The sequence below is a fragment of the Lethenteron reissneri genome, unplaced genomic scaffold, assembly GCF_015708825.2.
Source record: "Lethenteron reissneri isolate LAM-NWPU_2019-01 unplaced genomic scaffold, ASM1570882v1 scaffold_1341, whole genome shotgun sequence".
NCBI classification, from domain to species: domain Eukaryota; kingdom Metazoa; phylum Chordata; class Hyperoartia; order Petromyzontiformes; family Petromyzontidae; genus Lethenteron; species Lethenteron reissneri.
Window position 1 is genome coordinate 57,892 of NW_026891049.1, and position 66,132 is coordinate 124,023.

At 53.3% G+C, this 66,132-nt stretch overlaps 1 protein-coding gene and 1 pseudogene across 6 annotated transcripts; both read right to left on the reverse strand.

Moving 5' to 3' along the window:
• Positions 1–7,420: 7,420 nt before the first annotated feature.
• LOC133362033 (uncharacterized) lies at positions 7,421–29,137 on the reverse strand (annotated as a pseudogene).
• Positions 29,138–41,531: 12,394 nt separating this feature from the next.
• Positions 41,532–59,673, reverse strand: LOC133362032 (neurotrimin-like). Of its 6 annotated transcripts, none has more exons than XM_061581008.1 (11): positions 59,618–59,673; positions 59,279–59,337; positions 57,164–57,254; positions 54,973–55,109; positions 53,978–54,091; positions 53,620–53,772; positions 47,081–47,230; positions 46,601–46,753; positions 44,528–44,677; positions 44,057–44,209; positions 41,532–41,769 (listed from the first exon to the last, which is right to left on the reverse strand). In XM_061581008.1, the coding sequence occupies exons 4-11, from the start codon at positions 55,049–55,051 to the stop codon at positions 41,672–41,674; spliced, it is 1,050 nt and encodes a 349-aa protein (XP_061436992.1). In that variant the 5' UTR covers positions 55,052–55,109; positions 57,164–57,254; positions 59,279–59,337; positions 59,618–59,673; the 3' UTR covers positions 41,532–41,671. The 6 variants fall into 6 exon arrangements, with proteins under 6 accessions (XP_061436992.1, XP_061436991.1, XP_061436987.1 ...); XM_061581007.1 differs by having other exon boundaries at positions 53,978–54,121; XM_061581003.1 differs by having other exon boundaries at positions 53,978–54,124.
• Between the last annotated feature and the right edge of the window lie 6,459 nt (positions 59,674–66,132).

The following is a 66,132-nucleotide window of genomic DNA, read 5'->3' on the forward strand; positions in this document are numbered from 1 at the left end:
AGCATCATCAGTAGTAGCAGCAGCAGCAGCAATAGCATCATCAGTAGTAGCAGCAGCAGCAATAGCATCATCAGTAGTAGCAGCAGCAGCAATAGCATCATCATCAGTAGTAGCAGCAGCAGCAATAGCATCATCATCAGTAGTAGTAGCATCACCACCCACCCACTCAACCACCCACTCAACCACCCACTCAACCACCTACTCAACCGCCCACCCACTCACTCACCCACCCACCCACTCACTCACCCACCCACTCACCCACCCACTCACCCACCCACCCACTCACCCACCCACCCACTCACCCACCCACCCACCCACTCACCCACCCACCCACTCACCCACCCACCCACCCACTCACTCACTCACCCACCCACCCACCCACCCACCCTCCCACTCACTCACTCACTCACCCACCCACCCACTCACTCACTCACCCACCCACTCACTCACACCCACTCCCTCACACCCACTCATTCACCCACCCACTCACCCACTGACTCACCCACTCACCCACCCACCCACTCACTCACCCACTCACACACCCACCCACCCACTCAAACACCCATCCACTCACTCACCCACCAACCCACCCACCTACCCACTCACCCACCCACCTAACCACCACCCACTCACCCACCCAACCACCACTCACCCACTCACCCACCCACCCACTCATCCACCCACTCACTCACTCACCCACTCACTCACCCACCCACCCACCCACTCACCCACCCACCCACCCACTCACCCACTCACTCACCCACTCACCCACTCACCCACCCACCCTCACCCACTCACCCACTCACCCACTCACTCACTCACTCACCCACCCACCCACTCACCCACCCACCCACTCACCCACCCACTCACTCACCACTCATTCACCCACTCACCCACCCACTCACTCACCACTCATTCACCCACCCACCCACTCACTCACCTACTCACTCACCCACCCACCCACTCACCCACCCACCCACTCACCCACCCACTCACTCACCACTCATTCACCCACTCTCACCGTGCTAGTGACACCCCTCCTTGTGGAGACCTCGGCTTGCAGATGGTAGTGCACGTCACTCTGCGCCATCCTCCTCCTCCACTCGCTGCTCATGGAGACCCGCACGGACAGCTCCCACGCCTTCCGCTCTCCCTCATTGTCGTCGTCATCACCGTCACCACCATCACCGCCATCATCATCATCACCGTCACCGCCATCACCGCCATCATCATCATCATCATCAGCGTCACCGCCATCACCGTCACTGCCATCACCGCCACCGCCATCACCGTCGGCCCCATCACCGCCATCACTGTCACCGCCATCACCCTCATCGTCGTCATCAGCGTCGCCACCATCACCGTCACCGCCATCACCCTCATCATCATCATCATCATCGTAGTTATCACCGTCACCGCCATCACCGTCGGCCCCATCACCGTCGCCACTATCATCCTCATCATCACCCTCATCATCATCATCACCCTCATCATCATCATCACCCTCATCATCCTCATCATCACCCTCATCATCATCATCACCCTCATCATCATCATCGTAGTCATCATCGTCGTAGCCATCGTCGTCATCATCTTCGTAGTCCTCACCCTCCTCACCACCACACTCCTCCCCCTCCTCACCACCCTCCCCCTCATCATCACCCCCCTCCTCCTCCAGCGTCATGTTCTTGTGCAGCATCAAGGTGACAGTCGGAGCACTCAGCACGGCTGAGACACGGGGGGGGGGGGGGGGGAGAGTCACGGGTGGGGAGGGGTGAGGGAGATGACGTCATCTCCCTCGTCTGGTGAGATGACGTCATCTCACTCACCTGGTGAGGAGATGACGTCATCTCACTCACCCCCCTAGCCTGAACAGACTGTTGGTGCCAGAGCAGCACACACAGACACACACACAGACACAGACACTCACACAGACACACACACAGACATACACACAGAGACACACAGACACACACAGACACACATACAGAGACACACACAGACACACACAGAGACACTCACACAGACACACACAGAGACACACAGACACACAGAGACACTCACAGACACACACAGAGACACTCACACACAGAGACAACAACAACCGCCATTCGCCACTAAGTGGCGGTGAAGTCACCACGACCCTTGTGCCAGGCCAAGTGCACCATGAGGCTGCCACGTGAAGTGTCGAACGCCCGCTGGCAGGAGGTCACGGGGCAGACCCAGCAGGTGCCACGGGTCGACTGACCGAGATGACCGAGATGACTGGCTGATGCACCACCTGTGCCCCCTACTGTACCAACTTGCTGTGCTTTAGCCACCCGGCACTCTGCTCGTTGTTGTGAGCGTTGCTCCTCCACCCTCCGTTGTTGTTGGAGGGCGATTGCCTCCAACTGCCCAGTAGCGTCCTTCACGAGCCTCCTCCACAGAGGCCGATCTTGACACCGCTGGTACCAGTCATCGGCAAGTCCACTCAGGTTCACGTCCTTCTGTACCACATCACCTCATCTCTTCTCTAGCCCGTGCCGCGCCCGTTTAGCCCCCTCGATCCGGCCGAACAAAATCTGTTAAGGCATGCGGTGGCTGGGCATGCGGGTTACATGACCCAGCCAACGCAGCCTTGCCTGCCGGAGGAGCTCACCGATGGGACTTTGCCCAGATCATTCAAGGATTTGTGAGCTCCTCACACAATCCAGCCTGGTTAAACCCAGGATGGATCGTAGGCAGGCCAGCCTAAATGTTTCCAACCGGCGAAGATGCTCCACCAGGGGGGTCCACGTCTCGCAAGCGTAGAGAAGGGAGGGAATGACCGTGGCCGAGAAGACCTGAAGCTTCGTGCGGAGCGACAGACCAGGTAGCTTCCACACAGCGTTACGCAACCGATGAAAATATATTGCCGCTCGACTGATTCGGAGTGAGACCTCTGCTGATAGACTGGAGCCGGTCATAAGCACACTCCCCAGGTATGGGAAACTCTCCACTCTCTCCACAACTGCCCCATCACCAATTGGGAGTTGTGGGGGTGGAGTGTCCGATGGTACAAAATACCCAGGCAGGTGCTTAGTTTTGGTGGGGCTGATGGTAAGGCCCCACCTCTTAGTGGCACGCTCCAGTCTCAGCAGCAGCGCCTCCAACTCCTCTTCTGAATGAGCAGCTATTACCAAATCATCGGCATACATAACGTGGTTGACCAATAGGGAGCCATCCCTTGATCGCACCCGGGCGTCGATCAGCCTCCCATTATATCTGTACCAAATGGAAATTCCCCCGGTACAGCTATTGAAGGCTTCACGAACTACGCGGTCAAAATAGATGTTAAATAATGTGGGAGCCAGAGGACATCCCTGTCGCACCCCAAGGTGTACAGGGAAAGGCTCCGACTCCCGGCCACGTAGTTTTACCCGGGCCCGCTCACCATCATGAAGGTCCTTAATGATCGTGAGCAGAGGGTCAGGGACTCCGAAAGCACGAAGAACAACCCAGAGCCCAGTCCTACTGATGGTATCATAGGCCTTGACCAGGTCAATAAAGCAGAGATGTAGGTCTTTTTGGAATTCCCTACACCTCTGCTGTAGCAGACGGACAGAAAATATGGCATCTGTGCAGGACCGCCCTTTCCTGAAACCGCATTGGGGCTCCGCAAGCCTCTCCTCAGCGTGCCTAGCAAGGCGATGTTGAATAATCCTTGCCAGGACCTTACCCGGCACACTGAGGAGTGAGATGCCCCTGTAGTTGTTACAGTCGGTACGGTCCCCCTTCTTAAAGAGGGGAACCACCAGGGCATCCTTCCAGTCCTGCGGAACCCGTCCAGTGGTCCAGACTGTTGTTATGATGTCATATAGGGCAGTCTGTGCACAAACGCCACCCTCCCTCAGCATTTCGCTTGGGAGATCATCTCTGCCCGGTGCCTTTCCTGGTCTCAGACTCCGGATCGCCTTCAGTACTTCCTCAACAGATGGCACCTCAGCCAGCCACTCACAGGGGGTGACCTCTTCCAATATTTGAGGCACCGCAGCCTCAGCAGGGTTATCACCACTTTGTGCCATGATGTTTTCCTGGCTGAGAGCATTTCCCTCCCCCAGGACCTCACAGAAATGCTCAGCAAATCTGCAAACCTGTTCCTGGGGGTCGGAGATTGGATCACCGTTTTTTCCTCTAATGATGGTAATAGGTGTGGCGCTGCAGGTTACTTTTTTGATGGAGTTAAATAGTGATTTGTGATCACGGGCCACTGAGGCAGACTCCATCTCCTCAGCAACCCGCGACCACCACCCATCCTTACAGCGCCTGACGGCTCTCCGAACTTCCGAGCGAAGGCTGCGGTAAACCTCCTCATTCTCTGACGTGGGATGCTGTAGGCGATGAGAGTGGGCCTGACGCTTTTTCTCAATTAACCTAAACACCTCCTCTGTCAGCCAGGGTTTCTGGGGAGGTCTGGACCGCGTACCCAAAGCAGCCATTGCAGCTGCATGAGTCACAGTCTTAAACCTCGCCCATTTCCCCTCGACATCAGGTGGAGTGGGGGACGATGCCAACCCCAGCTGCAAGCGATGAAATTCTCGCTTGCAACTTTCATCAGCTGAGACCAGGCCACTTTTGGTTGGAATGGGATCCTGGGTGTACACCCACCACCGGAGTGGAAGAAAGGCAGGCGCATCTTACAGATGACTAGTCGATGGTCAGAGGACAGATCAGCTCCACGGTAGGTCCTGGACATAGACACACACACAGAGACACACACACACACAGAGACACACAGACACACGCACAGAGACACACAGACACACACACGCAGTGACACAGACACACACACACAGTGACACACACACAGAGACACACACACAGAGACATAGACACACACACAGAGACACACACACAGAGACATAGACACACACACAGAGACACACACACAGAGACATAGACACACACACAGAGACACACACACAGAGACATGGACACACAGAGACACAGACACACACATAGACACACACACAGAGACACACGCAGAGACACACACACACACAGAGACACACACACAGAGACAGACACACACAGAGAGACACACACAGACACACACGCAGAGACACACAGAGACACACATGCAGAGACACAGACACACACACAGAGACATAGACACACACACAGACACACACACAGAGACACAGACACACACAGAGACGACATGGACACACACGTAGACATGCAGAGACACACACACACAGAGACATGGACACACACGCAGAGACACGTAGAGACACACAGAGACATGCACGCAGAGACACAAAGACACGCAGAGACATAGACACAGACACACCGTTACAGACACAGACACACGCAGAGACACAGACACGCACAGAGACTGGCAGTTGATGCTGCAGCTGCTGCATAGAGTTTGTGTCTCTCTTGTCTTTCTGTTGTCGAGTGGATTTTCTTTCCGGGCCCTCTGGTTTTCCCCTCCACATTTGAGAGACGTGAGTTGCTAGAGTCTTTGCCAACTGCTATAAAGGTTCACGTGATGATGATGATGAACCTCATTGGTAGAACTATCATCGGTAATGCCCAGGTCAGGGCCTTCGAAAAGAGAGCTTACACACACAGCATCTCAATGAGGCCCTTGCCCGCTAAAATAAAACGCGGTCTAGTTTCTAGTTCAAGTCTCGTGCACAACAACAACAACATCATCACGATGCGCCCACCTGCTCAGAGCAGTTCCAGCCCAGGTAAGTGAACTTGCCACCTTTATTACCATCACCAGCACCACCACCAGCAGCAGCACCACCAGCACCAGCAGCAGCACCACCAGCAGCACCACCAGCAGCAGCACAATGTCTCCCCCAGCAAACAACAAAACAGCTGGGCAGGCAGCGTCACTCACTCACGGGGCAGGCAGCCAGGCAGCGAGAGACGAGGCCACGTCTCCAACGCTGGGACACGTGGCGACGACAAACAGAACCGCGATGGGCAAAGCGACCCCCCCCCCCCCCCCCCGAGTCGAACGGACGACGCTTTTCTGTCGATTCTCTCGGATAGTTCTGGAAAATATGTCATGGACCTGCACTCAACAACGCACGCTCACACTCACCACCACCCTCACCACCCTCACCACCACCACCCTCACCACCCTCACCACCACCACCCTCACCACCACCCACCCACCACCACCCACCACCCTCACCACCACCCTCACCACCACCACCCACCACCACCCACCCACCACCACCCACCCACCACCACCCTCACCACTCTGTGTGGTGAGTCTGTGGGTCTCTGTGTGGTGAGTCTGTGGGTCTCTGTGTGGTGAGTCTGTGGGTCTCTGTGTGGTGAGTCTATGGGTCTCTGTGTGGTGAGTCTGTGGGTCTCTGTGTGGTGAGTCTGTGGGGTCTCTGTGATGAGTCTGTGGGTCTCTGTGTGGTGAGTCTATGGGTCTCTGTGTGGTGAGTCTATGGGTCTCTGTGTGGTGAGTCTATGGGTCTCTGTGTGGTGAGTCTATGGGTCTCTGTGTGGTGAGTCTATGGGTCTCTGTGTGGTGAGTCTGTGGGTCTCTGTGATGAGTCTGTGGGTCTCTGTGATGAGTCTGTGGGTCTCTGTGTGGTGAGTCTGTGGGTCTCTGTGTGGTGAGTCTGTGGGTCCTCTGTGTGGTGAGTCTGTGGGTCTCTGTGTGGTGAGTCTGTGGGTCTCTGTGTGGTGAGTCTATGGGTCTCTGTGTGGTGAGTCTATGGGTCTCTGTGTGGTGAGTCTGTGGGTCTCTGTGTGGTGAGTCTGTGGGTCTCTGTGTGGTGAGTCTGTGGGTCTCTGTGTGGTGAGTCTGTGGGTCTCTGTGTGGTGAGTCTGTGGGTCTCTGTGTGGTTGAGTCTGTGGGTCTCTGTGAGTCTGTGGGTCTCTGTGAGTCTGTGGGTCTCTGTGTGGTGAGTCTGTGGGTCTCTGTGTGTGGAGTCTGTGGGTCTCTGTGTGGTGAGTCTGTGGGTCTCTGTGTGTGAGTCGGTGGGTCTCTGAGTGTGAGTCTGTGGGTCTCTGAGTGGTGAGTCTGTGGGTCTCTGAGTGGTGAGTCTATGGGTCTCTGTGTGGTGAGTCTATGGGTCTGTGTGTAGTGAGTCTGTGGGTCTCTGTGTGGTGAGTCTGTGGGTCTCTGTGTGGTGACTCTGTGGGTCTCTGTGTGGTGAGTCTGTGGGTCTCTGAGTGGTGAGTCTGTGGGTCTCTGTGTGGTGAGTCTGTGGGTCTCTGTGTGGTGAGTCTGTGGGTCTCTGTGTGGTGAGTCTGTGGGTCTCTGTGTGGTGAGTCTGTGGGTCTCTGAGTGGTGAGTCTGTGGGTCTCTGAGTGGTGAGTCTGTGGGTCTCTGAGTGGTGAGTCTGTGGGTCTCTGAGTGGTGAGTCTATGGGTCTCTGTGTGGTGAGTCTATGGGTCTGTGTGTAGTGAGTCTGTGGGTCTCTGTGTGGTGAGTCTGTGGGTCTCTGTGTGGTGACTCTGTGGGTCTCTGTGTGGTGAGTCTGTGGGTCTCTGAGTGGTGAGTCTGTGGGTCTCTGAGTGGTGAGTCTGTGGGTCTCTGTGTGGTGAGTCTGTGGGTCTCTGTGTGGTGAGTCTATGGGTCTCTGAGTGGTGAGTCTGTGGGTCTCTGTGTGAGTGAGTCTATAGGTCTGTGTGAGTGAGTCTATGGGTCTCTGTGTGAGTGAGTCTATGGGTCTCTGTGTGAGTGAGTCTATGGGTCTCTGTGTGAGTGAGTCTATGGGTCTCTGTGTGAGTGAGTCTATGGGTCTCTGTGTGATGAGTCTGTGGGTCTCTGTGTGGTGGGTCTATGGGTCTCTGTGTGGTGAGTCTATGGGTCTCTGTGTGTGAGTCTAAGGGTCTCTGTGTGGTGAGTCTACGGGTCTCTGAGTGGTGAGTCTGTGGGTCGCTGTGTGGTGAGTCTGTGGGTCTCTGTGTGGTGAGTCTGTGGATCTCTGTGTGGGTCTCTGTGTGATAAGTCTGTGGTTCTCTGTGTGGTGAGTCTGTGGGTCTCTGTGTGGTGAGTCTATGGGTGTCTGTGTGGTGAGTCTGTGGGTCCTCTGTGTGGCTCTCTGTGTGATGAGTCTGTGGGTCTATTTGTGGTGAGTCTATGGGTGTCTGTGTGGTGAGTCTGTGGGTCTCTGTGCGAGTCTTTGGGTCTCTGTGTGGTGAGTCTGTGGGTCTCTGTGTGGCGAGTCTTTGGGTCTCTGTGTGAGTACCGGACATCACACAACTAAAAGCTTCAATATAAAGTCGGGGTGAGGGGGGTGGGTGAGAAATAACTTTTCACCATCAATATAACAACAGCAACAAGGACGGTACTACTACAGTGGCCGCCTTGCCCACAAACACACAAACTTCCGACTCCGACTCTTGACACCTCATCCTCCACCTCTTCTCCTCTTACACCTCCGTCTCCGCGTGCCGCTCCGTCATCCGCGCCGTGGCGGCCTCCTCGTCGCTGGAGGGAGCGGAGAAAGTAGGCGAGGGTGATGCGCACGTACCGGGCAGCGCGTGAGAGTGCACGGACAGTGGAACTTATTCGCGCCCGTTTCGTAGACTAAACATTTCTAATTCGGAAGACGTCACGCGACCACCGAATAAACATCGGCGGGCGTCGTCAAGGGTGGGGATCGAACCCACGACCTCCTGCGTGCCAGGCGAGGTGGTCAACATCTCTCAGTGTCTGGGATTGAACCCACGACCTCCTGCGTGCCAGGCGAGGTGGTCAACATCTCTCAGTGTCTGGGATCGAACCCACGACCTCCTGCGTGCCAGGCGAGGTGGTCAACATCTCTCAGTGTCTGGCATCGAACCCACGACCTCCTGCGTGCCAGGCGAGGTGGTCAACATCTCTCAGTGTCTGGCATTGAACCCACGACCTCCTGCGTGCCAGGCGAGGTGGTCAACATCTCTCAGTGTCTGGGATTGAACCCACGACCTCCTGCGTACCAGGCGAGGTGGTCAACATCTCTCAGTGTCTGGGATTGAACCCACGACCTCCTGCGTGCCAGGCGAGGTGGTCAACATCTCTCAGTGTCTGGGATTGAACCCACGACCTCCTGCGTGCCAGGCGAGGTGGTCAACATCTCTCAGTGTCTGGCATTGAACCCACGACCTCCTGCGTGCCAGGCGAGGTGGTCAACATCTCTCAGTGTCTGGGATTGAACCCACGACCTCCTGCGTGCCAGGCGAGGTAGTCAAACATCTCTCAGTGTCTGGGATTGAACCCACGACCTCCTGCGTGCCAGGCGAGGTGGTCAACATCTCCCAGTGTCTGGGATTGAACCCACGACCTCCTGCGTACCAGGCGAGGTAGTCAACATCTCTCAGTGTCTGGGATTGAACCCACGACCTCCTGCGTACCAGGCGAGCTGGTCAACATCTCTCAGTGTCTGGGATTGAACCCACAACCTCCTGCGTGCCAGGCGAGGTGGTCAACATCTCCCAGTGTCTGGGATTGAACCCACGACCTCCTGCGTGCCAGGCGAGGTAGTCAACATCTCTCAGTGTCTGGGATTGAACCCACGACCTCCTGCGTGCCAGGCGAGGTGGTCAACATCTCTCAGTGTCTGGGATTGAACCCACGACCTCCTGCGTTCCAGGCGAGGTGGTCAACATCTCTCAGTGTCTGGGATTGAACCCATGACCTCCTGCGTTCCAGGCGAGGTAGTCAACATCTCTCAGTGTCTGGGATTGAACCCACGACCTCCTCCGTGCCAGGCGAGGTGGTCAACATCTCTCAGTGTCTGAGATTGAACCCACGACCTCCTGCGTGCCAGGCGAGGTGGTCAACATCTCTCAGTGTCTGGGATTGAACCCACGACCTCCTGCGTACCAGGCGAGGTGGTCAACATCTCTCAGTGTCTGGGATTGAACCCACGACCTCCTGCGTACCAGGCGAGGTAGTCAACATCTCTCAGTGTCTGGGATTGAACCCACGACCTCCTGCGTACCAGGCGAGGTGGTCAACATCTCTCAGTGTCTGGGATTGAACCCACGACCTCCTGCGTGCCAGGCGAGGTAGTCAACATCTCTCAGTGTCTGGGATTGAACCCACGACCTCCTGCGTTCCAGGCGAGGTGGTCAACATCTCTCAGTTTCTGGGATTGAACCCACAACCTCCTGCGTACCAGGCGAGGTGGTCAAGAACTCTCAGTGTCTGGGATGGTGGTGGTGGTGGTGGTGGCGGTGGTGATGATGGTGGTGGCGGTGGTGGCGGTGGTGGCGGCGGTGGTGGCGGTGATGGTGGCGGTGATGGTGGTGGTGGTGACGGTGGTGGTGATGATGATGGTGGTGGTGGTGGCGGTGGTGATGATGATGGTGGTGGTGGCGGTGGCGGTGACGGTGGTGGCGGTGGTGGGGGTGTGGTGGCGGTGGTGGTGACGGTGGTGACGGTGGTGGTGGTGGTGACGGTGGTGGCAGTGGTGGTGATGATGATGGTGGTGGTGGCGGTGGTGATGATGGTGGTGGTGGCGGTGGTGATGATGGTGGTGGCGGCGGTGGTGTTGGTGGTGTTAGTGTTGGTGGCTACCTGCACTCGGCAGAGACGGCATCTCTCTCGGGCACCAGGCTCGGGGAGCTCCCTCCTTGCTTGTCCGCTGGGGAACGAGAACATCGCGCAGACTGCGGAGAGCAAACTCCAAATACACAGCAGCAGCAGCAGCAGGCGTCGTCAGGGTCGTGATCGAACCCACGACCTCCTGTGTACCAGGCGAGGCAGTCAACATCTCCGTAGCCACCACAACACTCACCGTCAACATCTCATAGCCACCACAACGCTCACCGCCACGTTTGCCGGCGCTCCGTGTGCCCCACGCGGTGCACACCACGAAGGGGAGGATCGCCAGCACCGCTATGGCCGCCATCAAGCTGATGGAGGCGCTGCCGCCACCGGCGGGGAGCGTCGCCTCGTCTCCCGTAGACACCGCGGTGGTGGTGGTGGCGGCAGCGGTGGTGGTGGTGGCGGTGGTGGCTACGGGATTGGGGACACACGCGGGGAGATATGGTGAGACGCGGGGAAACAGAGAGACACAGTGAGACAGATACAAACAGAGAGACAGAGAGAGACAGGGAGACACAGACAGAGAGACACAGTGAGACAGACACAGACAGAGAAACAGAGAGAGAAACAGAGAGACACAGACAGAGATACACAGTGAGACAGATACAGACAGAGAGACAGGGAGACACAGACAGAGAGACACAGTGAGACAGATACAGAGAGAGACAGGGAGACACAGACAGAGAGACACAGTGAGACAGATACAGACAGAGAGACAGGGAGAGACAGAGATACACAGACAGAGAGACAGAGAGAGACAGACACAGACAGAGAAACAGAGAGAGAAACAAAGAGACACAGACAGAGAGACATAGTGAGACAGAGAGAGACAGGGAGACACAGACAGAGAGACACAGTGAGACAGATACAGACAGAGAGACAGAGAGAGACAGGGAGACACAGACAGAGAGACACAGTGAGACAGATACAGACAGAGAGACAGAGAGACACAGTGAGACAGATACAGACAGAGAGACAGGGAGACACAGACAGAGAGACACAGTGAGACAGATACAGACAGAGAGACAGAGAGAGACAGGGAGACACAGACAGAGAGACACAGTGAGACAGATACAGACAGAGCGACAGAGAGACAGGGAGACACAGACAGACACAGTGAGACAGATACAGACAGAGAGACAGGGAGACACAGACAGAGAGACACAGTGAGACAGATACAGACAGAGAGACAGGGAGACACAGACAGAGAGACACAGTGAGACAGATACAGACAGAGAGACAGAGAGAGAGACAGGGAGACACAGACAGAGAGACACAGTGAGACAGATACAGAGAGACAGGGAGACACAGACAGAGAGACACAGTGAGACAGATACAGACAGAGAGACAGAGAGAGAAACAGAGAGACACAGACAGAGTGGGATGCTGAGCAGTGTTGTTGTATGAGGTTAGTGATGAGGTTTTGGTCTTCATCACTTTTCTGTCTGTCTTGTGTGCGTCTCTGTGTGTCTGTGTTTGTCTGTGTGTGGCAGTGTCTGTCCGTGTGTGTCTGTGTGTGTCTGTGGCTGTCTGTTTGTCTGTGTGTGTGGCCTGGCACAAGCGTCGTGGTGATGTCACCACCACTTAGTGGCAAATGGTGGTTGTTGTTGTCTGTGTGTGGCTGTGTGTGTCTGTCTGTGTCTGTGTGTCTGTCTGTGTGTGGCTGTGTATGTACCGTTCTGGCCTTCATAGGTGCTCGCTAACAGCACTTGCCACTACAGTCTGTTAAGGCTATACGGGGGATCTTTATCTGTCTGTGTCTGTCTGTGTGTGTCTGTCTATGTGTGTCTATTCAACATCGCTTTGCCAGGCACACTGAGGACAGGCTTGCGGAGCCCCAATGTGGTTTAAGAAAAGGGTGGTCCTGCACAGATGCCATATTTTCTGTCCGTCTGCTACAGCAGAGGTGTAGGGAATTCCAACAAGACCTACATCTCTGCTTTATTGACCTGGTTAAGGCCTATGATACCATCAGTAGGACTGGGCTCTGGGTCACTGTTCGTGCTTTTGCAGTCCCTGACCCTCTGCTCACGATTATTAAGGACCTTCGTGATGGTGAGCGGGCCCGGGTAAAACTACGTGGCTGGGAGTCAGAGCCATTCCCTTTTTACCTTGGGGTGCAACAGGGATGTCCTCTAGCTCCCACATTATTGAACATCTATTTTGACCACGGAGTTCGTGAAGCCTTCGATGGCTGTACCAGAGGAATTTCCATCTGGTACAGATACAATGGGAGGCTGATCGATGCCCAGGTGCGGTCAAGGGATGGCTCCCTATTGCTCAACCACGTTACGTATGCCGATGATCTGATAATTGCTGCTCACTCAGAAAGAGGAGTTGGAGGCGCTGCTGCTGAACCTGGAGCTTGCCACTAAGAGGTGGGGCCTTACCATCAGACCCACCAAAACTAAGCACCTGCCTGGGTATTTTGTATCATCGGACACTCCACCCCCACAACTCCCAATCGGTGATGGGGCAGTTGTGGAGAGAGTGGAGAATTTCCCATACCTGGACAGTGTGATCATGGCCGGCTCCGATTTAACAGCAGAGGTCTCACTCCGAATCAGTCAAGCGGCAATATCTTTTCATCGGCTGCGTAACGCTGTGTGGAAGCTACCTGGTCTGTCGCTCCGCACGAAGCTTCAGATCTTCTCGGCCACAATCATTCCCTCCCTTCTCTACGCTTGCGAAAAGTGGACCCCCCTAATGGAACATATTCGCCGCTTAAAAACATTAAGGCTGGCCTGCCTACGATCCATCCTGGGTTTAACCAGGCTGGATTGTGTGAGGAGCTCATAAATCCCAGAAAGATCTGGACAAAGTCCCATCGGTGAGCTCCTCCGCCAGGCAAGGCTGCGTTGGCTGGGTCATGTAGACCGCATGCCCAGCCACCGCATGCCTAAACAGCTTTTGTTAGGCCGGATAGAGGGGGCTAAATGGGTGCGGCACTCATCCACCTACTCACTCACCCACCTACCCACTCACTCACTCACCCACTCATTAACTCACTCACCCACCCACTCACTCATCCACCCACTCACTCACCCACTCACTCACTCACCCACTCACCCACTCACACACTCACCCAATCACCCACTCACTAACCCACCCACTCACCCACTCACCCACCCACTCACACACTCACCCACCCACTCACCCACCCACCCACCCACTCACCCACCCACTCACCCACTCACCCACCCACCCACTCACCCACTCACACACCCACACACCCACTCACTCACCCACTCACTCACTCACTCACTCACCCACCCACTCACTCACTCACTCACCCACTCACTCACCCACTCACTCACCCACTCACACACTTACCCACTCACTCACACACCCACCCACTCACACACTCACCCCCACCCACCCACTCACTCACCTACCCACCCACCCACTCACCCACCCACCCACCCACTCATCCACCCACCCACCCACTCATCCACCCACCCACCCACTCACCCACCCACCCACCCACTCACACACCCACTCACACACCCACTCACCCACCCACTCACCCACCCACTCACCCACTCCCTGACACACTCACCCACCCACTCACTCTCTCACCCACCCACTCACTCTCTCACCCACCCACCCACTCACCCACCCACCTACTCACCCACCCACCCACCTACTCACCCACCCACCCACCTACTCACCCACCCACCCACCCACTCACCCACCCACCCACTCACCCACCCACCCACTCACCCACCCACCCACCCACTCACCCACCCACTCACCCACTCACCCACCCACCCACTCACCCACTTACCCACCCACCCACTCACCCACCCACCCACTCACCCACCCACTCATCCACCCACTCACCCACTCACCCACCCACCTACTCACCCACCCACTCACCCACTCACTGACACACTCACCCACCCACTCACCCACCACTCACTCACTGACACACTCACCCACCCCTCACCCACTTACCCACCCACCCACTCACTCACCCACCCACTCACTGACACACTCACCCACCCACTCACTCTCTCACCCACCCACCCACTCACCCACCCACTCACCCACCCACTCACCCCACCCACTCACCCACCCACTCACCCACCCACCCACCCACTCACCCACCCACCCACCCACTCACCCACTCACCCACCCACCCACCCACCCACCACCCACTCACCCACCCACTCACCCACTCACCCACCCACCCACTCACCCACTCACCCACCCACTCACCCACTCACCCACTCATCCACTCACCCACTCACTGACACACTCACCCACCCACTCACCTACCCACCCACTCACCCACCCACTCACACACTCACCCACTCACTGACACACTCACCCACCCACTCACCCACTCACCCACCCACACACTCACCCACCCACTCACCCACCCACTCACCCACCCACCCACTCACTCACCCACCCACTCACCCACTTACCTACCCACCCACTCACCCACTCACCCACTCACTGACACACTCACACACCCACTCACCCACTCACCCACCCACACACTCACTCAACCACTCACCCACTTACCCACTCACTCAACCACTCACTCAACCACTCACTCAACCACTCACACACCCACTCACTCACTCACCCACTCACTTAACCCATTCACACACCCACTCACTCACTCACTCACCCACTCACCCACCCACTCACCCACCCACTCACCCACTCATCCACTCACCCACTCACTGACACACTCACCCACCCACTCACCCACTTACCTACCCACCTACTCACCCACCCACTCACCACTCACTGACCCACTCACCCAGCCACTCACTCAACCACTCACCCACTTACCCACTCACTCAACCACTCACTCAACCACTCACCCACTCACTCACCCACTCACTCAACCACTCACACACCCACTCACTCACCCACTCACTCCCTCACTCACCCACTCACTTAACCCATTCACACACCCACTCACTCACCCACCCACTCACCCACTCACCCACCCACTCACCCACCCACTCACCCACTCACCCACTCATCCACTCACCCACTCACTGACACACTCACCCACCCACTCACCCACTTACCTACCCACCCACTCACCCACCCACTCACCCACCCACTCACCCACTCACCCACTCACTGACACACTCACCCACCCATTCACCCACTCACCCACCCACTCACTCAACCACTCACCCACTCACTCAACCACTCACCCACTCACTCACCCACTCACTCAACCACTCACACACCCACTCACTCACTCACTCACTCACCCACTCACTTAACCCACTCACCCACCCACTCACCTACCCACCCGCTCACCCACCCACTCACCCACTCACTGACACACTCACCCACCCACTCACCCACCCACCCACTCACTCAACCACTCACCCACTTACCCACTCACTCAACCACTCACTCAACCACTCACCCACTCACTCACCCACTCACTCAACCACTCACACACCCACTCACTCACCCACTCACCCACTCACTCACTCACCCACTCACTTAACCCATTCACACACCCACTCACCCACTCATCCACTCACCCACTCACTGACACACTCACCCACCCACTCACCCACTTACCTACCCACCCACTCACCCACCCACTCACCCACTCACTGACACACTCACCCACCCATTCACCCACTCACCCACCCACCCACTCACTCAACCACTCACCCACTCACTCAACCACTCACTCAACCACTCACCCACTCACTCACCCACTCACTCAACCACTCACACACCCACTCACTCACTCACCCACTCACTTAACCCATTCACACACCCACTCACTCACTCACCCACTCACCCACCCACTCACCCACCCACTCACCCACTCATCCACTCACCCACTCACCCACTCACTGACACACTCACCCACCCACTCACCTACCCACCCGCTCACCCACCCCACTCACCCACTCACTGACACACTCACCCACCCACTCACCCACCCACCCACTCACTCAACCACTCACCCACTTACCCACTCACTCAACCACTCACTCAACCACTCACCCACTCACTCACCCACTCACTCAACCACTCACACACCCACTCACTCACCCACTCACCCACTCACTCACTCACCCACTCACTTAACCCATTCACACACCCACTCACCCACTCACCCACTCATCCACTCACCCACTCACTGACACACTCACCCACCCACTCACCCACTTACCTACCCACCCACTCACCCACCCACTCACCCACCCACTCACCCACTCACCCACTCACTGACACACTCACCCACCCATTCACCCACTCACCCACCCACCCACTCACTCAACCACTCACCCACTCACTCAACCACTCACTCAACCACTCACCCACTCACTCACCCACTCACTCAACCACTCACACACCTACTCACCCACTCACCCACCCACTCACCCACCCACTCACCCACTCATCCACTCACCCACTCACTCACCCACTTACCCACTCACTGAGACACTCACCCACCCACTCACCCACCCACCCACCCACTCACTCAACCACTCACCCACTTACCCACTCACTCAACCACTCACTCAACCACTCACCCACTCACTCACCCACTCACTCAACCACTCACACACCCACTCACTCACCCACTCACTCAACCACTCACACACCCACTCACTCACCCACTCACTCACTCACTCACCCACTCACTTAACCCATTCACACACCCACTCACTCACTCACCCACTCACTCACCCACTCAGCCACCCACCTACTCACTCACTCACCCACTCACTCACTCACCTACTCACCCACTCACCCACTCACTCACTCACCCACCCACTCACCCACCCACTCACCCACTCACCCACTCATCCACTCACCCACTCACTGACACACTCACCCACCCACTCACCCACTTACCTACCCACCCACTCACCCACCCACTCACCCACCCACTCACCCACTCACCCACTCACTGACACACTCACCCACCCATTCACCCACTCACCCAGCCACTCACTCAACCACTCACCCACTCACTCAACCACTCACTCAACCACTCACCCACTCACTCACCCACTCACTCAACCACTCACACACCCACTCACTCACTCACTCACCCACTCACTTAACCCATTCACACACCCACTCACTCACTCACCCACTCACCCACCCACTCACCCACCCACTCACCCACTCATCCACTCACCCACTCACTGACACACTCACCCACCCACTCACCTACCCACCCGCTCACCCACCCACTCACCCACTCACTGACTCACTGACACACTCACCCACCCACTCACCCACTTACCTACCCACCCACTCACCCACCCACTCACCCACCCACTCACCCACTCACCCACTCACTGACACACTCACCCACCCATTCACCCACTCACCCACCCACCCACTCACTCAACCACTCACCCACTCACTCAACCACTCACTCAACCACTCACCCACTCACTCACCCACTCACTCAACCACTCACACACCTACTCACTCACTCACTCACCCACTCACTTAACCCATTCACACACCCACTCACTCACTCACCCACTCACCCACCCACTCACCCACCCACTCACCCACTCATCCACTCACCCACTCACTCACCCACTTACCCACTCACTGAGACACTCACCCACCCACTCACCCACCCACTCACCCACTCACCCACCCACCCACTCACTCAACCACTCACCCACTCACTCAACCACTCACTCAACCACTCACTCACCCACTCACTCAAACACTCACACACCTACTCACTCACTCACTCACCCACTCACTTAACCCATTCACACACCCACTCACTCACTCACCCACTCACCCACCCACTCACCCACCCACTCACCCACTCATCCACTCACCCACTCACCCACTCACTGACACACTCACCCACCCACTCACCTACCCACCCGCTCACCCACCCACTCACCCACTCACTGAGACACTCACCCACCCACTCACCCACCCACCCACTCACTCAACCACTCACCCACTTACCCACTCACTCAACCACTCACTCAACCACTCACCCACTCACTCACCCACTCACTCAACCACTCACACACCCACTCACTCACCCACTCACTCACTCACCCCACTCACTTAACCCATTCACACACCCACTCACTCACTCACCCACTCACTCACCCACTCAGCCACCCACCTACTCACTCACTCACCCACTCACTCACTCACCTACTCACCCACTCACCCACTCACTCACTCACCCACCCACTCACTCACTCACTCACCCACCCACTCAGCCACTCACACACTCACTCACTCACCCACTCACTCACTCACTCACCCACTCACTTAACCCATTCACTCACTCACTCACCCACTCACTCACTCACCCACCCACTCACACACTCACTCATCCACTAACTCACTCACTCACCTACCCAATCACCCACCACTCACTCAACCACTCACTCACGCACTCACCGACCCACTCACTCACCCACCAACTCACTCAACCACTCACACATCCACTCACTCACCCACCCACTCAACCACTCACCCACTCACTCAATCAACCACTCACCCACCCAATCAACCACTCACCCACTCACTCCCCCACTCACTCACACACACACCCACTCACCCACGGTGCTGTGTGGTGGAGGGACGGAGACACAGGACAGTGGAGACCACTCCCCTGTCTTCCACCGGGGGTAGTCAGCCACGATTCTCACGCGGACGCAGTATTCAACCTCGCTTCCAGACGGGGGCACGGCGTGGTGGTAGCGACATCCCACAAAGTGATCCTGGCAGCATTAGTAGTAGTAACATCATTATAGTAGTAGCAGCATTAGTAGTAGTAGCAGCATCACCCACCCACCCACCCACTCACCCACCCACCCACCCACTCACCCAACCACCCACCCACTCACTCACCCACCCACTCACCCACCCACCCACTCACCCACTCACCCACCCACTCACCCACCCACTCACCCACCCACCCACTCACCCACTCACCCACCCACTCACCCACCCACTCACCCACCCACTCACCCACCCACCCACTCACTCACCCACCCACCCACCCACTCACCCACCCACCCACCCACTCACCCACCCACCCACCCACCAACCCACTCACCCACTCACTCACCCACCCACCCACCCACCCACTCACCCACCCACCCACCCACTCACCCACCCACCCACCCACTCACCCACCCACCCACCCACCCACTCACTCACCCACCCACCCACCCACTCACCCACCCACTCACCCACCCACCCACCCACCCTCATCGTGCTGGTAGTGCCACCCCCCCTCGTGGAGATCTCTGCTTCCTGGTGGTGCACCACGTCGCGAAGCGCCATTCTCCTCCTCCATGCACTCCTCATGGAGATCCCCACGGAGAGCTCCCACCACTCCGCCTCCTCCTCCTCATCATCATCATCGCCGTCGTCATCATCGTCATCATCGTCATCATCGTCGTCATCGTCGTGGTCATCGTCGTCATCGCTGTGGTGGTTGTTGACACGGTCCACATCATCATCATCGTCACCGTCATCATCGTCGTCGTCACCGTCATCATCGTCACCGTCATCATCAGCGACGTCACCGTCATCATCATCATCGTCATCGCTGTGGTGGTTGTTGACACGGTCCACACCATCAGCGACGTCACCGTCATCATCATCGTCGTCGTCGTCATCGTCGTCATCGTCGTAGTCATCTTTGTGGTCGTCATCGTCTTCGTAGCCCTCATCCTCATGACGGCACTCCTCCTCCTCATCATCGTCATCATCACCGTCCTCCTCCTCCTCCGTCGATTTCTTGTGCAGCACCAAGGTGACAGTGGGAGCACTCAGCACGGCTGAGACACGGGGGGGGGGGGGTGGGTGGTGGGCAGGGGTGAGTGAGACGTCATCTCACTCACCTGGTGAGGAGATGACGTCATCTCACTCACCTGGTGAGGAGATGATGTCATCTCACTCACCTGGTGAGGAGATGATGTCATCTCACTCACCTGGTGAGGAGATGACGTCATCTCACTCACCCCCCTAGCCTGAACAGACTGTTGGTGCAAGAGGAGCACACAGAGACACTCACACACAGAGACACACACACACAGAGACACACACAGAGACACTCACACACAGAGAGAGACACACACACAGAGAGACACACACAGAGACACACACACACACAGACACACACAGAGACACTCACACACACAGAGACACTCACACACACAGAGACACTCACACACACAGAGACACTCACACACACAGAGACACACACACAGAGACACTCACACACAGACACACACAGAGACACAGACACACACACAGACACACACAGAGACACTCACACACACTCACACACACACAGAGACACTCACACACAGAGACACACACACACAGACACACACAGAAACACTCACACACAGAGACACTCACACACACAGAGACACTCACAGAGACACACACAGAGACACACACAGAGACACTCACAGAGACACACACAGAGACACTCACACACAGAGACACTCACAGAGACACACAGAGACACTCACAGAGACACTCACAGAGACACTCACACACACAGAGACACACACACCCAGAAACACTCACACACAGACACACACACACACAGAGACACACAGAGACACACACACAGACACACACACAGACACACACAGAGACACTCACACACACTCACACACACACACAGAGACACTCACACACAGAGACACACACACACACAGAGACACACACAGAGACACTCACACACAGAGACACAGACAATGCCACTCACTTGTCTTCAAGGGTAAGACCTCAACCACGACCCAGGGTGAGGATGATGGTGGTGATGGTGGTGGTGATGAGACGGTGGATCTGACGCGAAGTTGATAGCGGTCGCCGGGATGTCGCAGCGCTGAGGAGACATCGCACCGTGTCTCTGCGGTGGCAGCGCAGACGGTCCGCCAGCGGGCTCGTCCATAGCTGCACAGACAGAGACACAGGGAGGAGGAGGTGAGGAGTGGGTGTGTGAGTGGGTGTGTGAGTGGGTGGGTGAGTGAGTGGGTGAGTGAGAGAGTGGGTGGGTGAGTAAGTGGGTGGGTGAGTGGGTGGGTGAGTGAGTGGGTGAGTGAGAGAGTGGGTGGGTGAGTAAGTGGGTGGGTGAGTGGGTGGGTGAGTGGGTGAGTGAGAGAGTGGTTGAGCAAGTGGATGGGTGAGTGAGCGAGTGAGTGAGTGGATGGGCGAGTAAGTGGGTGAGCGAGTGAGCAAGCATCTCACAGTTTGCTGTCCACCCTGTAGGCAACGTCCAGGAGCTGTGAGCTGCTGCTGGTGGCGACGTCCACTTGAGCGTCGTGGTCCCAGCGGAGTTGCGTCAGCAGGTCGCGAGACTCCACGCGGACATTCAGAGGGGGAGTCGCAGCTGCGGAGATGGGCAGTGTGCGCTAACCACTGCACCACCGCTCCCCACACACACACAGTGCGCTAACCACTGCACCACCGCTCCCCACACACACACACAGTGCGCTAACCACTGCACCACCGCTCCCCACACACACACACAGTGCGCTAACCACTGCACCACCGCTCCCCACACACACACAGTGCGCTAACCACTGCACCACCGCTCCCCACACACACACAGTGCGCTAACCACTGCACCACCGCTCCCCACACACACACACAGTGCGCTAACCACTGCACCACCGCTCCCCACACACACACACAGTGCGCTAACCACTGCACCACCGCTCCCCACACACACACACAGTGCGCTAACCACTGCACCACCGCTCCCCACACACACACAGTGCGCTAACCACTGCACCACCACTCCCCACACACACACAGTGCGCTAACCACTGCACCACCGCTCCCCACACACACACACAGTGCGCTAACCACTGCACCACCGCTCCCCCCACACACACACACAGTGCGCTAACCACTGCACCACCGCTCCCCCCCCACACACACACAGTGCGCTAACCACTGCACCACCGCTCCCCACACACACACAGTGCGCTAACCACTGCACCACCGCTCCCCCCCCCCCCCACACACACACACAGTGCGCTAACCACTGCACCACCGCTCCCCACACACACACAGTGCGCTAACCACTGCACCACCGCTCCCCCCCCCCACACACACACACACAGTGCGCTAACCACTGCACCACCACTCCCCACACACACACAGTGCGCTAACCACTGCACCACCGCTCCCCACACACACACAGTGCGCTAACCACTTCACCACCGCTCCCCACACACACACACACACACAGTGCGCTAACCACTGCACCACCGCTCCCCACACACACACAGTGCGCTAACCACTGCACCACCGCTCCCCCCCCCCCCACACACACACACAGTGCGCTAACCACTGCACCACCGCTCCCCACACACACACAGTGCGCTAACCACTGCACCACCGCTCCCCACACACACACAGTGCGCTAACCACTTCACCACCGCTCCCCACACACACACACACAGTGCGCTAACCACTGCACCACCGCTCCCCACACACACACAGTGCGCTAACCACTTCACCACCGCTCCCCACGTCCACCACACCCTGGTACCCGATGTATCAACCACCTCTGGCTGGGCTCACCGTGTGTGCACGTGACGAGGTGGAGGACGGAGAGGAAGAGTAGGCCAAGTCTCGAGAAGAGTTCTCGCACCGCCATGACACCCACCTGGGACCCACGTGTTTCCGTTTCTCAAGTCACGTGGTGCAGAGAAATTCGATTCCCGGTTCAATTATCTCCATTTGCGTCGATTCTTAATGGGATAACATTAGGAATCGATTCTTGTAGTGAATTTATAGAGTCGATTTCCGTTGAGATAACATGGGAATAGACTATCGTGGGTGTGTGTTCATGTGTGTGTGTCTAAAGTCGATGTCTGCGTGTGTGTACTTGTGTGTAAGTCGATGTCTGTGTGTACTTGTGTGTGTGTGTTCATGTGTGTGTATCTAAAGTCGATGTCTGTGTGTACTTGTGTGTGTGTGAGTCCATGTGTGTGTATCTAAAGTCGATGTCTGTGTGTGTAAGTTTGTATGTGTGTGTAAGTCGATGTCTGTGTGTACTTGTGTGTGTGAGAGTCCATGTGTGTGTATCTAAAGTCGATGTCTGTGTGTACGTGTGTGTGTGTGTGTAAGTCCATGTGTGTGTATCTAAAGTCGATGTCTGTGTGTGTAAGTTTGTATGTGTGTGTAAGTCGATGTCTGTGTGTACTTGTGTGTGAGTCCATGTGTGTGTATCTAAAGCCGATGTCTGTGTGTGTGTACTTGTGTGTGTGTGAGTCCATGTGTGTGTATCTCAAGTTGATGTCTGTGTGTGTGAGTCCATATGTGTGTGTGTAAGTCTGTGTGTCTACGTGCAAGTGTGTGCATAAGTCGATGTGTGTGAGTCGATGTGTCTGTAAGTCCATGTGTGTTTGAGTCGATGTGTCTGTGTGAGTCGCTATGTGTGTAAGTCGATGTGTGTATGTGTACGTTGATGTGTGTAAGTCCATGCGTGTGTGTGAGTCGCTGTGTGTGTGAGTCGCTGTGTGTGTGAGTCTATGTGTCAGTCGATGTGTGTGTGTAAGTCCATGTGTGTGTGTAAGTCGATGCGTGTGTGTGTAAGTCGATGTGTGTGTAAGTCGATATGTGTGTGAGTCAATGTGTGTGTTTGAGTCCATACATATGTGTGTGTGTAAGTCGATGTGTTTGTGTGTGTGGGTCGATGTCTGTGTGTGTAAGTCCATGTCTGTGTGTGTCTTTTTCGCCCGGGCAATGCCGGGTACCTCCCGCTGGTACCTAATAAATTCAACTTGAGTGCAGAAGGAGTTTGCGACGTGCGGTGCGAGTGTGTGAGGATGGGTGGGGCATCCTCTACATGTGGGTGGTGAACTACTTTTGCACCATTCGCAGCCAATCCTAATCAGAGTAGTGTATAGTGTAGTGTATAGTGTAGTGTATAGTAGTGTATAGTGTAGTGTATAGTGTAGTGTATAGTGTAGTGTATAGTAGTGTATAGTGTAGTGTATAGTGTAGTGTATAGTGTAGTGTATAGTAGTGTATAATGTAGTGTATAGTGTAGTGTATAGTGTAGTATATAAGTGTAGCGCATAGTATAGTGTATAGTAGTGTATAGTGTAGTGTATAATGTAGTGTATAGTGTAGTGTATAGTGTAGTGTATAAGTGTAGTGTATAGTAGTGTATAAGTGTAGTGTATAGTAGTGTATAGTGTAGTGTATAGTGTAGTGTATAGTGTAGTGTATAAGTGTAGTGTATAGTAGTGTATAGTGTAGTGTATAGTGTAGTGTATAGTGTAGTGTATAGTAGTGTATAAGTGTAGTGTATAGTAGTGTATAGTGTAGTGTATAAGTGTAGTGTATAGTAGTGTATAGTGTAGTGTATAGTAGTGTATAAGTGTAGTGTATAGTAGTGTATAGTGTAGTGTATAGTAGTGTATAAGTGTAGTGTATAGTAGTGTATATTGTAGTGTATAGTAGTGTATAGTGTAGTGTATAGTGTAGTGTATAAGTGTAGCGCATCGTGCCCTATGTATTTGTTTAACTTCTTTCTCACCACATGTAGCTAGAACTGATCCTCGTAGTAGTGTATCGTGGTGTATAGTGGAAGACAGTGTAGTGTAGAGTAGTGTATAGTGTATAAGTGTAGTGTATCATGGTGTATAGTGTAGTGTATAAGTGTAGTGTATCGTGGTGTATAGTGTAGTGTATAGTAGTGTATCGTGGTGTATAGTGGAAGACTGTGTAGTGTAGAGTGTATTTTAGTGTAGTATGTACATTTATTTCGCACCGTACGTAGCCCACCGTGCCAATTGGAGGTGCACTGTGATGTATACGCACTTGTATGTTGAGGAGCCCCGGGAACATGTCTCATTCACTGTGACATCACTTACAAAATATGTTCAACAGATTAGCAGAATTACCCTATTGACTGAGTGAAATCGTCTATAAGGCTGAACAGGTGGCTTTGGCAGTAACATAATCTCACCATCCACCAGCCCATGGGGTGCTCCGATCGAACTTGTTAAAAAGCACGTCGGCAGTTTGCGATTTTGTGTTGATGTCCGCAAGCTTGACAATGTTTCCGTTGCGGATGCATACCCTTGCCTCGTATGGACCATTCGCTGGACGCTTTGGCGGGCAAGCGGTTTTTTTCCACCCTTGACCTCCTGTCGGGATTTTGACGAGGCTTCAAACACGAAGAGGGCTTTTAGGACACCCAAAGGGTTGTTTGAATTTAACCGGCTTCCTATGGGGCTCCACTCTTCATTGAACATGACTTTATACAAGCTATTGCATTTTGTTATAAAGCCGACATTTAACTCATCCCAAATCTGCATTAAAACTTATCACCTCTCTCTAGCCATGAACCCGGCTTCATTGTGGCAGGAGTTGCACAGCTGTCAAAGTTTGCAGTCGCGTCTTTGCACGGTGCACTGCAAAATGGTGGGTGGGTGGCTTGGTTTTCACCGCGAACCTCCTTCCAAGACAACGCCACATTGACAGCTATGCAACACGGAGACACTTACGTTCGCAGACGTGAAGTTGACTTGAAAACATTTATTGACCACGCGACTCAAACGTCCATTCGACCATTCAAGCGTAGCGACAGGTAAGCGATGTCAGTGCACATTCATCGCGAACAAATACCTCGAGGCATTTCGTGACGACTTGCAAGGCGGAGCATCGGACGTCTCTGTCGATGCCGTTGTGTTTGTCGCGCTTGAGGTGCATCTTCACCTCGAAGTCAACGTCGCTGCTCAGATCGTCGCGCATCTCCACGTATGTGGAGATGCTCGTGGACGGCTTCCGCTATTTCTTCTCTCCTCCACCTGCTGCTGCTGCTGCAAGCGGCTTGAGAGACGCAGGCGGCTCGCGCGCTCCTCACCGCCCGTCTCGCGACGGTAAAAGTAGTTGAAGTTGGAGACAATGACGGGCACGGGGAGGGCGATGGTGAGCATGCCGGCGATGGCGCACAGCGAGCCCACCGCCTTGCCCCACGCCGTCACGGGACACATGTCGCCGTAACCCACCGTCGTCATGGTTACGATGGCCCACCAGAAGGTGTCGGGGATGCTTCGGAACTCCGAGTTTAGTTGGTCGGCCTCGGCAAAGTAGACGGCGCTGGAGAAGAGGATGACGCCGATGACGAGGAAAAATACGAGCAGGCCCAGCTCGCTCGCGCTCGCCTGCAAAGTCTGGCCCAGGATCTTCAAGCCCCTGGAGTGCCTGGACAGCTTGAGTATGCCGGAACACTCGCACCAGCCGGGTCATCCGCAAAATCGCCAGTGACGTGGCCTGCTGGTCATGCCCTTGGGGCTTGGCCATCTCGATGCCAAGGGTGATGAAGTAGGGCAGGATGGCCACGATGTCAATGATGTTCATGATGCTTTTGAAAAATCCCAGTTTGTTGGGGCACGCAAAAAACCTCACCAGCAGTTCAAAGGAAAACCAAACGATGCAAATAGTTTCCACGATAAAAAATGGATCGGGGACAGAGCCGCGATGCGTGCCGTCGACCCGCGTCCCGTTCATGTCCTTTGCCGGGAGAAACTTCTGCTTATTCTCGTCCCTGAGTTCAGGCAGAGTCTCGAGGCAGAATATGATGATGGAATGAGGATGACCAGCACGGACACGGTGGCAATTCCCCTGGCCGCGATGGAGCTCTCGGGGTATTCGAACAGCAGCCACACCCGCCGCTGGAACTCGTCCGATGGCAGTGGCTCCTCCTCCTCCACCTCCTCCTCTCCGACTGAAGCCCTCGTCTTCCCAGAACTTGACCACGGCCTCGTTGCCGAGCTCGTAGAACTCGATCTCCTCGCCGAACACTTCGAGGGAGACGTTCGACCGGGCGTCTCAGCCGCCCGCCGGACTGGTAGTAGTGGAGGATGGCGTCGAAACTCGGACCGGTTCCTGTCGAAGAAGTACTCGTTGCGCAGGGGGTCATGGTAGCGCGACCTCTTGCCGGGGTCGCCTAGGAGGGTGTCCGGGAACTGGCCGAGTGTCTTGAGCCGCGTCTCGAATCGCAGCCCCGACACGTTGACGACGACCCTCTCGCAGGACTCGTGCGTCAGCGGCTCTGTGCCGCCGTCAAGCAGCGCCGCCTCGTACATGGCGGTTGGAGAACTGCGCGGGGGTCAGAGGTCACAAACGGGTTTTGATTCCTTACCCGTACCCGTACCCGGCCGCACCCGTACCCTACCCGTACCCACCCTGGTACGGGTAGGGTACGGGTATCTGGTACCCGATTGCGACCTCTGGGATGAAGCCATGTTGCAGGCGCGGGTGGGTTGATTCTAGGAACTTGAATTGTGAGAAGAGACAAGACGTTGGGAAATGAGTGACAAACGGTGACTCACCAGTGACTCATGGCCTAACCCGTACCCGGCCGCACCAGAGTCGCAAACGGATACCCGGCTACCCGTACCCAGCCGGGTATGGGTAGTCGGGTATCGGGTAGGGTACGGGTATCGGGTACCCGGTTGCGACCTCTGGCGGGGGTCAGGATGGCAGGCGGCGGATTTCGACAACAAAAATGTCAACAGAAACAAAGCCACGTGGAATAAAAAAAAATACGCAGAAAATCAGTGGGAGCGCAGAAATGAAATTGTATGTTGGTGGTACAGCAATGGATTCTTGATTCTATCTGTGCAGAGCTTTGAGTATCACGCTCAAGCACGCATCGGGCTCGCGAAGGAAAACACACGGCCTGGCGGTAGCGCGTTCACCAATTGTCGCAGAGGATCACAGTTCGAAGGCAGCAACCGCCCTGGTTAATACTGCGGTGCCTACTAACCGTACCGATACTCCGATTCGCACGGTTGGCTACGTACGGTGACAACGTTCAACACACGTCCATACAAGACCGTCACTATTTGCCGTCTGCTTCACAGCGGACGTTAGGAGTCCAGTGACTTCATTCGCAAGAGTCAAACTACCGCAACTGAAGGCGATGTTTTATTTCAGCAGGTAAGGCCCATTGAGCTGGCTCAAGGAAGCGGCTTCTCACTTGTAAATGTCCAGCAGGCAAATACCGGCTACGAACGTCGATTACAAAAAGTTGGGGGAGGAACAGGAGGACCCGGAGGGAGAAAATCCACGCAACCAGGTGAAGATAGACACGCAAAGTGGAGATGTGAAGCTTCCGTGGCTGCAAGGATTCATACTCTTTGGTTTTTTTGGTAAAGTCACGTGGGCAAAAAATAAAATAACGGAAATTCTTCTATAAATAGGAAATATATAATTATACTTTTATTTCTATTTTTATTTCTATAATTTTCATTATTAAAAATAATAATTAGTTATTTTATTTCTACTATTATTACTCAGTTGAGGCCTTGCTGGGTAAACAGCCATCGTAGGCTCAGCGTAGCATCCTTCTAACTAAGATTATTGCTGCGTGAGGCTTCACTGTACAATAGTATCAAGTGGCTCCCTCTACAGTAGTAGTGTCTACCGAGTAGTATCTACCAACTCTATGGTAGTAGCTACACAACAACAACAACATCGTGGTGGTGGTGGTGGTGCTGGTGCTGAGGGCGTTGAAGTTGCTGTTCAAGACTTACCCCTCTCAGCTGCTGTGTTGCTCTGTTGCCGTGGCAACCGCGCTGTCGGCGCTTCTGCGCATGCGCGGTCGCCGTGGCAACCGCGCATGCGCAGACGCGTGCTTTGACCACTCCGAGATCGGCGTAGTGGTAATATTAATAATGATCGATTATAAAGTATTAGTGATCGATTATAAAGTATCGATTTCATTCGTTTACATTTGATGGAGGGTTGGTGGGGGGGGGGGTTAAACAAACAGCACTGACAGGCTCTTGCACAGCACTAGAATATATTGGACATTGAAATATATTGTGAACAAAAACCTATTGATTGGGGGCAAACGGTTCATGCTAAGGGTCCGTCCATAAATGACGTCACGCACCTATGGGGAGGGGGGGGTCAGACATTTGTGACGATGCGTGACGAGGGGGGGAGTTGAGAAATGTGACGTCACATCAAAATGCGCAACTTTAAATAATAATATAATAATATAATTATGTTTTTTTATGTTTTATTTTCATTTTATTAATTTTATTATTTTATTCCCTTCTACGTGACTTTACAGAAAGAACCAAGAAGATATAGACGACACGTTCTACTTCACTAAATAGACTTCGTAATAAATGTTTTCTCCTACAACATCAGAGTTCAGCGCCACATTAAATACGCACCACAATGACAACAATAGTCTACAGCCATTTGAAGCATTTTTATTTGGAGTGGGGGGGTAGAACAGCCCAGGAGGGCACAAGGCAACTGGCGTGTTCAATGGGAAAACAAAGACAAAGATCCCCGTGTAGCCTTAACAGACTGTAGGGGCAAGTGCTGTTAGCGAGCACCTACGAAGGCCGGCACGGCACACGAGGGGGGGGGGGGGTGGCCAGCACCACGCCCGGCCGCCTTTGTCTCCCCAGTGGTCGATGTTTACAAACCGTGCCCGGTAAATTTCGATTTAAAGCTTCTGTCGGGGCCGCTGGTCCCCGAAGTCCCTCCCTGCTCCGGGCGTATGGCAGGGGCTCCGCCGTTCGTCGACCCCTCGCAGCTCTGCGAGCAGCTGCTGCCGTCGCTGGGCTCATCGCCCGACGGCTCCCCTCCCTGGTCCGTCCCTCCGCGAGCTCGTGTGAGAGGCATAGCTCGCCGCACGCTCCCGTTCACCTGTACATGCTGCGTTGTCTCTCCACGGATCACGCGCTCTAAACGGGGGTCAGGGGTCGGAGGGCGAACGACGCTGCCCTCACCCTGCGCGAGTCCCTGTGGCGATAGAGCGGGGACCTGCGGACGCACCGACCCCTTCCCGCACACTACGAGCGCACACACCTGCACACACCTGCACACACCTGCACACACCTGCACACACGCGACACCCACTCGTGCGCCGCTCTACGCAACGCTCCCACTGCGACAATTCAGAGATGCATGCTTAGCAAGCGACTCCACTCAACATCTGGATCGCCAGCAGCTAGCTGGCTTTACGTCCAATCTCCTGCAGTCATTCAAAGCACGTTTTGGAGAATTTCGTGCGCGCACTGGTCTTTTCAAGTTCATCACTCATCCACATGAGTGTGCAGTGGACAAAGTCGACCTGACATGCATCCCCGGGGTCTCTATCGGAGACTTTGAGCTGGAAGTTGCTGACCTGAAGGCATCAGACATGTGGACGAGTAAGTTCAAGTCACTTAATCGAGAGTTGGAAAGTCTTGCGCGACAGCGAGCAGAGCTGGCGCGGGAACACAAGTGGACAGAAATGAAAAATCTTCAACCTGAAGACCAGCTGATTCTTAAAACTTGGAACGAGCTTCCTGTGACATACCACACAAAGCAGCGTGTGAGTATTGCCGTATTGACCATGTCTGGCTCTACATATGCATGTGAGCAGTCATTCTCGAATATGAGGAACATTAAGACCAACCTACGCTCACGTTTAACTGATGGAAGCCTCAACGCCTGCACGAAGCTCAACCTCACCACGTACGAACCAGACTACAAGGCCATCAGCAAAACCACGCAGCACCAGAAGTCGCATTAAAAGTAAGACATATTTAATTTATTATACGTTAAAAATACTATATGGCTCTCAATGAAATATATTTAGAAATATTTGGCTTTTATGGCTCTCCCAGTCAAAAAGTTCCCCGACCCCTGATGTAGCGCCTCTAGAGGCTGCGGGATTTCACGAGAACAAGCAAAGCGTACGCCCATCGAAACTAACTAATCTACCGTCGACTTTCACAACTCCGCGCATGATGGTACTGTGAGCATACCTGTCAACCCATGATCAGTGCCTACATTATTATAGACCAATTTAGACCTTATTGGTCACCCTGTGCCATTATAGATCTCAACGTTTATCCTACAACGTCCCATCATCACAAGGGAGAAACACAAACAGACAAACATTTTTTTGTGCCCGTATTGAAGCGGCTGTGCGCCGTATTGACTTGCAAACTCAATTTTCCTGCACAAGAATACGGGTAAACCGCATGGGTTGACAGGTATGATGTGAGCGGGAAAAATCGAAGCGTCGATACTCAGCCAGTCTCCAGGCTTTGTCTGGCTACCCCCCTCCCCCCTTTCCACGAGGATTATTCAGCGGTCCACATGACCTCCGATTAGCACGCTTGACTACGTACGGTGCGAAAGAAGCTCGAAATGCATAAAATCACGTGCGGAGGAGATGCAGCTGGCAGCCAGGAGTGCGTGCCGTTCCTCACACCCAAGAGCAGTCCCATCACCACCCTCATCACCACCACCACCATCATCACCACCACCACCACCATCACCACCACCACCATCACCACCCTCATCACCACCATCACCACCCTCATCACCACCATCACCACCATCATCACCACCACCCCTCACCATCACCACCACCATCAGCATCACCACCATCACCACCACCGTCACCATCATCATCACCACCACCACCACCATCACCACCCTCATCACCACCATCACCACCACCACCATCACCATCATCACCACCACCCCTCACCATCACCACCACCACCACCATCACCACCCTCATCACCACCCTCATCACCACCATCACCACCATCATCACCACCACCCCTCACCATCACCACCACCATCAGCACCACCACCATCACCACCACCACCATCACCACCCTCATCACCACCACCACCATCATCACCACCACCCCTCACCATCACCACCACCACCACTATCACCACCCTCATCACCACCCTCATCACCACCATCACCACCATCATCACCACCACCCCTCACCATCACCACCACCATCAGCACCACCACCATCACCACCATCACCACCACCGTCACCATCATCATCACCACCACCACCACCATCACCACCCTCATCACCACCACCACCATCACCATCATCACCACCACCCCTCACCATCACCACCACCATCAGCACCATCACCACCACCATCAGCACCACCACCATCACCACCACCATCACCACCACTATCACCACCATCACCACCACCACTGTCACCACCATCACCACCATCATCACCACCATCACCACCACCATCACTACCATCACCACCACCGTCACCACCACCACTGTCACCACCATCACCACCATCACCACCATCACCACCACCACCATCACCACCATCATCACCACCACCATCACTACCACCACCATCACCACCACCACTGTCACCACCGTCACCACCACCGTCACCACCACCATCATCACCACCATCACCACCATCACCACCATCACCCCTCACCATCACCCCCACCATCACCACCACCACTGTCACCACCATCACCATCACCACCATCATCACCACCATCACCACCATCATCACCATCACCACCATCACCACCACTATCACCACCATCACTACCATCATCACCACCACCACCATCACTACCATCACCACCACCACCATCACCACCACCACCATCATCACCACCACCACCATCACCACCCCTCACCATCACCACCACCATCAGCATCACCACCATCACCGTCACCATCATCATCACCACCACCACCACCATCACCACCCTCATCACCACCATCACCATCACCACCACCACCATCACCATCATCACCACCACCCCTCACCATAACCACCACCACCACCATCACCACCCTCATCACCACCCTCATCACCACCATCACCACCATCATCACCACCACCCCTCACCATCACCACCACCATCAGCACCACCACCATCACCACCACCACCATCACCACCCTCATCACCACCACCACCATCATCACCACCACCCCTCACCATCACCACCACCACCACTATCACCACCCTCATCACCACCCTCATCACCACCATCACCACCATCATCACCACCACCCCTCACCATCACCACCACCATCAGCACCACCACCATCACCACCATCACCACCACCGTCACCATCATCATCACCACCACCACCACCATCACCACCCTCATCACCACCACCACCATCACCATCATCACCACCACCCCTCACCATCACCACCACCATCAGCACCATCACCACCACCATCAGCACCACCACCATCACCACCACCATCACCACCACTATCACCACCATCACCACCACCATCACCACCACCACTGTCACCACCATCACCACCATCATCACCACCATCACCACCACCATCACTACCATCACCACCACCGTCACCACCACCACTGTCACCACCATCACCACCATCACCACCATCACCACCACCACCATCACCACCATCATCACCACCACCCCTCACCATCACCACCATCACCACCACCACCACCACTGTCACCACCATCACCACCACCATCACTACCACCACCATCACCACCACCACTGTCACCACCGTCACCACCACCGTCACCACCACCATCATCACCACCATCACCACCATCACCACCATCACCCCTCACCATCACCCCCACCATCACCACCACCACTGTCACCACCATCACCATCACCACCATCATCACCACCATCACCACCATCATCACCATCACCACCATCACCACCACTATCACCACCATCACTACCATCATCACCACCACCACCATCACTACCATCACCACCACCACCATCACCACCACCACCATCATCACCACCACCACCACCATCACCACCCCTCACCATCACCACCACCATCACCATCACCACCATCATCACCACCATCACCACCATCACCACCATTATCACCACCACCATCACTATCATCATCACCACCACCACCATCACTACCATCATCACCACCACCACCATCACCACCACCACCACCATCACCACCCCTCACCATCACCATCACCACCACCATCACCACCATCATCACCACCACCATCACTACCATCACCACCACAATCACCATCACCACCACCACCATCACCACCTCACCACTCACCACACATCACTCACCACTCACGTTGGCCGTGGCTGAGAATCGAACTCAGGTCGCCAAGTTCATAGCGCAATGCCCTCGCCAAAGTGCCATCGCTCAACCCAATGTCATAAGCATTTACTAAACTTTACCAGACAAGTTAAATACTTCAAACTATGCTTTGTTTGGCATTATAGCATACTAGCGGAAGTACCCGGCTTTGCCCGGGTGAAAAATATCTTTCTTAAAAACCTTACATGTATATACACAGATACTAAGGTATTGTCAAAGCCCGGTGGGCTGTTTGTACATTTTTCCACCAACAAATATATAAGAGGCTTTCACAAGTCCAAAAAGTTGTAGAAAGTGTGGGGTAAATAGTTGATGTCAAAATGTTTCCGAAAATTGTGGTCTCCCCCCCCCCCCTCAAAAAATAGCTTTACCCCTCGTAGGTATATATACTAACAACACCTTACATACAACAGAGGAAGTGGTATCTATTGACTCTGTAGTAGTATCTACTGACTGTACCGTAGTATCTACTGAGCCAGTAGTAGCTACTGACTGTGTAGTAGTATTTAGTGACTGTAATAACTACTGACCATAGTAGTATTTACTGGGCCTACAGTAGTATCTACCGACTATATACTCGTAACGACTAACTGTATAGTATCTGCTGACTCTATAGTGTATCCACTGACTATAGTAGTAACTACAAAATCTATAGCAGTATCTACTCACTCTATAATAGTATCTACTGACTCTAGTAGCTACTCACCGTAGCAATATGTCCTGACTGTATAGTAGTATATACTGACTGTAGCAGTATTGACTGACTGTAGTGGTATATTCTGACTGTTTAAGTATTTACTATAGCGGTATCTACCAACTCGATAGCAGTATCTACTATCGCTACAGCAGTGTATACCGACTGAGGTCGTACCTGCTATCACTACAGCGGTGCATACTGCTGTGTTGGTACCTGTTATGATGACATCAGTGCATACTGACTGTGGTGGTACCTGCTATGATTACAGCAGTGCATACTGCTGTGGTGGTATCTGCTATGATGAGAGGAGTACATATTGTGGTGGTGGTACCTGGTATGATAACAGCAGTGCATATTGACTGTACTCATCATTCACCCTCACCATTCACCACTCACAACTCACCCTTACCACTCATCCTCACCACTCACCACTCCCACTCACTATTCACCATTCACCCTCACAACTCACCACTCACCAACCTCCCTCACCAATCTCCCTCACCACTCACCCTCACCACTCACCCTCACCACTCACCCTCACCACTCACCAATCACCACTCACCCTCACCACTCACTCTCACCACTAACCCTCACCACTAACCCTCACCACTCTCACTCACCACTCTCCCTCACCACTCACCACTCACTCTCACCATTTATCCTCACCAATCACCACTCACCACTCTCCACTAACCCTGACCACTCAACCTCACCACTCACCCTCAAAACTAACCACTCTCTCACCACTCACCCTCACCACTCAGCACTCACCCTCACCACTCACCCTCACCACTCACCCTCACCACTCACCGCTCACCACTCACCCATCACCACTCACAACCGCCACTCACCCTCACCACTCATCCTCACCACTCACCCTCACAACAACCACTCACCCTCACCACTCACCCTGACCACTCATCCTCACCAATCACACCCTCACCAATCACCACTCACCCGCACTGCTCACCCTCACCACTCACGCTCACCCTCACCACTCACCCCTCACTAATCACCACTCATAACCGCCACTCACCCTCACCACTCACCACTCACCCTCAACACTCACCCTCACCACTCACCGTGACCACTCACCCTCACTACTCACCACTCATCCTCACCAATCACACCCTCAACAATCACCACTCACCCTCACAACTCACCCTCACCACTCACTCTCACCACTCACCACTCACCCCTCACAACAACCACTCACCCTCACCGCTCAGCACTCACCCTCACCAATCACCACTCACCCTGACCACTCACCACTCATCCTCACCAATCACACCCTCAACAATCACCACTCACCCTCACAACTCACCCTCACCACTCACTCTCACCACTCACCACTCACCCCTCACAACAACCACTCACCCTCACCGCTCAGCACTCACCCTCACCAATCACCACTCACCCTGACCACTCACCACTCATCCTCACCAATCACATCCTCACCAATCACCACTCACCCTCACTGCTCACCCTCACCGCTCACCCTCACCCTCACCACTCACGCTCACCCTCACCACTCACCCCTCACTAATCACCACTCACAACCGCCACTCACCCTCACCACTAACCCTCACCACTCACCCTCACCACTCACTAATCACCTCTCACAACCGTCACTCACCCTCACCACTCAATCTTACCACTCACCCTCACCACGCACCCTCACAACAACCACTCACCCTCACAACAACCACTCACCCTCACTACTCACCCTCACCACTCATCCTCACCAATCACACCCTCACCAATCACCACTCACCCTCACTGCTCACCACTCAACCTCACCACTCACGCTCACCCTCACCATTCATCCCTCACTAATCACCATTAACAACCGCCACTCACCCTCCCCACTCACCCTCACCACTCACCCTCACCAATCACCACTCACCCTCACCACTCACTACTCACCCTCACCACTCTCCCTCACCACTCTCCCTCACCACTCTCCCTCACCAGTCACGCTCACCACTCACCCTCACTACTCACCCTAACCACTCACCACTCACGCTCACCACTCACCCTCACCACTCACCCTCACTACTCACCACTCACGCTCACAACTCACCCTCACTACTCACCCTAACCACTCACCACTCACCCTCACCGCTCACCACTCACCCTCACCACTCACCCTGACCACTCACCACTCATCCTCACCAATCACACCCTCACCAATCACCACTCACCCTCACTGCTCACTCTCACTGCTCACCCTCACCACTCACCCTAACCACTCACGCTCACCCTCACCACTCACCCCTCACTAATCACCATTCACAACCGCCACTCACCCTCACCACTCACCCTGACCACTCACCCTCACTACTCACCACTCATCCTCACCAATCACACCCTCAACAATCACCACTCACCCTCACCACTCACGCTCAACACTCACCCTCACCACTCATGCTCACCACTAACCCTCACCACTCACCCTTCACTAATCACCACTAACAACCGCCACTCACCCTCCCCACTCACCCTCACCAATCACCACTCACCCTCACCACTCAACCTCACCCTCACCACTCACCCACACCACCACCACTCTCCCCCTCACCACTCTCCCCCTCACCACTCTCCCCCTCCTAAAGGAATCTACAACCTTCGATGATTCCTTTGCGCGATTCAAAGAATCGATTTCTGGCGCATAGGAGGTTTCCATTTTTAATTACAGAGTTTTATTTTCATTGTTATGTTATGTTTTAAAGTTTTCAGGAGTTTTTAATTATATTTTAGCCCCGGTCAACGCCGGATATTTCCCATTCGTAGCAGTTTATATCAACTCTATAACCAACTAATATTAAACGGAAATAAGGTGATTCTAAATGAATCTACAACCTTCGATTCCTTTTCGCGATTCAGAGAATCGATTCTTGGCGCGGTCGGGTTTAGAGTTTTAATTACACAGTTGTATTTTCATTGTTATGTAATGTTTTAAAGTTTTCAGAAGATTTTAAATGTATTTTTCCCCCGGGCAACGCTGGGTATATCGAGTTTATACCACAAAGTCGTCGCTTGACACGGGTGGGGTGTCGAGGCCTAGTACCGTGCAGAGCCTCCGGCCTTGCCTAGATTGCCTACCCGGCTGAGGGTGTGTACTGGGGCCAATACCCCCCCCCCCACGCGCTACAATAATACTGTCTAATCGCTATAATTTTATTATCTACCGACCCTATAATAGTAATTGCACACATTGGGATGGGGGGGGGGAGTGAATAGGACGTGAAACTTTGATGAATTTACCTCAGAATCGCGTGTTAATGCATGCGCATATTTTTAACGGTAATTCAAAATGGTGTCCACCCCGCAGCGAACGCGTCTCTACCCGTTGCCAGGGGCAACCGCCGTGGTCCGCGCCGGCCGGCAAGAGTAAATAAACAAAGCGTTAAATAAATAAATAAAGATAAATCGCACTAAATCGATAATCGGTCCGATTTAAAGTTTAGAGACGAAAAATCGGAAATGCCTAAGTTTACCGCGGGGCCGGGGGCGTGCCCACCTGCAAAATTTAATCTCGCCGAACCCCACGGTCCGAGAGCTAAATCCCCCGGTAGGGAGCGTACGCGGACGGACGGACGGACAAAAAATGAATTATATAGGTTAGATGTTACAAAGAGGATGTTAAAAGGCATCCATGCAAACATTTTGGCACATTCATGCAATGTTCCAAACTGAAACTGCACAGTTGTTTTACTGCGGTGTCTTTGTCTGTTCGTGTGTTGTGCTATGAACCCTCTGACCCCCCCAGTTGAATTCTCTGCTGCATCTCGCACTCGGGGCGAGTGACATCTGATCCGGTCCGGAGCCTCCCCTAGGGCGACTCAGTCTTAAATAACTGCCTGATGCGGTGGTGGGGTAAACCTCCATCGTGGGGATCCACAGGAAGAGACGGTGTGGTGCTGGCCAGACCGGGTCCTCGTCCACTGTGTCAGCTTCATGAGGTGCTGGCTAAAATGCACAGTCCTAAAAGTCCACGGAGGTAATGCACCGAGCAGAGATGATGTCCCGAGTACATTCGTGAGGTATGAAGGCGATGATGTTCAAGCTGCCTTACAACTTCCACCGCTGGTCAGGTTCTTGAGGATTGGAAGGATGCCCTGGTGCCCCACCCTTTATAAAAGGAGCAATGCACCGATTGCAACAAGTGTGTGAGTAATGGAGCAGTTGCAGAGAGTGTACAGGAGACCATGTGGCTGTGTGCGTATGACCTATTCCAATTTGACAGCAGAGAGGTCCCACGCCAAGTCAGTCGAACAGTTTTCACTTTTCGTCAGCCGCATAATGCTGCGAAGAAGCTGCCTGGTCTGCCGTGCCACAAAAAAGAAGGCTCCAGTTCTTCTCGGCAACAACTATTTCCTCACTGTACACTTGTGAAACCTGGGAACCCTTAACAGGAACGTTTTGCTGGCTTGAAATATTCAGGATAGTCTGCCTATGATTCATCCTGGGTTTATCCTCACTGGTGAGCTCCTCTGGCAGTGGAGAATACATTTGGCTGGGTGATGTAGTGCGCATGCCCAGCCACCACTTGCCTTAGCAGCTTCTGTTTGGCTGGATAAAGGGAGCTGAATGAGCATGGCACAGCTTAGAGAAGAGATGAGTTGACGTGATACAGGATCTGGAATTGAATCAACTTTTAGACGATTGGTACCAGTGGTGTCAAGATTGGCCTTCGTGGAGGAGGTACATGAAAGCCTTCACTGGGCAGCAGGAGGCAGCCGCCCTCTGGTAACAACAGCGAGTGGAAGAGCGACGCTCACAACAATGGGCAGAGCCCCGGGCGGCTAAAGCACGGAAAGATAGCAAGGCCGGTAAAATGTTATCCTGCCTTCGACACTTCACATGGCTTAAAAGTGAACCTAGCCTGGCACAAGTGCAGTGGTGACATCACCGCGACTCACTGGCAAATGTAAGTTGTTGTGTATGTATGTTTTTGGTGTGCGTAAGCACGTGTGTCTGTGTGTGTGTGGGGAGCGGTGGTGACGATTATCTGAACCGGTTCTGGGCATCCCCTAGGTCGACTCAGCCTCAAATGAGTACCTGGTGCGGTGTGTAGTAAACATCGCCACTGGGGAGACAAAGGCGGTCGGGCGTGGTGCTGGCCACCCACCCCCTCGTGTGCCGTGCCGGCCTTCATAGGTGCTCGCTAACAGCACTTGCCCCTACAGTCTGTTACAGGCTACACGGGGGATCTTTGTATGTATCTGTGTGTCAATTGTTTCTGTGTCCATGTGCGTGTGGAGCGGTATTTTAGTGGTGAGCGCTGTAATATTTCCCGACCACGGCTCACATCAGTGGCGAGTGACATCAGCATTGGTCCTGGACCTCGCCTAGGTTGACTCAGCCTTTAAACGAGTCCCCAGTGCGGTGTATAAATACCGCCACTACTGGGGGGACAACAGCAGCTGAGCCACGCCAGTCTGCAGAGGTGTGATTGCTCGTGGTTCTGCGTGTGTCGTTGTCTGTCGTGGTTCGCGGCCTGCGCTACAAACCCGGCAAACTCGAGTCTGCTTCCTGCTCACGGCCAACACCGGTGACGATTGTTTGAACCGGTTCTGAGCCTCCCCTAGGTCGACTCAACCTTAAACGAGTACCTGGTGTGGTGTGTAACCATCACTCGGTGTGCAGTGCCGGCCTTCGTAGGTGCTCGCTAACGGAACGTGCCACGACAGCCTGTTAAGGCTACACGGGGGATCTTTGTGTCGATTTGTGCGTGCGTGTGTATGGGCGTGCGTGTGTGCGTGTGTGCACGCACGTATGTGTATGCGTGTCAAGATCGGCCTCTGTGGAGGAGGCTCGTGAAGGACGCTACTGGGCAGTTGGAGGCAGTCGCCCTCCAACAACAACGGAGGGCGGAGGAGCGACGCTCACAACAACGAGCGGAGCGCCGGGTGGATAAAGCACAGCAAGTTGGTACAGTAGGGGGCACAGGTGGTGCATCAGCCAGTCATCTCGGTCATCTCGGTCAGTCGACCCGTGGCACCTGCAGGGTCTGCCCCGTGACCTCTTGCCAGTGGGCGTTCGACACTTCACGTGGCCTCAAGGTGCACTTGGCCTGGCACAAGCGTCGTGGTGACGTCACCACCACTTAGTGACGAATGGCGGTTGTTGTTGTTGTGTCTGTCTGTGTCTGTCTGTGTGTGTCTATGTCTGTGTCTGTCTGTGTGTGTCTATGTCTGTGTGTGTGTCTGTCTGTGTCTGTGTGTCTGTGTGTGTCTGTCTGTGTTTATCTGTGTAGTGTATAGAGTAGTGTATAGTGTAGTGTATAGTGTAGTGTATAGAGTAGTGTAAAGTGTACACATTACACGATACACTGTACCAAAAAAACACTGAGAACGCGCTGCTGATGTTTTATTTGTCTGGCATCATGGCCACACTCCCCGTGTCTCTCTCCCCGTGTGTCTCTCTCCCCGTGTCTCTCTCCCCGTGTGTCTCTCTCCCCGTGTCTCTATCTCCCCATGTCTCTCTCCCCGTGTCTCTAATTCTGTGTCTGTCTCCCCGTGTATTTCTCTTCGGTAACATTCTTCAAATCCGGGATACTCTCTCCGCTCCTTCTCTCAGTAATTACATAGATGCCTACACGGGGAGAGAGAGGAAGGGAGGCACAGAGACAGAGAGACAGAGAGAGACACTACAATTACCAACACAGCACAGAGCAAGGCAGTGTGTAGATTCCAGGCAGTTGGCACTCACCAACTCCCAGCGTCTCTTACCTGAATGTCTACGTCTCACCGTGTCTCCGTGTGTCTATGTGTGTCTCTTGGTGTCTCTGTCTATCTCCATGTGTCTCCGTGTGTCTCCGTGAGTGTCTGTGAGTCTCTGTAAGTGTCTGTGTCTGTGTGTCTCTGTGTATCTATGTGTGTCTCCGTATTTCTGTGTGTGTGTCTTCGTGTGTCTCTGTGTGTGTGTCTCTGTGTCTCTGTATTTCTGTGTCTCTGTGTGTCTTCGTGAGTCTCTGTGTCTCTGTGTGTATGTCTCTATGTGTGTGTCTCTGTGTGTGTCTCTGTGTGTGTCTCCGTGTGTCTCTGTGTGTCTCCATGAGTCTCTGTGTGTGTGTCTCCATGTGTCTCCGTGTGTCTCCACGTGTCTCCGTGTGTCTCCACGTGTCTCAGTGTGTGTGTCTCCGTGTGTGTCTCTGTGTGTGTCTCCGTGTGTCTCCATGTGTCTCCATGAGTCTCTGTGTGTGTGTCTCCATGTGTCTCCGTGTGTCTCCACGTGTCTCAGTGTGTGTGTCTCCGTGTGTGTCTCTGTGTGTGTCTCTGTGTGTGTCTCCGTGTGTCTCCGTGTGTCTCCATGAGTCTCTGTGTGTGTGTCTCCATGTGTCTCCGTGTGTCTCCACGTGTCTCAGTGTGTGTGTCTCCGTGTGTGTCTCCGTGTGTGTCTCTGTGTGTGTCTCCGTGTGTGTGTCTCCGTGTGTGTGTCTCCGTGTGTGTCTCTGTGTGTGTCTCTGTGTGTGTCTCTGTGTGTGTCTCCGTGTTGGAGGCAGTCGCCCTCCAACAACAACGGAGGGCGGAGGAGCGACGCTCACAACAACGAGCGGAGCGCCGGGTGGCTAAAGCACAGCAAGTTGGCACAGTGGGGGCACAGATGGTGTATCAGCCAGTCATCTCGGTCAGTCGACCCGTGGCACCTGGGTCTGCCCCGTGACCTCCTGCCAGCGGGCGTTCGACACTTCACGTGGCCTCAACCTGCACATGGCCTGGCACAAGCGCCGTGGTGATGTCACCGCCACCTAGTGGCGAATGGCGGTTGTTGTTGTCTCTGTGTCTGTGTCTCTTGTGTGTTTCCGTGAGTCTCCGTGTGTCTCCGTGAATCTCTGTGTGTCTATGTGTGTCTCCGTGAGTTACTGTGTGTCTCCGTGTGTCTCCGTGAATCTCTGTGTGTCTCTGCGTGTCTCCGTGTGTTTCCGTGAGTCTCCGTGTGTCTCCGTGAATCTCTGTGTGTCTCCGTGTGTCTCCGTGAATCTCTGTGTGTCTCTGCGTGTCTGTGAGTCCACGTGTGTCTCCGTGTGTCCCACTCCTGCGTCTCCCTTTGAATGATCTCGCCAGGACAATGAGGAGGCAGACGAGGGAGAAGATGAGAGGTGGGACTATGGCAACAACCAGCAGAGACCCAGTACCCACACCAGCACCACCATCCAGCACAGAGTCATCCCACACACCATCATCATCATCAGCGGCAGCGGCGGTGATGGTGGTTTGGAAACGGTGATGGTGGTGGTGCTGTCTACACAGACACAGGGAGACACGGTTAGAGATGGTGAGAGAGAGACACGGGGAGACACGGTTAGACACGGGGTGAGATAAACAGACACGGTGAGACATGGGAAGACGTAGAGACATGGTGAGACACGGTGAGACATGGTGAGACATGGTGAGATACAGAGACACGGTGAGAGAGACACGGGGAGACACGGGGAGACACGGTGAGACAGAGAGACACGGGGAGACACGGGGAGACACGGGGAGACACGGTGAGAGAGAGAGACACGGTGAGACATGGTGAGATACAGAGACACGGTGAGAGAGACACGGGGAGACACGGGGAGACACGGTGAGACAGAGAGACACGGGGAGACATGGGGAGCAACGGGGAGACACGGTGAGAGAGAGAGACACGGGGAGACACGGTGAGACACGGGGAGACATGGTGAAATACAGAGACACGGTGAGAGAGAGAGAGACACGGGGAGACTCGGTGTGTGGTGAGGCAAGGGTTCAGCGGGGTGTGAGGGGTGACCCCCGTCCAAGCCCCCGCGCTGCATCCGGATCAAACTTATTCAAAAAAAATTATCAGAGTCATTCTTAGTGTACATTGTCGAAAACGACACGGATACAAGAGTGGCGAGGTGAGCGTCGCTCACCTCTGACGGTGAGCGACGCGTACGCAGTGGGGGTCCCCAGGCTGAAGAGGGAGCAGCTGTAGAGCCCCTGGTCCCGCGTGGAGACGCGCGAGATGGTGACGTCCAGCCGGGTGGAGCTCCAGTGCAGCAGAGAGACACGCGGGTCCATGAGGGCTGAGACACGGAGACACAGAGACAGAGAGACACAGAGACAGAGAGACACAGAGAGAGACACAGAGACAGAGAGACACAGAGAGAGAGAGAGACACAGAGAGAGACACAGAGACAGAGAGACACAGAGAAAGAGAGACACAGAGAGAGAGACACAGAGAGACACAGACAGAGAGACACAGAGAGAGAGACACAGAGAGACACAGACAGACAGAGAGACACGCGGGTCCATGTGGGCTGAGACACGGGGAGACAGGGAGACACAGAGAGAGAGACAGAGAGAGAGAGACAGAGATAGACAGAGATGGTGTTTGCTCTCACCCTTGACGCTCTCGAAGTAGAGTGTGTGACCGTGAGGGTTGCTCCACTGGATTGGGTCTGAGTCCGGATTGTCTGACACCGTGCAGCGTAGCGTGGCCGTGTCTCCCTCGGACACCGTGTCTCCCGTGGCCCACACAGAGAGCGGAGCAGCTGCACGGGAGAGACACGGGAAAAGAGAGACACGGGGAGAGAGACACGGGGAGAGAGACACGGGGAGAGAGACACGGGGAGAGAGACACATGGGGAGAGAGACACGGGGAGAGAGACACACGGGGGGAGAGACACGGGGAGAGAGACACACGGGGAGAGACACAGGGAGAGAGAGACACACAGGGAGAGAGACACGGGGAGAAAGACACGGGGAGAGACATGGGGAGAGAGACACGGGGAGAGAGACACGGGGAGAGGGACACACGGGGAGAGAGACACGGGGAGAGAGAGACACGGGGAGAGAGACACAGGGAGAGAGACACACGGGGAGAGAGACACGGGGAGAGAGAGACACGGGGAGAGAGACACGGGGAGAGAGAGACACGGGAGAGAGACACGGGGAGAGAGACACAGGGAGAGAGACACACAGGGAGAGAGACACGGGGAGAGAGAGACACGGGGAGAGAGACATGGGGAGAGAGACACATGGGGAGAGAGACACGGGGAGAGAGACACAGGGAGAGAGACACACGGGGAGAGAGACACGGGGAGAGAGACACGGGGAGAGAGACACGGGGAGAGAGAGACACACAGGGAGAGAGACACGGGGAGAAAGACACGGGGAGAGACATGGGGAGAGAGACACGGGGAGAGAGACACACGGGGAGAGAGACACGGGGAGAGAGAGACACGGGGAGAGAGACACAGGGAGAGAGACACACGGGGAGAGAGACACGGGGAGAGAGACACGGGGAGAGAGAGACACGGGGAGAGAGACACGGGGAGAGAGAGACACGGGGAGAGAGACACGGGGAGAGAGACACGGGGAGAGAGACACGGGGAGAGAGACACGGGGAGAGAGAGACACGGGGAGAGAGACACGGGGAGAGAGACACAGGGAGAGAGACACACGGGGAGAGAGACACGGGGAGAGAGAGACACGGGGAGAGAGACATGGGGAGAGAGACACATGGGGAGAGAGACACGGGGAGAGAGACACAGGGAGAGAGACACACGGGAGAGAGACACGGGGAGAGAGACACGGGGAGAGAGACACGGGGAGAGAGACACACGGGGAGAGAGACACGGGGAGAGAGACACACGGGGAGAGAGACACAGGGAGAGAGAGAGACATGGGGAGAGAGACACACGGGGAGAGAGACACGGGGAGAGAGAACACGGAGGAGAGACACAGGGAGAGAGACACACGGGGAGAGAGACACACGGGGAGAGAGACACACGGGGAGAGAGACACACGGGAGAGAGACACGGGGGAGAGAGACACACGGGGAGAGAGACACACGGGGAGAGAGACACGGGGAGAGAGACACACGGGGAGAGAGACACGGGGAGAGAGACACACGGGGAGAGAGACACGGGGAGAGAGAGAGACACGGGGAGACACGGGGAGACACGGGGTGAGATAAACAGACACGGTGAGACACGGGGAGACATGGTGAGATACAGAGACACGAGGAGATACGGGGAGATGTGGTGAGATAGAGAGTCACGGGGAGACCCGGTGAGAGAGAGAGACCCGGTGAGAGAGAGAGACACGGGGAGACACGGGGAGACATGGTGAGACACGGGGAGACATGGTGAAATACAGAGACACGGTGAGAGACACGGTGAGAGAGACACGGGGAAACACGGTGAGAGAGACACGGGGAGACACGGTGAGACACGGGGAGACATGGTGAAATACAGAGACACGGTGAGATAGACACGGTCAGAGAGAGAGAGACACGGGGAGACTCGGTGTGTGGTGAGGCAAGGGTTCAGCGGGGTGTGAGGGGTGACCCCCCTCCAAGCCCCCGCGCTGCATCCGGATCAAACTTATTCAAAAAAATGATGAGAGACATTCTTAGTGTACATTGTCGAAAACGACACAGACACAAGAGTGGCGAGGTGAGCATCGCTCACCTCTGACGGTGAGTGACGCGTACGCCGTGGGGGTCCCCAGGCTGAAGAGGGAGCAGCTGTAGAGCCCCTGGTCCCGCGAGGTGACGCGCGAGATGGTGATGTCCATCCTGGTGGAGCTCCAGTGCAGCAGAGAGACACGCGGGTCTGTGTGGGCTAAGACACGGAGACACAGAGACAGAGAGACACAGAGAGAGACACAGAGACAGAGAGAGACGCAGAGAGACAGAGACAGACAGAGAGACACGTGGGTCCATGTGGGCTGAGACACGGGGAGACAGGGAGACACAGAGAGAGAGACAGAGAGAGACAGAGAGAGACAGAGAGAGACAGACAGAGACAGAGAGAGACAGAGAGAGACAGAGACAGAGAGAGACAGAGAGAGAGACAGAGAGAAACAGAGACAGAGAAAGACAGAGAGAGACAGAGACAGAGAGAGACAGAGAGAGACAGAGAGAGACAGAGACAGCGCTTGTCGCTCACCCTTGACGCTCTCGAAGTAGAGTGTGTGACCTTGAGGGTTGCTCCACTGAATTGAGTCTGAGTCCGGATTGTCTGACACGGTGCAGCGTAGCGTGGCCGTGTCTCCCTTGGACACCGTGTCTCCCGTGGCCCACACAGAGAGTGGAGCAGCTGCATGGGAGAGACACGGGGAGAGAGAGACACGGGGAGAGCGACACGGGGAGAGAGACACGGGGAGAGAGACATGGGAGAGAGAGACACAGGAAGAGAGAGATATGGGAGAGAGAGTAAACTAAGCTAAATATAAAAACTAAAACTCAAACTTTGTTTTCGTATTGACCAAGCCCCACTCTGACGCTCTTTGTCAGAAGTGATAAAAAAAATGACATCAGCTCCACTGAGGAGGGGGACATCTTGATCGTCATCAAAGAGACACCCACAGACACCCATAGACACCCACAGAGACCCAAAGAGACCCATAGACACCCACAGAGACCCACAAAGATCTATAGAGACCAATAGACACGCACAGAGACTCACATAAACCCATATACACGCACAGAGGCCCACAGAGACACCCATAATCTATGGGTGTCTCTATGGGTCTCTGTGCGTGTCTGCTGGTGTCTACGGGTCTCTGTGGGTGTCTATGTGTCTCTGTGGGTCTCTATGTGTCTGTGTGTGTCTGTGCGTGTCTGCTGGTGTCTACGGGTCTCTGTGGGTGTCTATGTCTCTGTGGGTGTCTATGTGTCTGTGTGTGTCTGTGCATGTCTGCTGGTGTCTACGGGTCTCTGTGGGTGTCTATGTCTCTGTGTGTGTCTGTGCGTGTCTGCTGGTGTCTACGGGTCTCTGTGGGTGTCTATGTCTGTGGGTGTCTATGTGTCTGTGTGTGTCTGTGCGTGTCTGCTGGTGTCTACGGGTCTCTGTGGGTGTCTATGTGTCTCTGTGGGTGTCTATGTGTCTGTGTGTGTCTGTGCGTGTCTGCTGGTGTCTACGGGTCTCTGTGGGTGTCTATGTGTCTCTGTGGGTGTCTATGTGTCTGTGTGTGTCTGTGCGTGTCTGCTGGTGTCTACGGGTCTCTGTGGGTGTCTATGTGTCTCTGTGGGTGTCTATGTGTCTGTGTGTGTCTGTGCGTGTCTGCTGGTGTCTACGGGTCTCTGTGGGTGTCTATGTCTCTGTGGGTGTCTGTGTGGGATCGTCTCCGTGGGGTAGCCACCCCACGGAGACGATCCCCCTCTCTGTGCCTGTGTTGCTCTCTCTGTGTATCTTGGTGATGTCTGTCTGCTTGTGTGTCTGTCTATAGTTTTCTGGTTAGATTTTCTGTTGCTATTTCATTTATACCTGATGATGATTGCTTGTGTTGCAATCGAAACGTCGTATGCTATTATTTAATTTATTATTTTATCTTTATATGTGACTTTACCGAAATAACCAAAGAGTAATTCCTGCAGTCACGAAAGCTCCAAATTTAAGGTTACTGTTGATGTTATTGTTGATGCTATTGTTGATGTTATTGTTGATGTTGTTGATGTTATTGTTGATGCTATTGTTGATGTTATTGTTGATGCTATTGTTGATGTTATTGTTGATGCTATTGTTGATGTTATTGTTGATGTTGTTGATGTTATTGTTGATGTTGTTGACGCTATTGTTGATGTTGTTGATGCTATTGTTGATGTTATTGTTGATGTTGTTGATGTTATTGTTGATGTTATTGTTGATGTTATTGTTGATGCTATTGTTGATGCTATTGTTGTTACTGTTGATGTTATTGTTGTTATTGTTGATGCTATTGTTGTTACTGTTGATGTTATTGTTGTTACTGTTGATGCTATTAATGATGCTATTGTTGATGCTATTGTTGTTACTGTTGATGTTATTGTTGTTATTGTTGATGCTATTGTTGTTACTGTTGATGTTATTGTTGTTACTGTTGATGCTATTGTTGATGCTATTGTTGTTACTGTTGATGTTATTGTTGTTACTGTTGATGCTATTGTAGGGGCATAGCGCCGGCTGCTGGCGGAGAAGGGTAACTGCGCTGTGCGTGAGTCCTCGCGTCAGCAGGCCACGGTGTAGACGACCGGGGGACCTCTAAAGGGGGAAGTTCACAGCAGGGGAAGTCCCCGGGAACCACACCATGAGAGGGGGGCCCTCCGTCGTGGCTGCTCAAGTCCGTCATCGTCGTCGTCTGCGTCTTCACCATCCCGGGGTGCCGCTAGTCACACGGCGCTAGCGACTGTCCTTACCAAGCAGTGCCGCCGACAGCAGACGGTCCTGATGATGACGACGACGATGCAAGTGCGTGCACCCACGTGCGATACAAGTTGCAATCGTGTTGGTTGACAGAGGAGGACACGTCACCTGGCACTTGTAGACGAATTGTTATCAGCAATAGCGTCCTTAAAGATATTGGTGAAATAACGTCAACACTCGATTAGACATGCACCTCTTAACTCCTCATCCTCCACCTCCTCCGATTACACCCCTTACACCACCTCCTCTACCTCCTCCCCCTTCTCCTCCACCTCCTCCACCTCCTCCTCCACCTCCTCCTCACCTCCTCCACCTCCTCCTCCTCCACCTCCTCCTCCTCCACCTCCACTTACACCTCCTCCTCACCTCCTCCACCTCCTCCTCCACCTCCTCCACCTACTCCACCTCCTCCACCTCCTCCTCCACCTCCTCCACTAACACCTCCTCCTCACCTCCTCCACCTCTTCGTGCCGCTCCATCTTCCCCGCCGCGTGGGGCGCACGGAGCGCTGGCGGCGGCGTTCGCCAGGAGGAGGAAGGGCGCCAGCGAGCGCAGGCGGCAGGAGGTGGAGGAGCTCACGCCGCTGGCGGAGAGCGTCGCCTTGCCGCCCGCAGACACCGCGGGCGGGCGTGGGGAGGTGGGCAGGGAGGTGGGCAGGGTGGTGGTGGGGGGGGTGGTGGTGGGGGGGGTGGTGGTGGTGGGGGTGGTGGTGGGGGGGGTGGTGGTGGTGGTGTAGGGGGTGGTGGTGGTTGTGGCAGCGGTGGTGGTGGTTTTGGCTGCGAGAGCAGGAAGAGACGGGAAATTAGTGGCGAATGGCGGTTGTTGTCTGTGTGTCCCAGCGTGTCTTTGTGTGTGTCTGTGTGTCTTTTAAAATGTGTGTCTGTGTCCATCTGTGTGTGTGTCTCTGTGTGTCTCTGTGTGTGTGTCTTTGTGTGTGTGTGTGTCTTTGTGTGTGTGTCTTTGTGTGTGTGTGTTTTTGTGTGTCTTTGTGTGTGTGTCTTGTTTATGTTTAATTCGTGGTTTCGTGGTAATTCATTGAAGGTGGAGGGGTTACCAGCCCTTCGCACCCGTCCAGAGCCCCTGTTTAGCCACTGTGGTGGTCACAGACACCATGGTGGTCACAGACGCCATGCCGGATCCAAGCAAGAACATCTGCTGGACTACATAGTGACGGACCAGCGGATGCGAGCCCATGTCCTTGACACCAGGACCTACCGTGGAGCTGATCTGCCCTCTGACCATCGACTAGTCATCTGTAAGATGCGCCTGCCATTCTTCCACTCCGGTGGTGGGTGTACACCCAGGATCCCATTCCAACCAAAAGTGGCCTGGTCTCAGCTGATGAAAGTTGCAAGCGAGAATTTCATCATCGCTTGCAGCTGGGGTTGGCATCGTCCCCCACTCCACCTGATGTCGAGGATAAATGGGCGAGATTTAAGACTGTGACTCATGCAGCTGCAATGGCTGCTTTGGGTACGTGGTCCAGACCTCCCCAGAAACCCTGGCTGACAGAGGAGATGTTCAGGATAGTTGAGAAAAAGCGACAGGCCCACTCTCATCGGCTACAGCATCCCACGTCAGAGAATGAGGAGGTGTACCGCAGCCTTCGCTCGGAGGTTCGGAGAGCCGTGAGGCGCTGCAAGGATGGGTGGTGGTCGCGGGTTGCTGAGGAGATGGAATCTGCCTCAGTGGCCCGCGATCACAAATCACTATTTAACTCCATCAAAAAAGTAACCTGCAGCGCCACACCTATTACCATCATTAGGGGAAAAAACGGTGATCCAATCTCCGACCCCCAGGAACAGGTTTGCAGATTTGCTGAGCATTTCTGTGAGGTCCTGGGGGAGGGAAAATCTCTCAGCCAGGAAAACATCATGGCACAAAGTGGGAATAACCCTGCTGAGGCTTCGGTGCCTCAAATATTGGAAGAAGTAACACCCTGTGAGTGGCTGGCTGAGGTGCCATCTGTTGAGGAAGTACTGAAGGCGATCCGGAGTCTGAGACCAGGAAAGGCACCGGGCAGAGATGATCTCCCAAGCGAAATGCTGAGGGAGGGTGGCGCTTGTGCACAGACTGCCCTATATGACATCATAACAACAGTCTGAACCGCTGGACGGGTACCGCAGGATTGGAAGGATGCCCTGGTGGTCCCCCTCTTTAAGAAGGGGGACCGCACAGACTGTAACAACTACAGGGGCATCTCACTCCTCAGTGTGCCGGGAAAGGTCCTGGCAAGGATTATTCAACATCGCCTTGCTAGGCACACTGAGTAGAGGCTTGCGGAACCCCAATGTGGTTCCAGGAAAGGGCGGTCCTGTACAGATGCCATATTTTCTGTCCGTCTGCTACAGCAGAGGTGTAGGGAATTCCAACAAGACCTACATCTCTGCTTTATTGACCTGGTCAAGGCCTATGATACCATCAGTAGGCCTGGGCTCTGGGTTGTTCTTCATGCTTTCGGAGTCCCTGACCCTCTGCTCACGATCATTAAGGACCTTCATGATGGTGAGCGGGCCCGGGTAAAACTACGTGGCCGGGAGTCGGAGCCTTTCCCTGTACACCTTGGGGTGCGACAGGGATGTCCTCTGGCTCCCACATTATTTAACATCTATTTCGACTGCGTAGTTCGTGAAGCCTTCAATAGCTGTACCGGGGGAATTTCCATTTGGTACAGATATAATGGGAGGCTGATCGACGCCCGGGTGCGATCAAGGGATGGCTCCCTATTGGTCAACCACGTTATGTATGCCGATGATTTGGTAATAGCTGCTCATTCAGAAGAGGAGTTGGAGACGCTGCTGCTGAGACTGGAGCGTGCCACTAAGAGGTGGGGCCTTACCATCAGCCCCACCAAAACTAAGCACCTGCCTGGGTATTTTGTACCATCGGACACTCAACCCCCACAACTCCCAATCGGTGATGGGGCAGTTGTGGAGAGAGTGGAGAGTTTCCCATACCTGGGCAGTGTGCTTATGACCGGCTCCAGTTTATCAGCAGAGGTCTCACTCCGAATCAGTCGAGCGGCAATATCTTTTCATCGGTTGCGTAACGCTGTGTGGAAGCTACCTGGTCTGTCGCTCCGCACGAAGCTTCAGGTCTTCTCGGCCACGGTCATTCCCTCCCTTCATAATCAACGTTTTTGGGTTTAGATCGCGTTATTGCCCGATGATGCTGGATGCAATTACCAGCGAAACGTCGTACTCAAATTGTAAATGTTGTGGCTTCAACACACCGGTGGGCTAAAGCAGTGAACTATTTGTCTTTTGTCAACGTGACACATTTTTACTGATTGGCCGTGTCGGGTGGTGGAGGGTTACGACACATTTATAAATAACGCGATCTAAACCCAAAAACGTTGATTATGAATAACATTGGTCGCGAAAGCCTACGTGTTAAATTCCCTCCCTTCTCTACGCTTGTGAAACGTGGACCCCCCTAATGGAGCATCTTCGCCGGTTGGAAACATTTAGGCTGGCCTGCCTATGATCCATCCTGGGTTTAACCAGGCTGGATTGTGTGAGGAGCTCACAAATCCTTGAAAGATCTGGGCAAAGTCCCATCGGTGAGCTCCTCCGGCAGGCAAGGCTGCGTTGGCTGGGTCATGTAGCCCGCATGCCCAGCTACCGCATGCCTAAACAGCTTTTGTTCGGCCGGATCGAGGGGGCTAAAAGGGCGCGGCACGGGCTAGAGAAGAGATGGAGTGATGTGGTACAGGAGGACGTGGAGCTGAGTGGACTTGCCGATGACTGGTACCAGCGGTGTCAAGATCGGCCTCAGTGGAGGAGGCTCGTGAAGGACGCTACTGGGCAGTTGGAGGCAGTCGCCCTCCAACAACAACGGAGGGCGGAGGAGCGACGCTCACAACAACGAGCGGAGCGCCGGGTGGCTAAAGCACGGCAAGTTGGTACAGTAGGGGGCACAGGTGGTGCATCAGCCAGTCATCTCGGTCATCTCGGTCAGTCGACCCGTGGCACCTGCTGGGTCTGCCCCGTGACCTCCTGCCAGCGGGCGTTTGACTCTTCACGTGGCCTCAAGGTGCACTTGGCCTGGCACAAACGTCGTGGTGACGTCACCGCCACTTAGTGGCGAATGGCGGTTGTTGTTGTGTGTGTCTTTGTGTGTGTGTCTTTGTGTGTGTGTGTGTGTCTTTGTGTGTGTGTGTGTCTTTGTGTGTGTGTCTTTGTGTGTGTGTCTTTGTGTGTCTTTGTGTCTGTGTGTGTGTCTGTGTGTGTGTGTGTCTTTGTGTGTGTGTGTCTGTGTGTGTGTGTCTGAGGTAGAGAGGTGGTGAGGTGAGCGTCTCTCACCGCTGACGGCGAGCCAGACGCTGGCCCTGGGGCTGTCTGGGCTGGAGAGGGAGCAGCTGTAGTGCCCCTGGTCCCGCGGGGTGGGTTGGGAGAGGAGGAGGTCCGCAGCGGTGTAGCTCCATCTTATAATGTAGACACGCGGGTCATCGTAGGCTGGGACACGGGGGGACACGGGGAGACACGGGGAGACAGAGAGAGACATGGGGATATAGAGAGAGAGAGGGAGACAAACACAGACAGAAAGACAGAGGGACAGAGAGAGAGAGACGTCGGGATAGAGAGACAAAGAGAGAGAGAGAGACACAGCGACAGAGACAGAGAGAGAGACAGAGGGACAGAGACAGTGCTTGCCGCTCACCTCGGTGGTTCTGGAAGTAGTATGTCTTCCCGTGAGGGTTGCTAAACTCTATCTCGGCATCCTCCGGATTTCTCGACACCGTGCAGATAAAAACGACAAGGTTTCGCTCGATTTCTGCCGTGATCCACACAGAGATGGGAGGAGCTGCTTGGGAGACACACGGGGAGAGAGACACTCACCCACTCACCCACTCACCTACTCACCTACTCACCCACTCACCCACTCACCTACTCACCCACTCACCCACTCACCTACTCACCCACTCACCCACTCACCTACTCACCCAACCACCCACACACAGATCGCTAACCACTACACCACCACTCCCCCCCACACACACACACACAGTGTGCTAACCACTGCACCACCACTCCCCACACTCACACACAGATCGCGCTAACCACTGCACCACCACTCCCCACACTCACACACAGATCGCGCTAACCACTGCACCACCACTCCCCACACACACAGATCGCGCTAACCACTGCACCACCACTCCCCACACACACAGATCGATAACCACTGCACCACCACTCCCCACACACACACACAGATCGATAACCATTGCTGCCTACAAAATGCCATCTCGCCAAACGTTGACCGCCCGTCGGCAACTCGGGTGTGCTTCGACTTTGCGATGCAAATTATCGAGACATTTTCATAGCACCGCAGCCATCACACGATGTGTGTGCAGTCTACATTATAGACTGTATATGTGTGTGCAGTCTACATTATAGACTGTATATATGTGTGGACAGTCTACATTATTGACTGTATCTGTGTGCACAGTCTACATTAGAGACTATCTGTGTGTAGACAGTCTACATTATAGACTGTATCTGTGTGTGAATGCGATGCCTTGGCAGTGCAGCACAAAGGGCCCCCCCCCAACCAACTCCTCCCGACCCCCCTCAAAATCTCAGTGGGCGCCTTACCTGGTGAACTAAAATAACAAGAGTGAGTGGTTTGTAAAACAAGACAGAGGCTCGTACGTGATGGGTGAGGCCGTCCGCTCACGTCCATCAGCATCAGCAGCAGCAGCTGGACTTGAAGCTGCCTCCAGCCAGCCATCGTGAACCCAGAGCGCGACCTCGCTCTGTCCTCTCCCAAGGAGAACCCTGTGGTGGTGCTGGTGGTGGTGGAAGAGACACGGAGAGAGACACGGAGAGAGACACGGGGAGAGACACGGAGAGAGACACGGAGAGAGAGAGACACGGAGAGAGACACGGAGAGAGACACGGAGAGAGACACGGAGAGAGACACGGAGAGAGACACGGAGAGAGACACGGGGAGACACGGAGAGAGACACGGAGAGAGAGAGAGACACACGGGTGTGTGCTCGTCATTGGCCCTCGGCTCCTGTACGCTGCGAAGCAGGTTCAGCGCACGTGGCTAACACGTGTTGAGGGGTAGAGTGATGACGTCATGTCACACTCGCCTCGGGAGCAGTGACGTCATGTCACACTCGCCTCGGGAGTAGTGACGTCAGGCTAGGTGCATGAGGAGCAGGTCACGGGACAGACCCTGCAGGTGCCGTGGGTCGTACTGCTGTGCCAGGCTAGGTGCATGAGGAGGAGGTCACGGGACAGACCCTGCAGGTGCCATGGGTTGTACTGCTGTGCCAGGCTAGGTGCATGAGGAGGAGGTCTATGTACTACACACACCACGCACAGACAAAGCTCCCTCAGGTAGCCTCTAGCAGGCTGTAGGGGCAAGTGCCGTTCATGGCGAGTAGCAGCAGCAGTGTCTATGTACTACACACCACACACAGACAAAGCTACCCCAGGTAGCTTGATTACTGCAGGAATTAAAGAGTTTAATATTTTTTTTTTATCATCAAATCTATTTTCTTTCCACGTGATTTTACCGAAATCTCGCTCCACTCCTCGTGTCTGGGGCAGCAGCTGAGATGGGGGCGCTGCTCGTTCAGCGCGCGGGAGGTCGCGGGTTCGATCCCCGCATCCTCCACGCAAACAACATTTTTCAAAAAGGAAACTCCGTTTTTACATTCACGAGCAGAGAAGCGATTGCGCTGAAGCTAATGAACGTGTTTCAGTGCGACAACAACAACAAGCCGCCAAGACGCTTCCTCGGGGTGCAGCTCTCAGCTGGCGCCTCTCGCGTTCTCACGAGCGCCGCCTGCCGCCCAGAGGCGGGAGTCTTCAGCGCAGCGAGCAACTCGCGCCGCACTTTTACATCAACTAAGATGCGGGTTTAGTAAACTGCAAATCTTAATTCAAAATTGAGGGCGACGAGAGGTCATCGTCTTCTAAAGCTGTTTCACCAATGTGAACATGTCCCCAACAATAACGATGGACGTTACATTTAAAATTTTATTTAAAAAAATATTCCCCGTGGAGGAGGCGGGCATCGATCCGGCGACCTAAACATGGGAGAATTGAACATATTAAGTGGCGTGAGCACGCGACCAGGTGCGCTGATGTCTCTGTAGCATCGAGAGGGTCCTAGTGTCGTTGGTAGCGTGCAAGCTGCGTGTGTCATCTTCTTGGTTCGTTCGGTAAAGTCACGTAGAAAAAAATAAAATAAAAAATTTCAAACGTATAATAAAATACTTACTTTATTATTATTTTATTATGCTTTATTTTTATTAAATTTTTATTATTTTAATAATAAAAATAAAACATAATAAAATCATTATTTTTTGTATAATAAAAGAATAATTTTGTTTTATTTTGATTATTTTATTATTTCCATTCTACGTGACTTTACCGAAAGAACACATGTGTGTGTGTGTACGTGTGTGTATTATTACAACGGAGGGCGGAGGAGCGACGCTCACAACAACGAGCGGAGCGCCGGGTGGCTAAAGCACAGCAAGTTGGCACAGTAGGGGGCACAGGTGGTGCATCAGCCAGTCATCTCGGTCATCTCGGTCAGTCGACCCGTGGCACCTGGGTCTGCCCCGTGACCTCCTGCCAGCGGGCTTTCGACACTTCACGTGGCCTCAAGGTGCACTTGGCCTGGCACAAGCATCGTGGTGACGTCACCGCCACTTAGTGGCGAATGGCGGTTGTTGTTGTTGTATTATGACCACACGTACACGTACACACGTACACACACGTGTACGTGTGTACGTGCGGTGCGTGCTGTCAGAGTCTTCCGGAAGACGCTGGGTCAAATTTAACCCCCATTTAAAATTTGATTTAAAAAAAATATATTGACCTTGGGAGATGCGGGAATCGATCCCGCCACCTCTCGCATGCCAAGCGCGTGGGGGTCTCTTGTCTTCTTCCCGCCACGCGTCACTCTCAGCCTGTGGAGGGGGGGTGGATGGGGGGGTGGATGGGGGGGTGGAGGGATGGGGGGGGGTAGATGGATGAGGGGGAGTGGAGGGCTGGAGGGGGGGGATTGGCGGAGGGCGGGTCACGTGATGGGGGGGAGGGGCAGTCACGTGATGGGGGGGAGGGGCAGTTACGTGATGGGGGGGAGGGGCAGTCACGTGATGGGGGGAGGGGCAGTTACGTGATGGGGGGGAGGGGCAGTCACGTGATGGGGGGGAGGGGCAGTTACGTGATGGGGGGGGAGGGGCAGTCACGTGATGGGGGGAGGGGCAGTCACGTGGCTACTTGTGGGGGGGGGGAGTTTGTTGGTGTGAGGGCGAGTGGAGGGAGTGGATTGAGGTGCGGAGCGAGAGAGACACAGAGAGAAGGCGAGTGGTGGTGATGGTGGTGGTGATGGTGATGATGGTGGTGATGGTGATGGTGGTGATGGTGATGATGGTGGTGATGGTGATGATGGTGGTGATGATGGTGGTGGTGATGATGGTGGTGATGATGGTGGTGATGATGGTGGTGGCGGTGATGGTGGTGATGATGGTGGTGGTGATGATGGTGGTGATGATGGTGATGATGGTGGTGATGATGGTGGTGGCGGTGATGGTGGTGGCGGTGATGGTGGTGGCGGTGATGGTGGTGGCGGTGATGGTGGTGATGGTGGTGATGGTGATGGTGGTGATGGTGATGATGGTGGTGATGGTGATGATGGTGGTGATGATGGTGGTGGTGATGATGGTGGTGATGATGGTGGTGATGATGGTGGTGGCGGTGATGGTGGTGGCGGTGATGGTGGTGATGGTGATGATGGTGGTGATGATGGTGGTGGTGATGGTGATGATGGTGGTGATGGTGATGGTGGTGATGGTGGTGATGGTGGTGATGATGGTGGTGGCGGTGATGGTGGTGATGGTGGTGATGGTGATGGTGGTGATGGTGATGATGGTGGTGATGGTGATGATGGTGGTGATGATGGTGGTGGTGATGATGGTGGTGATGATGGTGGTGATGATGGTGGTGGCGGGTGATGGTGATGGTGATGATGGTGGTGATGGTGATGATGGTGGTGATGATGGTGGTGGTGATGATGGTGGTGATGATGGTGGTGATGATGGTGGCGGTGATGGTGGTGGCGGTGATGGTGGTGGCGGTGATGGTGGTGATGGTGGTGATGGTGATGGTGGTGATGGTGATGATGGTGGTGATGGTGATGATGGTGGTGATGATGGTGGTGGTGATGATGGTGGTGATGATGGTGGTGATGATGGTGGTGGCGGTGATGGTGGTGATGATGGTGGTGGTTGATGATGGTGGTGATGATGGTGATGATGGTGGTGATGATGGTGGTGGCGGTGATGGTGGTGGCGGTGATGGTGGTGGGCGGTGATGGTGGTGGCGGTGATGGTGGTGATGGTGGTGATGCTGGTGATGGTGGTTGAGGTGGAGGTGGTGGTGGTGATGGTTGTGGTGGTAATGATGGTGGTTATGGTGATGATGGTGATGATGGTGGTGGTGGTGGTGATGATGGTGGTGGTGGTGATGATGATGGTGATGATGGTGATGATGGTGGTGGTGGTGATGGTGGTGATGATGGTGATGATGGTGGTGGTGGTGATGGTGGTGATGGTGGTGGTGATAGTGATGGTGGTGGTGGTGATGATGATGTTGTTGATGATGATGTTGTTGATGATGTTGTTGATGATGATGATGTTGGTGATGATGATGTTGTTGATGATGTTGATGATGTTGTTGATGATGATGGTGTTGATGATGATGTTGATGATGTTGTTGGTGATGATGTTGTTGATGATGTTGTTGATGATGTTGATGATGTTGTTGATGATGATGGTGTTGATGATGATGTTGATGATGATGTTGTTGATGATGATGTTGATGATGTTGATGATGATGTAGTTAATGTTGTTGATGATGATGTTGTTGATGTTGATGGTGATCACCCACGATGCGCCCCGCGTGTTCACGCCGCTAGAACTGAGCTGCTCACCGGGTCGCGTCGTGCAAAGGGCGCCAAATTGTGGGGGGAGGGGATTTTTTTCCCTCTTCCTGTCAACGGGGGCATTATTATTTATTTGTTAATTTATTTTTTTTGTCTTTTATTACATTTTTATATTTTACTAGCATAAGTACCCGGCGTTGCCGGGTGAAAAATATGTTTCTTAATAACCTTACATATATACACAGATGGGCTGCTACCCCCCCCCCCCCCGCGCTACAATAATACTGTCTAATCGCTATAATTTTATTATCTACCGACCCTATAATAGTAATGCACACATTGGGGTGGGGGGGGAGTGAAGAGGACGTGAAACTTTGATGAATTTACCTCAGAGTCGCGTGTTAATGCGCATATTTTTAACGGGAATTAAAAATGGCGTCCACCCCGCGGCGAATGCGTCGCTACCCGTTGCCAGCGGCAACCGTCGTGGAAAACCAAACGGACCAATCGCGTCTCGCACATCCCTCACATTTCGTCCAATGAAACTGCGTATGGTCCGGCGACACACACACACACAGACACACACACAGACACACACACACACAGACACACACACAGACACACAGACACACACACACAGACACACACAGACACACAGACACACACACAGACACACACACAGACAGATTTGCGATTTTATATATATAGATTTATTTTCTTCTTCTTGGTTCTTTCGGTAAAGTCACGTAGAAGGTAAATAATAAAATAATAAAAATGGGTGCGTGGGGGGGGGGTAGTGGGGGGGGTGATATTGGGTGGTGATGATGAAGGTTGATCCATAGACAGACTCACAACACAGAGACCCATAGACTACAATGTTATCTCAATAGAAATCGATTCAAACCGCTCACCGTTTCTATCACAATCGATTCGCATGGTATCCCAATAGGAATCGATTCTATCCGCTCTAATCACTAGCTACATCGATTCCTACGTTATCCTAATGTGAATCCATTTCATTAGAACAAATCACCATAATCGATTCCCACGTAATCGAAAATGTATTCGATTCCATCTTGCACTCACCACCACTGTCAATTCCAATGCAGTCCCACTAGGGATCGATTCCATCGGCTCCATTTTTGACCACAATCGATTCACTTGTTATCCCAATAGGAATCGATCCGAGTTTATTATTTGACCTTGAATCGATTTTTCTCTGCACGTGACTTCGGCTGTCGCGTGGTGTGAGTGGGGAGTGGTGGTCCAGTGGTTAGCGCACTGTATGTGAGTGAGTGGTGGTGCAGTGGTTAGCGCACCGTGTGTGTGTGTGGGGAGTGGTGGTGCAGTTGTTAGCGCACTGTGTGTGAGTGGGGGAGATCCGGGCCCCGTGGTGTCGACGTTTCTCTATTTCCTCCTTCACGACGTTTGAATGACAACAACAAACAACGTGTCACTGTCGTCGTCATCATCACCAGCGTCTCGCGTGCCTCTCTCACAGACTGCCCCGGCGATGTCGGCCTGCTCTTGGGCCGAAGCCTCGGGCTCGCCTAGCGGGGCTGCCGGGAGAGGCGCGCCTCGAGGCGGCCAGCGCAGTAGGCCGCAGGCGCCCTTTCGCCGCGGGCTCGTCGAGGAGAGCGACTGGGCGTGGTGGGTTCAGTGCGCGGCTGTTGGTCCCCACGTGACCACGTGACCACGCCGCTCGCCGCCGCCGCCGCGTGTTGGGGACCACTTAGTCGGGGGGGGGGCTGGTTCAGGTTTCACTGATTTAAGTGTAGTGTGTAGTGTAGTGTGTAGTGCAGTGTGTAGTAGTGTATAGTGTAGTGTATAGTAGTGTGTAGTGTATAGTAGTGTGTAGTGTAGTGTATAGTGTAGTGTATAGTAGTGTGTAGTGTGTAGTGTAGTGTATAGTGTAGTGTATAGTGTAGTGTATAGTAGTGTAGTGTATAGTAGTGTAGTGTGTAGTGTAGTATAATAGTACAGTGCTAGTGTATAGAGTAGTGTATAGTGTAGTGTGTAGTGTATATAGTAGTGTATAGTGTAGTGTATAGTAGTGTATAGTGTAGTGTATAGTGTAGTATATAGTAGTGTAGTGTGTAGTAGTGTATAGTGTAGTGTAGTATAATAGTACAGCACTAGTGTATAGTGTAGTGTATAGTGTGTAGTGTAGGTATAGTATAGTGTATAGTGTAGTGTATAGTATAGTGTATAGTAGTGTAGTGTATAGTGTAGTATACTTGTACAGCACTAGTGTATAGTGTAGTGTATAGTGTAGTGTATAGTATAGTGTATAGTAGTATAGTGTATAGTGTAGTATACTAGTACAGCACTAGTGTATAGTGTAGTGTATAGTGTAGTGTCATGTATAGTAGTGTAGTGTATAGTGTACTAGTTCAGCACTAACCGGTGTGTTGGAGAGCCAAGCCACAACATTTACAATCGGAGTACGACGTTTCTCCAGTAGTTGCAACTGGCTTCATCAGGCGACAAGCCGGATTTGTGTGGGGAAATGCTGTTTCGTTTGTGTTAAATTTACCAAATCCGTTTTAATAATGATTTTGCGTGTGCCAGGAAATGAGAGTACCTGAAAAAAAAGCTAAGGTTTTTTAAAATCCTTTATATTAAGTTCACTTGCTTGCGCGCTTACGACCGTGCAAATCTTTCGGTCGTTTTTTAACCCACTTCCCGTGATCTAATCGAGCTGACATTTTGCACACAGACTCGTTGTGCGTGACAATTTATTTTCGTGAAAAAAATTTTGCTAAATTTTACACTTTTTAGGTATTTTTTTTAAATATTAAATTACCAATTGCTTAATGGTGGCAGGCAATCATCTGACCCATAGGTGGCAGCCATCTCAAGCCAGAGGACGAGAGGACGCTAGCCGCCCGTTTCAAAGACCAATGTGGGCTGGGTTGTGGCGCATTGAACACGCATATAAAGGATTTATAGTGAAAAACTTAGTTTTTACGGGTTAATTTTTTTAAATTCCCATTGTGATAAACACGAAATAGCCTGTGAAGTTAGGCCTAACCTCCTCCCCCCTCCCTACAATCGCTGTTGGCCCACACGCACACACACACACTGCAGTGAGCAGGCAAGTGATTGCCAGAGGTGACTCGCGTATGTGACTTACTAATGCGTCCGGACACAGACGAGAGACGCACACATGCAGACTAAACGCGGCCACGCACAGCCACAAAGACCACACACACACCATGCAGATTACGTGCAGACACGCAGAGATTACACGGATGCGTAAAAACAAGATACAAAATACGTACTCGCAGACTAAATTAGACACGCACACCCACACACAAATACATGTCCATACAATTTGTATGTGCACATGTGTTTGAAATAGTGTAGTGTATAGTGTAGTGTATAGTGTAGTGTATAGTGTAGTGTATAGTGTAGTATACTAGTACAGAACTAGTGTATAGTGTAGTGTATAGTGTAGTGTAGTGTATAGTAGTGTATAGTGTAGTGTATAGTGTAGTTATACTAGTACAGCACTAGTGTATAGTGTAGTGTATAGTAGTGTAGTGTATAGTGTAGTGTGTAGTGTATAGTATAGTATGCTAGTACAGCACTAGTGTATAGTGTAGTGTATAGTGTAGTGTATAGTGTAGTGTATAATAGTGTAGTGTATAGTATAGTATACTAGTACAGCACTAGTGTATAGTGTAGTGTATAGTGTAGTGTATAGTAGTGTATAGTGTAGTGGGTGGGGAGCGGTGGCGCAGCTGTTAGCGCTACGCTGCGCTACGAACCTGGCGACCCGAGTTCAATTCCCTGCTTGCGGTCAACACCAGTGACGATTATTTGAACCAATCCTGGGCCTCCCCTAGGTCGACTCGGCCTTAAATGAGCACCTGGTGCAGTGTGTAAACATCGCCACTGGTGTTGGCCACCCACCCCCTCGTGTGCCGTGCCGGCCTTCATAGGTGCTCGCAAACAGCACTTGCCCCAACAGTCTGTACTGGCTATACGGGGGATATTTGTCTTTGTGTATGTGCACACACACAAAACAAGATACGTCTCCCACCATAGCCCTCTTTAGTTTGTTGGGTAAAGTGCTGTTTGGGAACATCTATGAAGGCTGGTTGGGCTGTAAGAGTTCTATGGATTAGATCACCTGAATGAGAAGAGTAGTGCGTTGATATTGAGATGTGGTTCCATTATGTTTCATACTAATCCAACATATCTTTTCTTAAAGCGTTATGATGAAGGCAGGGAATTACTTTAAATGAATGGCAGCGACTACATGTAATGATTGATGTTGGCAAACGTGGCATCAGTTATATCAACAAATGTACATCAGCATTGGGAGCTGAAATTACCATGACATTGTGATGCAAATGTAATGGGTTCCGGAGACACTTGTAGAGGTAACTTCTTTATTACAATCCAACACTCCAACAGTCCTGATACTCTGTTACAGCCTAGGTACACAGCCTAGGTACACAGCCTATGTACACAGCCTAGCGACACAGCCTAGATACACAGCCTAGGTACACAGCCTAGCGACACAGCCTAGATACACAGCCTAGGTACACAGCCTAGGTACACAGCCTAGGTACACAGCCTAGGTACACAGCCTAGGTACACAGCCTAGATACACTACTCTGGCTACGCTCTGGAACTCGCCCTCACAAGGACGTAGAGCCGGGAGTTCCAGAGTCCCACCACTGGCCCCTCACAGTGTCCCAGGGTCCTGAGATGGCTGGTCTCGGGTCTTGGGTCTTGAGCTACAACTGGCCCCAATCGTCCAGGGAGCTGCCCTTTTATGCTCGTCCCCAACGAGGGGTGGCGTTGTGTGCGCCCCCAGATATCCCACAGAGCACACACAGCCCCCCCCTGTTGGTGGCGCCAAGCGGCTTAAGTGTCTGGGGTGCCTGGGATCCTAGCGCCTAGCGCCAAGGGGCTTAAGCGTCTGGGTAGCCTGGGATCCTAGTGCCTGTCGCCAAGGGCTTATCTGCCTAGGGTCCCAGAGCCCCCAGCAGCCCCTCCCCTCTTATGTCACGACACAAGGGCTGTGTTGGAAACTCTTCCTTTGTTGCCAATGTCTGCTCGTCTCCCTTGTGCTGTTGCATGTTCAGCCCCATCTGTTTGGACACGATAGAAGAGCCGTACATGACCAAGTGTGGCCACAGCTTCTGGTATGTGCGTGTCTGCTCGGAGGGAGAATTGCTTCTGTTCCGTCTTGCAAAACACTCGCAGACCAAGTTTCTCGCAATCCAAGGTTTACTGTACTTTGTTGTTGCATTCCATTTCTTTCCACCGTCCGGCGAATGCGCGACAATATCGGTGATTGGTAAATTTTCCAATGATGCTGATAACGGCGATTGCCAATTTACTCGCCGTTGCATTTTGTCTGCGTTTCAGTTGCAAATGCATCCGTCGGAGTCTGGAGGAGAACAATAGCTGCCCAAAGTGCAGTTCCGCCATTAAGAATTCAAAGCAGATATATCCAAACTTCCTCTGTGAGTTGTTTTTTACTTATTTTCCATCCACCTGCATTTTTCGCAAATTTTGTTTCACGGCAATGCAACACAGGCCTTCAACGATTGATGCTCTGCAAACCTCCTGGCTACCATCAAAGGTTTGTTCAAGTTCAAGTTTCATGTATTAGGTGTAGCCATGTGAGCCATTCGGCTCTTGAATCGGGTGCAACTGCAACAAACAAAAAACAAAAACATGAACAAGAAAACATCTTAAAGTGAATATGTGACTGAGTACAAACAGAAAATCCAAGAAAAGACAGCAAAATATTGCAGAAAAAACACCGTACACCAACGCTGTGTGCAAAAATCCCAGTGGGATGCAAGTCAAACAACAACAACAACAACCACAAGACAGCTTAGATTAAGGCCATCAGTCTAACTCTGTACTACAACAACACAAACATGGCTAAAACAATACACTTTTCGAAATCACCAAAATAAAGCCATGAAAGCAATGAAAAAGCAATCATAGGAACTGTGACGGAATTTTACACGAAGCCATCCAGATATACAAACACAGACGTAACTTCAACTAATAAAAGTAAAATAAAAATAAAATTAAAATCTTTTATTTTTATTTAACTTTTATTAATTTTAATTTTTTACCTACGTGACTTTACCGAAAAAACCTAAGAATATGAATCCTTGCAGTCACGAAAGCTTCAAATCTAGAATAACTTCAACTGTGATGATGGGTACAAACTGAGTAATAATGGGAAAGATGTTATTAACCATGCAAAAAAGATTTAACGACACATATTTGGACCATCTTATTTAACAGGTACTATTCTACTTTACCGAGCGTTGACATCCCCAGCGTTTAACAGTACTCTCCTTTTTAAATCCTTTATATTAAGTTCGCTTGCTTGCGCGCTTACGACCGTGCAAATCTTTCGGTCGTTTTTTATTTAAATCCTTTATATTAAGTTTGCTTGCTTGCTTGCGCGCTTACGACCGTGCAAATCTTTCAGTCGTTTTTTAACCCACTTCCCGTGATCCAATCGAGCTGACATTTTGCACACAGACTCGTTGTGCGTGACAATTTTTTTTAGTGAAAATTTTTTTCCATAACTTTACACTTTTTAGGAAAAATTAATTATATTTAATTACCAATTGCTTAATGGTGGCAGGCAATCATCTGACCCATAGGTGGCAGCCATCTCAAGCCAGAGGATGAGAGGACTCTAGCCGCCACGCATATAAAGGATTTATAGTGAAAAACTTTGTTTTTACGGGTTAATTTTTTACCTACCTGACTTTACCTAAATAACCTAAGAGTATGATGCTCGCGTTGTTTAATATTTAACAGCTTTTTCCCCCACACGCGTCTTTTCGCAGTGAACGAGCTGGTCCTGAAGCAGCGTCAGCGGCTAGAGAATCGAATCGAGATGGAAC

Coding starts and splice junctions, on each gene's coding strand:
- LOC133362032 (XM_061581003.1), bottom strand. CDS start 55,051: ATGGCTGGCTGGAGGCAGCTTCAAGTCCAGCTGCTGCTGCTGATGCTG. Junction 47,231..53,619: donor CGTCTGGCTCGCCGTCAGCG/GTGAGAGACGCT, acceptor TCTCCCATGCAG/CTGCTCCACTCTCTGTGTGG. Junction 44,210..44,527: donor CTACTTCGAGAGCGTCAAGG/GTGAGAGCAAAC, acceptor TCCGTGTCTCAG/CCCTCATGGACCCGCGTGTC.